The sequence below is a fragment of the Molothrus aeneus genome, unplaced genomic scaffold, assembly GCF_037042795.1.
Source record: "Molothrus aeneus isolate 106 unplaced genomic scaffold, BPBGC_Maene_1.0 scaffold_43, whole genome shotgun sequence".
Lineage (NCBI taxonomy): Eukaryota > Metazoa > Chordata > Aves > Passeriformes > Icteridae > Molothrus > Molothrus aeneus.
The window spans coordinates 546,247-608,361 of record NW_027099100.1 but is presented as its reverse complement, the minus strand read 5'-3'; the positions used below and the strand labels follow the sequence as shown (position 1 = coordinate 608,361).

Below are 62,115 nucleotides of genomic sequence, written 5' to 3'. Positions count from 1 at the left end.
GTGTCCCCAGTGTCCCCCAGTCCCTGATACCGAAATCGGCTGGAGTGAACTCCCTGATGGAACTGGAGGTAGCAGAAAGCCGGAATTCTTTATCAGCTCGGAATCACAGCAGATCTCTCCTGGTCCTGCATATCAGGGGGGATTTTGCCATGGGGTATTTATCCACCACAATTATAAATATTCATTAGAAGGGGCTTCTTAGCTAATGCAGATACATCAATTTCTCTGGAAATAATTTGCATGCTCCTGCCCATTTCTGGAAGTCCTTTTATGGTACCGGAGGGTCATCCAAAGGGGTTTCTGGGTGTGGTTTTCACTGATTGCCCCAATATGCCAGATGACCTTTCCTGCAACTTCTGCTTTTTCCAGTCACTGCTCCTTCTGTGGTCCAGCATTTGCAAAAGACCCTCATTGGAGTCCCCTTTGTCTGTATCTCCATGGATTCCATCCACGTTCATCCTGGTTACCCTTAATTCTACCTCCTTTTCATGCTTTTGCCCATTCATCTTTAACCTCCATCTAGAACTACTGAGGGATTTTGATTTTCATTCTCTCTCTTATTGCTCACAGCCCAGATCCCCAGTCCCACTCCCACAGTCCCATGCAAATGTAGGAACTCACTTGCCATCTGCTTTGAGCATTGCTCGTGCCCATGGAGCCATATGGAGAGATAGAAGTCAATTAACAGCACAGGGATCTCCAATTAAATATAAACAAGAATTATTGTCCCTCCTGGATTCCTCCCAGCTGCCCAAAGAAGTGGCCGTACCACAATCCAGGGCACACCAGCTTTGGGATTGACAAATCCCTGTGGGAAATACACTTGCAATAAAGCTGCATGAGAGGTTCCACAACAAAGCATCCTGGTGTTAATTCCTGAGAAAGGAATTTCACTGCCAGAGGTGAGGCCTGGATAGAGTTGGGCAGATTGAAAATTGGCTGCTTATGTAAAAGCCCACAATAAAGAGGGTGGCTGGGTAGGAGAGAGGTTACTGCCAATAACCAGGTCAGGCCCTCCCCAGCTGCTGCTGCAATTTGTAAAGGAGAAAAGCACCAGCAAAGCTCTGGGGAATCAATGAGATGGGGACTGGTCTGTGGCCTCAGATCCTCAGTGACCTATAGGACAAAATTGTCAGGTCTGTTACAGAGCAATGCCCGATGTATTTTTAGAAGAACCCTTTGAATTGAAAACCATCACCTCCAGGCATCCCTGGAAGTGGAACACTCCTGGGGATTACTGGCAAATGGATTTTCTGAGCTACCACTCCACCATGGGCTCAGGTATCTCCTGGTGTTGCTGGATCCCTTTTTTGGGAGTCTGGAACTTCTCCTGCCAAACCAGCAAGGCCAGGGAACTCACCCAGGCACTCCCCCAAGAGATCATCCGCAGGCTCAAGGTGCCTACAGGGATGTGATCTGATAGGGGACCTTATTTGGTATCTGAGGGGTGACAGCGACTCAGTGGGAAATGGTGAGGGGGACTGGGGGGGACTGGGGGAACATGGGACTGTGAGATTGGGGTTGTGGCGGGTGAGCAATAAGAGAGAGAATAGAAAGTTTCAGATCCCTTAATGGTGCTGGATTGAGCTTAATGATGAACGGGCAAAAGCAAGAAAAGGAGGTAGAATTAAGGGTAACCAGGATGAACGTGGATGGAATCCATGGAGATACAGATAAAGGGGACTCCAGTGAGGGTCTTTTGCAAATGCTGGACCACAGAAGGAGCAGCGCCTGCAAAAAGCAGAAGTTGCAGGAAAGGTCATCTGGCATATTGCGGCAATCAGCAAAAACCACACACAGAAACCCCTTTGGATGACCCTCTAGTACCATATAAGGACTTCCAGAAAGAGGCAGAACCATACAAATTATTTCCAGAGAAAGTGATGTATCTGCATTAGCTAAGAAGCCCTTTCTAATGAATATTTATAATTGTGGTGGATAAATACCCCATGGCAAAATCCCCCCTGATGTGCAGGACCAGGAGAGATCTGCTGTGATTCTGAGCTGAGAAAGAATTGCAGCTTTCTGATACCTGCAATTCCATCAGGGAGTTCACTCCGGCTGATTTCGGTATCAGGGACTGGGGGACACTGGGGTCGTATTGAGGGGGGGACACGGGACTGGGATTGCAGGGTGGGGCCATGGGGGCTTCAGGGGGATGTTATGGGGGCAGGGAGTGACCTCTGGATTTGGGTTAGGAGTCCTGGGGTACACCAACAGGATCAGGGGACTGGGAGTGGGACTGGGGTCTGGGAGAGGGCTGAGGAGGACAATGGGGGCTGAGGCAGTGGCTTTAGGGATTTAGTTGGGGTTTGTAACCAGCCCGGCGCTACAAGAGCGTTGCAGAGGATTGGGAGCAGGATTGAGGATGAGGGGAGCACTGGGGGGACAATGGAAGGGTAAACACAGGACTGGCATTGGGAGGGGGGCTGGTGGAGCACTGAGGGGACACGGGGGGGTCAGGGATTGTCCCCAGGGTTTGGGCTGGGGAACTGCAGAAGGGCTGGGGTGGGGTTGTGGGGCTTGTGGGCACAGGGACGACACTGGGGGCGACACAGCAGTGGGATCCAGGGGGGGCATTGTGGGAGTGGATTTTGGGCCATGGGGTGCAATGCTGAAGGGTCAGGGAGTGACCCCAGAATTTGAATCCTGGTCCTGGGGGGCTGGGAGGCCACTAAGGATTGAGGGTATGAGACCATGGGAGTGGGATTGTTGTCCAGGCGGTCTAAGGAACACTGGGGAGTCCTGGAATTACCCCAGGTTTTCCAATCAACATTCCAGGTCTTCTAACCAGAGCTTTCCCCCTCCACTCCCTCCCCAGCCCCTCACAGAGGGAGCTTTACTCTGTAGCCCTGTGTGCCCTAATTGTCCCCTCAGTGTGTCCCCTTTTGTCTCCCAGTGTCCCACACCAGTCCCTTGGCTTCTCCCAGAGGCTTCTCCCCATCATGGCCCTCCTGGCTCGCTCCCTGGCACTGCTGGCAATGACCTTGTCCGTCACGGCCATCAAGGTGGTGCCCCTGGACATGGCCAGGGACTCCTTCGATGACCGGTACCGGGGCTGCAGCCCTGCCATGACGGCGGTGTTGCCAGCCCTCCACAACTTTGAGTTCCAGGTGAATCCTCTCTTCAGCCAGACCTGGGTGAAGGCCGAGGCTGAGTGGCACAAGCGGGGCTCTCCTGTGTCCCCTCTGGCGTCCCCAGCCCAGGCCGTGGCTGTCATGGCCTACACAACAAAGGACATTTACAAGGACTTCAACGCAGCCGTGCGCACGGCCGGGCGCTCCCGCCAGGAATACCGGAACAACTTCCACTTCAAAACGCTGCATTTCCTGCTGACCCAGGCCCTGGTGACACTGAGACATGCTCAGAAAGCAAAGTGTCGCCACGTGTTCCGGGGTGTGCATGATGTCCGGTTCCAGGCACGGCGTGGCCAGAAGATCCGGTTTGGCCAATTCACATCAACGTCGCTGAGCAAAGAGGTCGCCCAGAAATACGGAACAGACACCATATTTGAGGTTCGCACATGCCACGGCGTGGACATCCAGGCTTTTTCCTTCTATCTGAGCAACCGAGAGGTGCTGATCCCACCATACGAAACCTTTGAGGTCACCAAAGTCACCCGGAATGGGAAGAGGGCATGGATCACTCTCCGCTCCACCGGGACCTACAGCAAACACAACTGCGCGTGGCTGTGAGGTGACGGCACAGGGGACAGCCTGGGGTGATGGGGACACGCAGTGTGGCCTTGGGGACAGCCATGATATGGCACGGGGGGAATGGGGACAGGGACAGGGTCAACCACTGTGTGTGGGCGGGACAAGGACACCCACAGCGAGGGACCAGGACAGAGACACCCAGTGCTGGGAACACCCAATATGGGGACAGGGGACACACATGATAGGACACAGGGGGTGAGGACACTCCCTGCCACCTGTGGGAACACTCGCTGAGAGTTTGGGGTCAGGGACATCCACTGCTGGGAGACCAGGTGTGGGGACAGCCATTGTGGGCATGAGGGCAAGAATGTCCATGACAGGGCTCAGGGAGGGGGAAGCCCCACATCTGGGAGGGGACAGGGACAGGAACACCCCTGCCAGGGGAGGACAGAGACTGGGCCCTGCCTGTCCTGACCCTGTCCCTCCCCATCAAATGCAGTGCTGTGGGGATGGGCCCTGTGTGCTGGACACGAGTGAGTCGGGACCCCCATGGCAATCCCTGAACCTCTGTCACCCCCATGGCTCCCCCTGACTACCCCTCAACCCTGTCACCCCTAAGCACACCCTGACCCCTTTGGTCTCCCTGATCCCTCCCATGTACCCCCCCGTGTCCCCATTGAAACCCTGTCACCTCATGGCCCCCATCTCTCCTGCCACCCCAAACCATCCATTATGGCTGTCCAAGACCCCCTCACTCCCCCCATGGTCCCCTGATGCCTCTCTTTGTCCCCCAGCTGGGACTGTCCCCAGGACTTCCTTCCAACTTGGAGGACTCCTCCTGGCCACCACAGCCCTGGTAGTGGCCACCAAAATTCTCAGCACCACCAAGGTCACTGAAGTCACTGTGGCAGCTGTGGCAGCTGTGGCCACCGTGATCATCAAGACTCCCTGAGCCACAAGGCTACCACAGAGGCTGTGACCACTGTGTCCACCAGAGCCATTGTGCAAAGAAATCCTATTAAAAACTCTATTGAAACAATTCCATTAAATAATTTGCTCAAAACAATTCCATTAAATAAATCTGTCACAGCCAGCCAAAAGTGACAATTTAAAGCAGGGCTTGATGACACTCACCACACCAACATTCACAGGAACATCTCTTTCCTTCTGCCTCAAGGAGGATCCTTGGGGAGCATCCCCTTCCCGAGGGAGGAAACTCACACACATTTCATTGCAAGCAGGAACAGGGGTGAGAAATCTCTGTCTCAGGGGGGACTGGATGTTCCCAGGGTCAATTGATGGATGGCCAGGCCCAGCTCTGGTGATCCACCCTCACTTGTCAATTCGGGATTGGGGATTTGGGCTGGTTTTAGCCCAATTCAGAATCCAAATTGGATCAAGACCCCTCTCAGTGCAGCCCCGATGGCCACAAATGGGGCATTGTCCCTTGGCCACATTCCAGGCAGAGCATCCTGACACATCCTGCACTTCAGGGGGACCTTAAAGGCTGGAAACTGGGAGGTTCAAGAGGGCAAGGGCAGGTTCTGCCCCTGGGGAGGGACAGTCCCCAGTGGCAATCCAGGCCTGGAGGGTACTGCTGGAGCAGCTCTGGGGAAGGACATGGGGGTGGTGGCGGGTGACCAATGGAGCTGGCCATGTGGCCTGGGGCCAGGAGGGATCCAGGGTATGTCCTGAGGAGCAGGCCCAGTAAGTCAGGCAGTGTTTGTACCCCTCTGCCCTTCCCACTGAGGCACATCAGGAGTGCTGTGACCAGATCTTCCCAGTGCTGTGTCCCTTTCTGCACTGCTCTGGACCCAATCCATTGCTCAGGGATGATTCTGCCTGAGCTGGGGGCTTGGGCCAGGTGCCCACTCTGGGTCCTTCCAGCCTGACCCATGCTGGGATTTGGGGACTCTGGCAGTTGAGGTTCAGGAATTGTCCACCGGAGGGCAGCAGCGAGCACAGGAAATCAGCGTCACTGCGCATGCGCCGCCCCCAGCTGCAGTTCCGGGTGCCAACAGCAGGCGGCAGCACGAGCTGCTGGCGCTGCCCAGCGCCCGCCCCGCCCCATCCCGGCCCCGGGGGCTCTGCAATGGTTTGGGAAGGAGCGACCTTAAAGCCCGTCCGGTGCCAGCCCTGCCATGGGCAGGAACATCGTCCCCTGGGCCAGGCTGCTCCAGGCACTGCCCAGACTGGCCTTGAGCCCTTCCAGGAGTGGGGCAGCCACAGCTTTTGTATAGATCGGTAGCATGATGATCTGCTCTCACAATTAAGTGAAGAATGTTGTTTGTACGTTCAGAGAAGTTCTGTTTTTTATGGCTACTTTATTGTGGTTTGTTCTTCGGAAAACCTCTTTTCTTCCCTGAGCCTCCTTTCCCCCCTCTATGTTGTTGCCACCAGATGGCCCTGGTTGTCAGGGCTGTCAGGAACATGTGGATGGAGGGCGTGTACCTGTGCCCCTTGCATCAGGCGGTTGGGGAAGGGCCAAGCCTGTTGCTGGGGAGGCATGGCATGCCTCACCTCACCTCCAATCAGACTGCAGGAAGGTCTCCACCAATGGACAGCAAGGAAGAGTCATCTGTCAGACTTTGAATGGGGCCAGGGATCTAGAAGGAAAATTTTTGAATATGTATGACTACTTATGGATATGTATTTGCTGATGCAACACCAGGGGTATAAAAGGCACTGTGTTCCCCCCAGTGTTGTCCCTGTACCCAACAGCCCCACCACCCCACTCCCAGTCCTTTCCCCCCCTAGTGCCCCCCAGCCCAAACCCTGGGAACAATTCCTGACCTCTCCAGTGTCCCCTCAGTGCTCCACCAGCCACCCTCTCCATCCCAGTCCTGTTTTTACCATTCCATTGTCCCCACCAGGCTCCCCATAAACTCAAGCCTGCTCCCAGTCCTCTGCAACCTTCTTGTAACCCCAGGTCTCTCTGGGATTCCACCCAAATGCCTGAAGCTGCTCCCTCACCATCCTCAGTGTCCCCCAGCTCCCACTCCCCGACCCAAGTCCCAAACCGAGTCCCATTTCCCATGTCATGTCACCCCTGGACCCCAACCCAAATCCAGAGGTCACCCCCTGCCCCTGCAATGTCCCCCTGGAGCCCCCATGGCCCCACTCTGCAACCCCAGTCCCATGTCCTCCCACAAGTGCCCCCAGTGTCCCCCAGCCCCTGGTCATGAAATTGGCCGGAGTGAACTCCCTGATGGAACTGGAGGTAGCAGAAAGCCGGAATTCTTTATCAGCTCGGACTCACAGCAGATCTCTCCTGGTCCTGCAGCTCAGGGGGGACTTTGCCATGGGGTATTTATCCACCACAATTATAAATATTCATTAGAAGGGGCTTCTTAGCTAATGCAGATTCATCAGTTTCTCTGGAAATAATTTGCATGGTTCTGCCTCTTTCTGGAAGTCCTTATATGGTACTGGAGGGGCATCCAAAGGGATTTGTGGGTGTGGTTTTCACTGATTGCCCCAATATGCCAGATGACCTTTCCTGCAACTTCTGCTTTTTCCAGTCACTGCTCCTTCTGTGCTCCAGAACTTGCAAAAGACCCTCACTGGAGTTTCTTTATCTGTTTCTTCATGGATTCCATCCATGTTCATCCTGACTATTCACACTTCTACCACCGTTCCTTGTTTTGGCCCATTCATCTATAAGCTCTGTCTAGCACTATTGAGGAATCTGAAATTTTCTTTCTCTGATTGCTCACAGCCCAGATCCCCAGTCCCACTCCCACAGGCCCATGCAAACGTAGGAACTCACTTGCCATCTGCTTTGAGCATTGCTCGTGCCCATGGAGCCATATGGAGAGATAGAAGTCAATTAACAGCACAGAGATCTCCAATAAAATATGAACAAGAATTAATGCCCCTCCTCGATACTACCCAGCTGCCCAGAGAAGTGGCTGTACTATAGTGCAGGGCACACCAGCTTGGGGATTGACAAATCCCTGTGCGTAAATAGACTTGTACTAAAGCTGCACGAGAGGTTGTGCAACAAAGCATGCTGGTGTTAATTCCTGAGAATGGAATTTCACCCCCAGGAGGCGAGGCCTGGATAGAGTTGGGCAGATTGAAAATTGGCTGCTTATCTAAAAGCCCACAATAAATGGGTGGCTGAGTGGGTGAGAGGAAACTCCCAAAAACCAGGTCAGGCCCTCCCCAGCGGATGCTGCAATTTGTAAAGGAGAAAAGCACCAGCAAAGCTCTGGGGAATTCATGAGATGGGGACTTCTCTGTGGCCTCAGATCCTCAGTGTCCTTAGGACAAAACTGTCAGGTCTGTTACGGAGAAATGCCGGATATGTTTTGAAAAGAACCCTTTGAATTCAAAACCATCACCTCCAGGTGTCACTGGAAGTGGAACACTCCTGGGGAGTACTGGCAAATGGCTTTTCTGAGCTACCACGCCAACATAGGCTCAGGTATCTCCTGGTGTTGGTGGATCCCTTCTTGGGGGTCCAGAACTTCTCCTGCCAAACCAGCAAGGCCAGGGAAATCATCCAGGCACTCCCCCAAGAGATCATCCCCAGGCTCAAGGTGCCTACAGGGATGTGATCTGATAGGGGACTCTATTTGGTATCTGAGGTGTGACAGCAACTCAGTGAGCTGTGATGAGGGGGACTGGGGGGGACTGGGGGACCATGGGACTGGGATTGAGGTCATTGTGGGTGTGCAATAAGAGAGAGAATAGAAAGTTTCAGATCCCATAAAGATGTAGGACTGAGCTTAAAATGAATGGGCAAAAGCAAGGAAAAGGGGTAGAAGTGTGGATATCAGGATGAACGTGGATAGAATCCATGAAGAAACAGATAAAGAAACTCCAGTGAGGGTCTTTTGCAAGTTCTGGAGCACAGAAGGAGCAGTGACTGGAAAAAGCAGAAGTTGCAGGAAAGGTCATCTGGCATATTGGGGCAATCAGTGAAAACCACACCCAGAAACCCCTTTGGATGACCCTCCAGTACCATAAAAGGACTTCCAGAAAGAGGCAGAACCATGCAAATTATTTCCAGAGAAATTGATGAATCTGCATTAGCTAAGAAGCCCCTTCTAATGAATATTTATGATTATGATGGATAAATACCCCATGGCAAAATCCCCCTGATGTGCAGGACCAGGAGAGATCTGCTGTGATTCCGAGCTGATAAAGAATTCCGGCTTTCTGCTACCTCCAGTTCCATCAGGGAGTTCACTCCAGGCAATTTCGGTATCAGGGACTGGGGGGACAATGGGGTCATTTTAGAGGGGGACACAGGACTGAGTGGTGGAGTGGGGCCATGGGGGGGTCCAGCAGGACACTGCAGGGGCAGGGGATGACCCCCAGATTTGGGTTGGAGATCTGGGGTGACTCTGAAAGGGTCATGGGACTGGGAGTAGAACTGGGGTTTGGGAGTGGGCCGAGGAGGACAGTGGGGGTCAGGGACTGGCTTTAGGGATTTATTTGAGGTTTGTAATCAGTCCAGAGTCACAAGAAGGTTGCAGAGGATTGTGAGCAGGCTTGAGTTTTTGGTGAGCACTGGGGGGACAATGGAAGGGAAACACTGGACTGGCATTGGGAGGGGGGCTGGTGGGGCACTGAGGGGACACTGGGGAGGTCAGGGATTGTCCCCAAGGTTTGGGCTGGGGAACTGCAGAGGGGCTGGGGTGACACTAGGGGGGAAGGGACACAGGGCTGGGAGCGGGGTTGTGGGGCTTGTGGGCACAGGAATGACACGGGAGGGGACACAGCAGTGGGATCCAGGGCGGGCATTGTGGGATTATGATCATGGAGAGCACAGCTGGGTGGAGAGGTAGTGACCCCAGAATTTGAATCATGGTCCTGGGGGACTGGGAGGCTGCTAATGGTTGATGATATGAGACCATGGGTGTGAGATTGTTGCTCTGAGGGTCTGAGGGACACTGGGGAGTCCTGGAATGACCCCAGGTTTTCAGATCAACATTCCAGGCTGTTTCCAAGGGTCTTCCAACCAGAGCTACTCCCCATCCCCTTGGCTGACACCCCCCCGCCCCACCTCAGCCCCTCACAGAGGGACCCTTCCTATGTACCCTTGTGTGCCCTCATTGTCCCCTCAGCGTGTCCCTCTTTGTCCCCCAGTGTCCCACACCGGTCCCGGTGACTTCTGCCTGCCATGGCCTTCCTGGCTCACACCCTGCCACTGCTGGCAATGACCATGGCAACTGCCATTGCCATCAAGGTGGTGCCCTTGGACATGGCCCGGGACTCCTTCGATGACCAGTACCGGGGCTGCGGCCCTGCCATGATCACGGCTCTGCCGTCCCTCTACGGCTTCGAGTACCAGAGGAATCCTCACTTTGCCAGGGGCTGGTATCATGCGGACGCTGAATGGCGCAAGCGGGGCTCTCCCGTGTCCCCTCTGGCGTCCCCAGGGCAGGCCGTGGCTGTCATGGCCTACACAATGAAGTACCTATACAAGGAGTTCAACATGGCCGTGCGCACAGCCGGGCAGTCCAGCCAGGAATACCGGAACAACTTCCACTTCAAAACGCTGCATTTCCTGCTGACCGATGCCCTGGGGACGCTGAGGCACGCTCAGAAGGGGAAGTGTCACCATGTGTACCGGGGCGTGCGGGGCGTTCATTTCAAGACACGGCATGGGCAGAGGGTCCGGTTTGGTCAATTCACATCGACGTCGCTGAGCAAAGAGGTCGCCCAGAAGTATGGAACAGACACCATATTTGAGGTTCACACATGCCATGGCGTGGACATCCAGGCTTTTTCCTACGATCCTGGCAACCGTGAGGTGCTGATCCCACCCTTTGAGACCTTTAAGATCACCAAAGTCACCCGGGATGGGCAGAAGACAAAGATCAGTCTCCGCTCCACTGGGACCTTCAGCAAACACAACTGCGCGTGGCTGTGAGGTGACAACAGAGAGGAATGCCTGGGGTGATGGGGACACCCACTGTGGACCTGGGGACACCAAAGATATGGCTCAGGGGGCAATGATACTCACTGGGCATGGGGGACAAGGACACCAATTGTGTGTGTGGGGAGAAGGACACCCAGTGCTGGTGATACCAAATTTGGGGGCACCCATTGTGGGCAAGAGGGAAAGAACATCCATGTCAGGGCACAGGATGGGGATTCCCACTTCTGGGAGGGGACAGGGACAGCAACACCCCTGCCAGGGGAGGGCAGAGACTGGGCCCTGCCTGTACTGACCCTGTCCCTCTCCGCTAAAGCAGTGCTGTTGGGATGGGCCCCATGTCCTGGACGTAGGTGGGCCACAACCCCCCATGGCACTCCCTGAAGCCCTGTCACCCCCTGTCACCCTCCATGGCACCCCCTGACTCCCTCTGACCCCTGTCATCCCTAAGCCCACCATGACCCCGCTGACCTACCTAGCCCCTCTACCCCCCATGCCGCCCCACCCACGACATCCTGTCACCTGGCACCTCATGGCCTCCATCTCTCCTGCCACCCCTAACCGTCCATTATGGTCATTCCCAACCCCCGCACTCCTACATGGCCTCTCATTATGCCCCTTTTTGTCCCCTAGGCAGGACAATCCCCAGGGCCCCTTTCCACCGCAGAGGACTCCTCTTGGGCACCACAGCCCTCGCAGTGGCCACCAGAATTCTCTGGACCGCAAGGTCACCAAGGACACCATGGTCATTGTGGTTGCTGTGGCATCCGTGGCCACCATGATCATCAAGACTCCCTGAGCCACAAGACTACCACAGCCACTGTGACCACTGTGCCCACCAAGGTCATTGAGAAAAGCATTCCTATTAAAAAATTCTATCAAAACAATTCCATGAAACAATTTGTTTAAAACAATTCCATTAAATAAATCTGACACAGCCAGCCAAAAGTGACAATTTCTTAAGCAGGGATCAATGTCACTCCCACGAACAACACCCCTGGGAACGTCTCTTTCTTGAGGAGGATCCTTGAGGAGCATCCCCTTCCCGAGGGAGGAACCTCACACACATTTCATTTTAGCTAGAATAGAGGAGAGGAATCTCTGTCTGAGAGGGGACTCGACGTTCCCAGGGTCAGCTGATGGATGGCCAGGCCCAGCTCTGGTGCTTCATTCTCAATTCTCCATTCGGGGTTGGTGATTTCAGCTGCTTTTAGCCCAATTCAGCACCAAAAGCAGCACCAGACCCCTCTCAATGCTGTCCCAATGGCCACAAATGGGCCATTGTCTCTTGGGCACCTTTCAGGCAGAGCATCCTGCCACATCCTGCACTTCAGGGGGACCTTAAAGGCTGGAACCTGGGAGGTTGAAGAGGGCAAGGGCAGGTCCTGTCCCTGGGGAGGAACAGTTCCCAGTGTCAGTCCCAGATGGGGGCAACCTGCTGGAGAAGTACTGGAGAAGGACGAGGGGGTGTTGGTGGGTGACCAGTGAAGCTGGCTTTGTGTCCTGGGGCCAGGAGGGATCTAGGGGGCATCAAGAGGTGCAGGACAAGGAGGTCAGGAAGTGATCATGCCCCTCTGCCCTGCCCAGGGAGGCACATCAGGACTGCTGGGTCCAGCTATGTCTAGTGCTATGTTCAGTTCTGCCCAGTGCCATATCCATTGATGGGCTGTTCTGGACCCAATCCTGTGCTCAGGGATGTCATTGCCTGAGCTGAGAGGTTGGGCCAGGTGCCCACTCTGGGTCCTTCCAGCCTGACCCATGCTGGGATTTGGGGATTCTGGCAGTTGCAGTTTGGGAATTGTCCACCGGAGGGCAGCAGTGAGTGCAAGAAATCAATGGCGCCGCCCCCAGCTGCAGTTCCGGGTGCCAACAGCAGGCGGCAGCACGAGCTGCTGGCGCTGCCAAACACCTGCCCCGCCCCATCCCGGCCCCGGGGGCTCTGCAATGGTTTGGGAAGGAGCGACCTTAAAGCCCGTCTGGTGCCAGCCCTGCCATGGGCAGGGACATCGTCCCCTGGGCCAGGCTGCTCCAGGCCTGGCCCAGTCTGGCTTTGAACCGTTCCAGGTGTGTGGCAGCCACAGCTTTGGTATAGATGGGTAACATTATGATTGGCTCTCACAAATCAGGGATGAATATTGGTTGCATGTAAAGAGAAGTTTTGTTGATGCATGATTATGTTTTTGTGGTTTGGTTTTTGGACACTCTCTGTTTTCCCATTGTCCTAGGGTGAGGTTATGATGCTTGTATCCCCAGTCGTGTGTTCTGTTTATGCTCGATATTATATTCTGTGCCCTCAAGACTGGCTTAGAGTGAAGGCGGGGAGAAGAAGAGGCACAGAGTTTTGTTATCAGGAACTGGACTCCTCCTCCACATTCTGCTGGCACACTGTTGATGTCTATGCATGGACGGGGCAGAATACCATGCTCCTTTTGCTTTTTTGGTTGGTTAGTCAGTTAGTTTAGCTAGCTGAGGCAGTCTGAGTTTTCCCTGGACTTTTTTTCTTTCCCTTTTCTTGGAACCATTCAAACCTGCTCCAGACTGAGACCCAGGGAAACACTGAGAGCTGGCACTTTGTAGCCTGACGGGGCCTATTCCGCAACTTTTCCCAGCACCGAAGGGACTGATAACAGAGTGACCACCCACTGAATTTGTCATCTCTTCAGAGCAGTGAATGAGTGTTGTCATCTGGTATTCTTCATTTTGTGCGCTGGGGAGTGCTTGGCCTGTTAAATAAACAGGTTCTTTCCACTTCTGTCCAAGGAAGTTCTTTCCTGAACCAGCTGGGGGGAGGAGTCATGTAGGTTTAATTTCTGGTGGGGCCCATTTTGGAGGTTTTCTCCCAAATTTGCCCTAAACCAGGACACTCATAGTCTCCTTTTCCCCCCTCTGTATTCTTGCCACCAGATGGCCCTGGTTGTCCGGGCCGTCAGGGACATGGGCTTGTATTTGTGCCCTTTGCATGGGGCAGCTGGGAATGGGAGAAACTGTGCAGGGGAGGCGTGGCATGACAATGCCTCACCCCCAGTCAGAGTGCAGGAAAGTCTCCACCAATGGACAGCAAGGAAGGGTCAGCTGAAAGACTTCGGGAGGGGCCAGGGATATAGAAGGAAAATTTTTGTATATGTATGACTGCTTATGGATATGTATTTGCTGATGCAACAGCAGGGGTATAAAAGGCAGAGCCGCCATTTTGTGGTTGAGACTCTGGCTGCAGCTAATCATACCGCTTAGGATTCATGTGGAACAACATTTTTTCTATCTACCTTTTGAGCAGAAAAATTCACCTTGCCAGAGGTTTACTTGCAGAAAGGAGACAGAAGAGTCCTGTAATTTTATACATCAACAAAGGAAGAGGCTGTGGGGAATTTCCTCATGGAGTGTCTCAAGTTGCTGGATGATGCAGCCTCCTTTTTACCCCAATTTCCCAGCCATATCTCCTACTCATTTCCCCACTGGCCGAGGTATTCGGAAGGTGCAGACTTCCCAATCCAGCCACTGCATATCCCCCTTGCTACACATCCCACCCTTCTGTAACTCAGACACATGACCATTAAAATGAGCATTAACTCCACCCTGTGTGGGGAAATTAAAATTCTTCAGCCTGCTAAGTCTTTCCTCGTCTTCTTCTTGAAGTTCAGGAATTTGGCAGGACCTTGTCTGAGCAGCAGTCCATGTCAGTGAGGAATATTTTCTGAAACTGATTGTTTTTCCAGTCACTTCCACATTTAAAAATCCCTGGCCCAATCTACCACAAGATCCACACAATCTCTTTGTGAAGAAACATTCCTCTTATTCCTTTCAGGGCTGAATAAATTGTGGAGCAGAAATAGAGTTTGGTTTGGTTAAATCCTGAATATGTGGGAAAGCTCAAAGTTTAGTCAAGAATGCAAATGAATGAATTTCTAAAGAAGTAAAGGCCAGTCATGGAGATGTTGGTGGAGAGAGGGGGTAGGGAAGATTATTGTTTTTCCTCTTCTCTTCCTCTACTCTTCTCCCTTTTTTCCCTTTTCCTCCAGGGAAAATGGCACTGGTGGCCTTGGTGACCACATTTTCTGGGAGTCATGGTGGTCATGGTGACCATGGTGCATGGTGACTGTGAGAAACGACCTCTCACTTTAAATTTTTAAAGGTTTATTAAACCCCAACAAACACAATAAAGGGACTGAATAAGGAAAATAGGCAGCACTAGGACCATGGCCGACTGCCAGTGGCTCATCCACAAAATGGCAGCTTCAGCTTTTATACCCCCAGTGTTGCATCAGCCAAACCTGGCTCTCTAAAAGCCTGTCAACCAACCATCCACTGGTGGAGACCTTCTTGTAACTTGACTGGAGGTGAGGTGAGGTGAGTTGAGGTGAGGTGAGGTGAGGTGAGGTGAGGTGAGGTGAGGTGAGGTGAAGCAAGGCATGCCACGCCTCCCCAGCAACAGGTTTTCCCCATTCCCAATTACCCAATGTCTGGCCTCCACATATCCCTGACAACCCTGACAACCTGGGCCGTCCGGTGGGAACAACATTGAGGGGGGGGAAAGGGGACAGTGGAGAGAACAAAGGGTGTCCAAAAATCAAACGATAATCACATTACTGTCAATCAACAAAACTTCTCTTATCATACACACAATACTCACTCTTTAATTGAGAGAGTCAATTATCATATTACTCATCTAGAACCAAGCTGTGGATACCCCACTCCTGGAAGGGTTCAAGGCCAAGCAGGGCAGGGCCTGGAGCAGCCTGGCCCAGGGGAAGCTTCCCTGCCCATGGCAGAGCTGGCACCGCACGGGCTTTAAGGTCGCTCCATCCCAAACCATTGCAGAGCCCCTGGGGCCGGGATGGGGCGGGGCGGGCGCTGGGCAGCGCCGGCAGCTCGTGCTGCCGCCTGCTGTTGGCACCCGGAACTGCACAGTGTGACTGATTTCCCACGCTCGCTGCTGCCCTCCTGTGGACAATTCCTGAACCACAACTGCCAGAATCCCCAAATCCCAGAACGGGTCAGGCTGGAAGGACCCAGAGTGGGCACCTGGCCCAACCTCCCAGCTCAGGCAGAATCATCCCAGAGCAGTGCAGAAAGGGACATGGCACTGGACAGAACTCAACACAGCACTGAACAGAGTTGTACATGGCACTACTGATGTTCCTCACCGGGAAGGGCAGAGGGTCTCAAATACTCCCTGACCTCCTGGCCCCACCCCTCCTGATGCCCCCTGGATCCCTCCTGGCCCCAGGCCATATGGCCAGTTCCACTGGTCACCTACAGGCACTCACCATGTCCTTCCCCAGATCTGCTCCAGCAGGACCCTCTGAGCCTGGACTACCACTGGGGACTGTCCCTCCCCAGGGGCAGGACCTGCCCTTGCCCTCTTCAACCTCCCAGTCTCCAGCCTTTAAGCTCCCCCTGAACTGCAGGATGTGGCAGGATGCTCTGCCTGAAATGTACCCGAGAGGCAGTGCCCCATTTGTGGCCATTGGGACAGCATTGAGAGGGGTCTGGTGCTGCTTTTGGTGCTGAATTGGGCTAAAAGCAGCTCAAATCACCAACCTGGAATTGACAACTGAGGGTAGACCACCAGAACTGGGCCTGGCCATCCATCAGCTGACTCTGGAAATGTCCAATCCCCTCTCAGACAGAGATTCCTCACCCATATTCTTGCTTGGAATGAAATGTGAGTGAGATTGCTCTCTCGGGAAGGGGATGCTCCCCAAGGATCCTCCTCAAAACTGAGAGAACGAGATGTGACCACCAATGTTGGATTGGGGAGCAACATGGAGCCCTGCTTAGGAATTGTCACTTTTTGTTGGCTTTGTCAGATTTATTTAATGGAATTGTTATGATTTAATTATTGATTGGAATTGCTTTGCTCAATGACCTTGGTGTGTACAGCAGTCGCAGAGGCTATGGCAGCCTTGTTACTGGGAGTCTTCATGAACGTGGTGGCCAGGGTCCCCACAGCAACCTCGGTGACCTCGGTGACCTTGGTGGCCTCATGGCTCAGAGGATCCCATTGGCCCATGCCAAGGCTGTGGTGGACAAGGGAGTCCTCTGGAAGGGGGCCCTGGGGATGCTCCCACCTGGGGGACAAAAAGGGGTACAATGGGAGGCCATGTGGGGAGTGAGGAGGTTTGGAACAGCCAAAATGGGGCATTAGGGGTGGCAGGAGAGATGGTGGCCATGAGGTGCCAGGTGACAGGACGTCGTAGGTGGGGGGATATGGGGGGTAGAGGGGCTAGGTAGGTCAGCGGGGTCATGGTGGGCTTAGGGATGACAGGGGTCAGAGGGAGTCAGGGGGTGCCATGGAGGGTGACAGGGGGTGACAGGGCTTCAGGGAGTGCCATGGGGGGTTGTGGCCCACCCACGTCCAGCACACGGGGCCCATCCCAACAGCACTGCTTTAGCGGAGAGGGACAGGGTCAGTACAGGCAGGGCCCAGTATCTGCCCTCCCCTGGCAGGGGTGTTCCTGTCCCTGTCCCCTCCCAGAAGTGGGAATCCCCATCCCTGCGCCCTGTCATAGATGTTCCTGTCCTCATGCCCACAATGGGTGCCCCCAAATTTGATGTCACCAGCACTGGGTGTCCTTCTCCCCCCACACACAGTGGGTGTGCCTGTCCCCCACTCCCAGTGAGTATCATTGTCCCCTGTGCCTTTTCATGGGTGACCCCAGGGCCACAGTGTATGTCCCCATCACCCCAGGCTGTCCCTGTGCTCTCACCTCAGTGCCACTCGCAGTTGTATTTGCTGTAAGTCCCAGTGGATCGGAGCCAGATCCATGTCCTCTTCCCATCCCGGGTGACTTTGGTGACCTCGAAGGTCTCGAAGGGCGGGATCAGCACCTCCTCCTTCCCTGGATACACGGAGAACTGACGGATGTCTGCGCCATGGCATGTGTGCACCTCGAAAATTGTGTCTGTCCCAAATCGCAGAGCAACCTCTTTACGCAGTGACGTCGATGTGAACTGACCAAACCGGACTCTCTGGCCACGCCGTGCCTGGAAACGAACGTCATGCACACCCCGGAACACGCGGTGACACTGCCCTTTCTGAGCCTGCCTCAGTGTCACCAGGGCCTGGGTCAGCAGGAAATGCAAAGTTTTGAAGTGGAAGTTGTTCCGGTATTCCTGGCGGGAGCGCCCGGCCGTGCGCACGGCTGCGTTGAAGTCCCTGTACACGTGCTGCGAGGTGTAGGCCATGAGAGCGAGGGCCTGCCACTCGGACGTCAGAGGGGACACGGGAGAGCCCCGCTTGCGCCACTCAGCATCTGCATGATACCAGCCCCAGGCAAAGCGAGGATTTTTCTGGTACTCGGAGTTGTAGAGGGAAGGCAACTTTGCATTCATGGCAGGGCCACAGCCCCGGTACTGGTCATCAAAGGAATTCAAGGCCATGTCCAGGGGCACCACCTTGATGGCCACGGTGGCCATGGTCAATGCCAGCAGTGCCAGGGTGTGAGCCAGGAGGGCCATGCTGGAGAGAGGCCACCACGAACAGTGTGGGACACTGGGGGACAAAGAGGGACACACTGAGGGGACAATTGGGGCACACGGGGGTACATGGGAAGGGTTCCTCTGTGAGGGGCTGAGGAGGGGAACTGAGGGCAGTCGTGGGGCAGGGGGGCAGTTTCAGCTTGAACATGCTGATTCCAAATCCTGGGGTCATTCCTGGACTCCCCTCAGACCCCCAGGACAACAATCCCACTCCCCTGGTCCCATGTCCTCCACCCTTAGTGTCCTCCTAGACCCGCAGGAAATTATATCAAATTCTGTGGTCGCTCTCTGTCCCTGCAGCAGTGACCCATGGACCCCAGTGCTGTGTGCCTTCCAGTGTTGTTCTGCGCCCACCAGCCCCACAACCCCTCTCCCAATCCTGCCTCAGTTCCCCCAGTAGTGTCACTCCTGCCCAAACCCTGGGAACAATCCCTTACCTCCCCAGTGTCCCCACGGTGCCCCACCAGCCCCTCATCCCAAACCTGGTCTTGTGTTTAACCTTCCATTGTTCCCCCCACGGCTCCCCAGGACCTGACTCCTGCTCCCACATCTCTTTAGACCACGTGTGGACCAGAGCCCTTCCAGGACTTCACCCAGACTCCAAGAGCCACGCCCTCACCCCCCCAGTGTACCCCAAATGCCTCTCCCAGACCCAAAACCTGCTCCCAGTCTCGATACCCATTTCATGCCAATCCACGACTCCAACCCAAGTCCAGGGTTCATCCCCTGCCCCGCAAAACATCCCCCTGGAGCCCCCATGGCCCCACCCTGCAATCCCAGTCCCGTGTCCCCCCCTCAATAAGACCCCAGTGTCCCCCCAATCCCTGATACCGAAATCGGCTGGAGTGAACTCCCTGATGGAACTGGAGGTAGCAGAAAGCCGGAATTCTTTATCAGCTCGGAATCACAGCAGATCTCTCCTGGTCCTGCAGCTCAGGGGGGACTTTGCCATGGGGTATTTATCCACCACAATTATAAATATTCATTAGAAGGGGCTTCTTAGCTAATGCAGATTCATCACTTTCTCTGGAAATAATTTGCATGGTTCTGCCTCTTTCTGGAAGTCCTTTTATGGTACTGGAGGGTCATCCAAAGGGGTTTCTGGGTGTGGTTTTCACTGATTGCCCCAATATGCCAGATGACCTTTCCTGCAACTTCTGCTTTTTCCAGTCACTGCTCCTTCTGTGCTCCAGAACTTGCAAAAGACCCTCACTGGAGTTTCTTTATCTGTTTCTTCATGGATTCCATCCATGTTCATCCTGACTATTCACACTTCTACCACCTTTCCTTGTTTTGGCCCATTCATCTATAAGCTCTGTCTAGCACTATTGAGGAATCTGAAATTTTCTTTCTCTCTCTGATTGCTCACAGCCCAGATCCCCAGTCCCACTCCCACAGGCCCATGCAAACGTAGGAACTCACTTGCCATCTGCTTTGAGCATTGCTCGTGCCCATGGAGCCATTTGGAGAGATAGAAGTCAATTAACAGCACAGAGATCTCCAATAAAATATGAACAAGAATTAATGCCCCTCCTCGATACTACCCAGCTGCCCAGAGAAGTGGCTGTACTATAGTGCAGGGCACACCAGCTTGGGGATTGACAAATCCCTGTGCGTAAATAGACTTGTACTAAAGCTGCACGAGAGGTTGTGCAACAAAGCATCCTGGTGTTAATTCCTGAGAATGGAATTTCACCCTCAGGAGGTGAGGCCTGGATAGAGTTGGGCAGATTGAAAATTGGCTGCTTATCTAAAAGCCGACAATAAAGAGGGTGGCTGAGTGGGTGAGAGGAAACTCCCAATAACCAGGTCAGGCCCTCCCCAGCTGATGCTGCAATTTGTAAAGGAGAAAAGCACCAGCAAAGCTCTGGGGAATTCATGAGATGGGGACCGGTCTGTGGCCTCAGATCCTCAGTGTCCTTAGGACAAAACTGTCAGGTCTGTTATGGAGAAATGCCGGATATGTTTTGAAAAGAACCCTTTGAATTCAAAACCATCACCTCCAGGCGTCACTGAAAGAGGAAACACTCCCAGAGATTACTGGCAAATGGCTTTTCTGAGCTACCACGCCAACATAGGCTCAGATATCTCCTGGTGTTGGTGGATCCCTTCTTGGGGGTCCAGAACTTCTCCTGCCAAACCAGCAAGGCCAGGGAAATCATCCAGGCACTCCCCCAAGAGGTCATCCCCAGGCTCAAGGTGCCTACAGGGATGGCATCTGATAGGGGACTCTATTTTGTATCTGAGGGGTGACAGCAACTCAGTGAGCTGTGATGAGGGGGACTGGGGGGGACTGGGGGACCATCGGACTGGGATTGAGGTCATTGTGGGTGTGCAATAAGAGAGAGAATAGAAAGTTTCAGATCCCATAAAGATGTAGGACTGAGCTTAAAATGAATGGGTAAAAGCAAGGAAAGGGGGTAGAAGTGTGGATATCAGGATGAACGTGGATAGAGTCCATGAAGAAACAGATAAAGAAACTCCAGTGAGGGTCTTTTGCAAGTTCTGGAGCACAGATGGAGCAGTGACTGGAAAAAGCAGAAGTTGCAGGAAAGGTCATCTGGCATATTGGGGCAATCAGTGAAAACCACACCCAGAAACCCCTTTGGATGACCCTCCAGTACCATAAAAGGACTTCCAGAAAGAGGCAGAACCATACAAATTATTTCCAGAGAAACTGATGAATCTGCATTAGCTAAGATGCCCCTTCTAATGAATATTTATGATTATGATGGATAAATACCCCATGGCAAAGTCCCCCTGATGTGCAGGACCAGGAGAGATCTGCTGTGAGTCCGAGCTGATAAAGAATTCCGGCTTTCTGCTACCTCCAGTTCCATCAGGGAGTTCACTCCAGGCAATTTCGGTATCAGGGACTGGGGGGACAATGGGGTCATTTTAGAGGGGGACACAGGACTGAGTGGTGGAGTGGGGCCATGGGGGGGTCCAGGAGGACACTGCAGGGGCAGGGGATGACCCCCAGATTTGGGTTGGAGATCTGGGGTGACTCTGAAAGGGTCATGGGACTGGGAGTAGAACTGGGGTTTGGGAGTGGGCCGAGGAGGACAGTGGGGGTCAGGGACTGGCTTTAGGGATTTATTTGAGGTTTGTAATCAGTCCAGAGTCACAAGAAGTTTGCAGAGGATTGTGAGCAGGCTTGAGTTTTTGGTGAGCACTGGGGGGACAATGGAAGGGAAACACTGGACTGGCATTGGGAGGGGGGCTGGTGGGGCACTGAGGGGACACTGGGGATGTCAGGGATTGTCCCCAAGGTTTGGGCTGGGGAACTGCAGAGGGGCTGGGGTGACACTAGGGGGGAAGGGACACAGGGCTGGGAGCGGGGTTGTGGGGCTTGTGGGCACAGGAATGACACGGGAGGGGACACAGCAGTGGGATCCAGGGCGGGCATTGTGGGATTATGATCATGGAGGGCACAGCTGGGTGGAGAGGTAGTGACCCCAGAATTTGAATCATGGTTCTGGGGGACTGGGAGGCTGCTAATGGTTGATGATATGAGACCATGGGTGTGAGATTGTTGCTCTGAGGGTCTGAGGGACACTGGGGTGTCCTGGAATGACCCCAGGTTTTCAGATCAACATTCCAGGCTGTTTCCAAGGGTCTTCCAACCAGAGCTACTCCCCATCCCCTTGGCTGACACCCCCCCGCCCCACCTCAGCCCCTCACAGAGGGACCCTTCCTATGTACCCTTGTGTGCCCTCATTGTCCCCTCAGCATGTCCCTCTTTGTCCCCCAGTGTCCCACACTGGTCCCGGTGACTTCTGCCTGCCATGGCCTTCCTGGCTCACACCCTGCCACTGCTGGCAATGACCATGGCAACTGCCATTGCCATCAAGGTGGTGCCCTTGGACATGGCCCGGGACTCCTTCGATGACCAGTACCGGGGCTGCGGCCCTGCCATGATCACGGCTCTGCCGTCCCTCTACGGCTTCGAGTACCAGAGGAATCCTCACTTTGCCAGGGGCTGGTATCATGCGGACGCTGAATGGCGCAAGCGGGGCTCCCCTGTGTCCCCTCTGGCGTCCCCAGGGCAGGCCGTGGCTGTCATGGCCTACACAATGAAGTACCTATACAAGGAGTTCAACACGGCCGTGCGCACAGCCGGGCAGTCCAGCCAGGAATACCGGAACAACTTCCACTTCAAAACGCTGCATTTCCTGCTGACCGATGCCCTGGGGACGCTGAGGCACGCTCAGAAGGGGAAGTGTCACCATGTGTACCGGGGCGTGCGGGGCGTTCATTTCAAGACACGGCATGGGCAGAGGGTCCGGTTTGGTCAATTCACATCGACGTCGCTGAGCAAAGAAGTCGCCCAGAAGTATGGAACAGACACCATATTTGAGGTTCACACATGCCACGGCGTGGACATCCAGGCTTTTTCCTACGATCCTGGCAACCGTGAGGTGCTGATCCCACCCTTTGAGACCTTTAAGGTCACCAAAGTCACCCGGGATGGGCAGAAGACAAAGATCAGTCTCCGCTCCACTGGGACATTCAGCAAACACAACTGCGCGTGGCTGTGAGGTGACAACAGAGAGGAATGCCTAGGGTGATGGGGACACCCACTGTGGACCTGGGGACACCAAAGATATGGCTCAGGGGGCAATGATACTCACTGGGCATGGGGGACAAGGACACCAATTGTGTGTGTGGGGAGAAGGACACCCAGTGCTGGTGATACCAAATTTGGGGGCACCCATTGTGGGCAAGAGGGAAAGAACATCCATGTCAGGGCACAGGATGGGGATTCCCACTTCTGGGAGTGGACAGGGACAGGAACACCCCTGCCAGGGGAGGGCAGAGACTGGGCCCTGCCTGTACTGACCCTGTCCCTCTCCGCTAAAGCAGTGCTGTTGGGATGGGCCCCGTGTGCTGGACGTAGGTGGGCCACAACCCTCCATGGCACTCCCTGAAGCCCTGTCACCCCCTGTCACCCTCCATGGCACCCCCTGACTCCCTCTGACCCCTGTCATCCCTAAGCCCACCATGACCCCGCTGACCTACCTAGCCCCTCTACCCCCCATGCCGCCCCACCCACGACATCCTGTCACCTGGCACCTCATGGCCTCCATCTCTCCTGCCACCCCTAACCGTCCATTATGGTCATTCCCAACCCCCGCACTCCTACATGGCCTCTCATTATGCCCCTTTTTGTCCCCTAGGCAGGACAATCCCCAGGGCCCCTTTCCACCGCAGAGGACTCCTCTTGGGCACCACAGCCCTCGCAGTGGCCACCAGAATTCTCTGGACCGCAAGGTCACCAAGGACACCATGGTCATTGTGGTTGCTGTGGCATCCGTGGCCACCATGATCATCAAGACTCCCTGAGCCACAAGACTACCACAGCCACTGTGACCACTGTGCCCACCAAGGTCATTGAGAAAAGCATTCCTATTAAAAAATTCTATCAAAACAATTCCATGAAACAATTTGTTTAAAACAATTCCATTAAATAAATCTGACACAGCCAGCCAAAAGTGACAATTTCTTAAGCAGGGATCAATGTCACTCCCACGAACAACACCCCTGGGAACGTCTCTTTCTTGAGGAGGATCCTTGAGGAGCATCCCCTTCCCGAGGGAGGAACCTCACACACATTTCATTTTAGCTAGAATAGAGGAGAGGAATCTCTGTCTGAGAGGGGACTCGACGTTCCCAGGGTCAGCTGATGGATGGCCAGGCCCAGCTCTGGTGCTTCATTCTCAATTCTCCATTCGGGGTTGGTGATTTCAGCTGCTTTTAGCCCAATTCAGCACCAAAAGCAGCACCAGACCCCTCTCAATGCTGTCTCAATGGCCACAAATGGGCCATTGTCTCTTGGGCACCTTTCAGGCAGAGCATCCTGCCACATCCTGCACTTCAGGGGGACCTTAAAGGCTGGAACCTGGGAGGTTGAAGAGGGCAAGGGCAGGTCCTGTCCCTGGGGAGGAACAGTTCCCAGTGTCAGTCCCAGATGGGGGCAACCTGCTGGAGAAGTACTGGAGAAGGACGAGGGGGTGTTGGTGGGTGACCAGTGAAGCTGGCTTTGTGTCCTGGGGCCAGGAGGGATCTAGGGGGCATCAAGAGGTGCAGGACAAGGAGGTCAGGAAGTGATCATGCCCCTCTGCCCTGCCCAGGGAGGCACATCAGGACTGCTGGGTCCAGCTATGTCTAGTGCTATGTTCAGTTCTGCCCAGTGCCATATCCATTGATGGGCTGTTCTGGACCCAATCCTGTGCTCAGGGATGTCATTGCCTGAGCTGAGAGGTTGGGCCAGGTGCCCACTCTGGGTCCTTCCAGCCTGACCCATGCTGGGATTTGGGGATTCTGGCAGTTGCAGTTTGGGAATTGTCCACCGGAGGGCAGCAGTGAGTGCAAGAAATCAATGGCGCCGCCCCCAGCTGCAGTTCCGGGTGCCAACAGCAGGCGGCAGCACGAGCTGCTGGCGCTGCCAAACACCTGCCCCGCCCCATCCCAGCCCCGGGGGCTCTGCAATGGTTTGGGAAGGAGCGACCTTAAAGCCCGTCCGGTGCCAGCCCTGCCATGGGCAGGGACATCGTCCCCTGGGCCAGGCTGCTCCAGGCCTGGCCCAGTCTGGCTTTGAACCGTTCCAGGTGTGTGGCAGCCACAGCTTTGGTATAGATGGGTAATATTATGATTGGCTCTCACAAATCAGGGATGAATATTGGTTGCATGTAAAGAGAAGTTTTGTTGATGCATGATTATGTTTTTGTGGTTTGGTTTTTGGACACTCTCTGTTTTCCCATTGTCCTAGGGTGAGGTTATGATGCTTGTATCCCCAGTCGTGTGTTCTGTTTATGCTCGATATTATATTCTGTGCCCTCAAGACTGGCTTAGAGTGAAGGCAGGGAGAAGAAGAGGCACAGAGTTTTGTTATCAGGAACTGGACTCCTCCTCCACATTCTGCTGGCACACTGTTGATGTCTATGCATGGACGGGGCAGAATACCATGCTCCTTTTGCTTTTTTGGTTGGTTAGTCAGTTAGTTTAGCTAGCTGAGGCAGTCTGAGTTTTCCCTGGACTTTTTTTCTTTCCCTTTTCTTGGAACCATTCAAACCTGCTCCAGACTGAGACCAGGGAAACACTGAGAGCTGGCACTTTGTAGCCTGACGGGGCCTATTCCGCAACTTTTCCCAGCACCGAAGGGACTTATAACAGAGTGACCACCCACTGAATTTGTCATCTCTTCAGAGCAGTGAATGAGTGTTGTCATCTGGTATTCTTCATTTTGTGCCCTGGGGAGTGCTTGGCCTGTTAAATAAACAGGTTCTTTCCACTTCTGTCCAAGGAAGTTCTTTCCTGAACCAGCTGGGGGGAGGAGTCATGTAGGTTTAATTTCTGGTGGGGCCCATTTTGGAGGTTTTCTCCCAAATTTGCCCTAAACCAGGACACTCATAGTCTCCTTTTCCCCCCTCTGTATTCTTGCCACCAGATGGCCCTGGTTGTCCGGGCTGTCAGGGACATGGGCTTGTATTTGTGCCCTTTGCATGGGGCAGCTGGGAATGGGAGAAACTGTGCAGGGGAGGTGTGGCATGACAATGCCTCACCCCCAATCAGAGTGCAGGAAAGTCTCCATCAATGGACAGCAAGGAAGGGTCAGCTGAAAGACCTTGGGAGGGGCCAGGGATATAGAAGGAAAATTTTTGTATATGTATGACTGCTTATGGATATGTATTTGCTGATGCAACAGCAGGGGTATAAAAGGCAGAGCCGCCATTTTGTGGATGAGACTGGCTGCAGCTAATCATACCGCTTAGGATTCATGTGGAACAACATTTTTTCTATCTACCTTTTGAGCAGAAAAATTCACCTTGCCAGAGGTTTACTTGCAGAAAGGAGACAGAAGAGTCCTGTAATTTTATACATCAACAAAGGAAGAGGCCTTGGAGAATTTCCCCATGGAGTGTCTCAAGTTGCTGGACAATGCAGCCTCCTTTTTACCCCAATTTCCCAGCCATATCTCCTACTCATTTCCCCACTGGCCGAGGTATTCGGAAGGTGCAGACTTCCCAATCCAGCCACTGCATATCCCCCTTGCTACACATCCCACCCTTCTGTAACTCAGACACATGACCATTAAAATGAGCATTAACTCCACCCTGTGTGGGGAAATTAAAATTCTTCAGCCTGCTAAGTCTTTCCTCGTCTTCTTCTTGAAGTTCAGGAATTTGGCAGGACCTTGTCTGAGCAGCAGTCCATGTCAGTGAGGAATATTTTCTGAAACTGATTGTTTTTCCAGTCACTTCCACATTTAAAAATCCCTGGCCCAATCTACCACAAGATCCACACAATCTCTTTGTGAAGAAACATTCCTCTTATTCCTTTCAGGGCTGAATAAATTGTGGAGCAGAAATAGAGTTTGGTTTGGTTAAATCCTGAATATGTGGGAAAGCTCAAAGTTTGGTCAAGAATGCAAATGAATGAATTTCTAAAGAAGTAAAGGCCAGTCATGGAGATGTTGGTGGAGAAAGGGGGTGGGGAAGATTATTGTTTTTCCTCTTCTCTTCCTCTACTCTTCTCCCTTTTTTCCCTTTTCCTCCAGGGAAAATGGCACTGGTGGCCTTGGTGACCACATTTTCTGGGAGTCATGGTGGTCATGGTGACCATGGTGACTGTGAGAAACGACCTCTCACTTTAAATTTTTAAAGGTTTATTAAACCCCAACAAACACAATAAAGGGACTGAATAAGGAAAATAGGCAGCACTAGGACCATGGCCGACTGCCAGTGGCTCATCCACAAAATGGCAGCTTCAGCTTTTATACCCCAGTGTTGCATCAGCCAAACCTGGCTCTCTAAAAGCCTGTCAACCAACCATCCACTGGTGGAGACCTTCTTGTAACTTGACTGGAGGTGAGGTGAGGTGAGGTGAGGTGAAGCAAGGCATGCCACGCCTCCCCAGCAACAGGTTTTCCCCATTCCCAATTACCCAATGTCTGGCCTCCACATATCCCTGACAACCCTGACAACCTGGGCCGTCCGGTGGGAACAACATTGAGGGGGGGGAAAGGGGACAGTGGAGAGAACAAAGGGTGTCCAAAAATCAAACGACAATCACATTACTGTCAATCAACAAAACTTCTCTTATCATACACACAATACTCACTCTTTAATTGAGAGAGTCAATTATCATGTTACTCATCTAGAACCAAGCTGTGGATACCCCACTCCTGGAAGGGTTCAAGGCCAAGCAGGGCAGGGCCTGGAGCAGCCTGGCCCAGGGGAAGCTTCCCTGCCCATGGCAGAGCTGGCACCGCCCGGGCTTTAAGGTCGCTCCATCCCAAACCATTGCAGAGCCCCCAGGGCCGGGATGGGGCGGGGCGGGCGCTGGGCAGCGCCGGCAGCTCGTGCTGCCGCCTGCTGTTGGCACCCGGAACTGCACAGTGCGACTGATTTCCCACGCTCGCTGCTGCCCTCCTGTGGACAATTCCTGAACCACAACTGCCAGAATCCCCAAATCCCAGAACGGGTCAGGCTGGAAGGACCCAGAGTGGGCACCTGGCCCAACCTCCCAGCTCAGGCAGAATCATCCCAGAGCAGTGCAGAAAGGGACATGGCACTGGACAGAACTCAACACAGCACTGAACAGAGTTGTACATGGCACTACTGATGTTCCTCACCGGGAAGGGCAGAGGGTCTCAAATACTTCCTGACCTCCTGGCCCCACCCCTCCTGATGCCCCCTGGATCCCTCCTGGCCCCAGGCCATATGGCCAGTTCCACTGGTCACCTACAGGCACCCACCATGTCCTTCCCCAGATCTGCTCCAGCAGGACCCTCTGAGCCTGGACTACCACTGGGGACTGTCCCTCCCCAGGGGCAGGACCTGCCCTTGCCCTCTTCAACCTCCCAGTCTCCAGCCTTTAAGCTCCCCCTGAACTGCAGGATGTGGCAGGATGCTCTGCCTGAAATGTACCCAAGAGCCAGTGCCCCATTTGTGGCCATTGGGACAGCATTGAGAGGGGTCTGGTGCTGCTTTTGGTGCTGAATTGGGCTAAAAGCAGCTCAAATCACCAACCTGGAATTGACAACTGAGGGTAGACCACCAGAACTGGGCCTGGCCATCCATCAGCTGACTCTGGAAATGTCCAATCCCCTCTCAGACAGAGATTCCTCACCCATATTCTTGCTTGGAATGAAATGTGAGTGAGATTGCTCTCTCGGGAAGGGGATGCTCCCCAAGGATCCTCCTCAAAACTGAGAGAACGAGATGTGACCACCAATGTTGGATTGGGGAGCAACATGGAGCCCTGCTTAGGAATTGTCACTTTTTGTTGGCTTTGTCAGATTTATTTAATGGAATTGTTATGATTTAATTATTGATTGGAATTGCTTTGCTCAATGACCTTGGTGTGTACAGCAGTCGCAGAGGCTATGGCAGCCTTGTTACTGGGAGTCTTCATGATCGTGGTGGCCAGGGTCCCCACAGCAACCTCGGTGACCTCGGTGACCTTGGTGGCCTCATGGCTCAGAGGATCCCATTGGCCCATGCCAAGGCTGTGGTGGACAAGGGAGTCCTCTGGAAGGGGGCCCTGGGGATGCTCCCACCTGGGGGACAAAAAGGGGTACAATGGGAGGCCATGTGGGGAGTGAGGAGGTTGGGAACAGCCAAAATGGGGCATTAGGGGTGGCAGGAGAGATGGTGGCCATGAGGTGCCAGGTGACAGGACGTCGTAGGTGGGGGGATATGGGGGGTAGAGGGGCTAGGTAGGTCAGCGGGGTCATGGTGGGCTTAGGGATGACAGGGGTCAGAGGGAGTCAGGGGGTGCCATGGAGGGTGACAGGGGGTGACAGGGCCTCAGGGAGTGCCATGGGGGGTTGTGGCCCACCCACGTCCAGCACACGGGGCCCATCCCAACAGCACTACTTTAGCGGAGAGGGACAGGGTCAGTACAGGCAGGGCCCAGTATCTGCCCTCCTTTGGCAGGGGTGTGGGAATCTCCATCCCTGCGCCCTGTCATAGATGTTCCTGTCCTCATGCCCACAATGGGTGCCCCCAAATTTGATGTCACCAGCACTGGGTGTCCTTCTCCCCCCACACACAGTGGGTGTGCCTGTCCCCCACTCCCAGTGAGTATCATTGTCCCCTGTGCCTTATCATGGGTGACCCCAGGGCCACAGTGTATGTCCCCATCACCCCAGGCTGTCCCTGTGCTCTCACCTCAGTGCCACTCGCAGTTGTATTTGCTGTAGGTCCCAGTGGATCGGAGCCAGATCCATGTCCTCTTCCCATCCCGGGTGACTTTGGTGACCTCGAAGGTCTCGAAGGGTGGGATCAGCACCTCCTCCTCCCCTGGATACACGGAGAACTGACGGATGTCCGCGCCATGGCATGTGTGCACCTCGAAAATTGTGTCTGTCCCAAATCGCAGAGCAACCTCTTTACGCAGCGACGTCGATGTGAACTGACCAAACCGGACTCTCCGTCCACGCCGTGCCAGGAAACGAACGTCATGCACACCCCGGAACACGCGGTGACACTGCCCTTTCTGAGCCTGCCTCAGTGTCACCAGGGCCTGGGTCAGCAGGAAATGCAAAGTTTTGAAGTGGAAGTTGTTCCGGTATTCCTGGCGGGAGCGCCCGGCCGTGCGCACGGCTGCGTTGAAGTCCCTGTACACGTGCTGCGAGGTGTAGGCCATGAGAGCGAGGGCCTGCCACTCGGACGTCAGAGGGGACACGGGAGAGCCCCGCTTGCTCCACTCAGCATCTGCATGATACCAGCCCCAGGCAAAGCGAGGATTTTTCTGGTACTCGGAGTTGTAGAGGGACGGCAACTTTGCATTCATGGCAGGGCCACAGCCCCGGTACTGGTCATCAAAGGAATTCAAGGCCATGTCCAGGGGCACCACCTTGATGGCCACAGTGGCCATGGTCAATGCCAGCAGTGCCAGGGTGTGAGCCAGGAGGGCCATGCTGGAGAGAGGCCACCACGAACAGTGTGGGACACTGGGGGACAAAGAGGGACACACTGAGGGGACAATTGGGGCACACGGGGGTACATGGGAAGGGTTCCTCTGTGAGGGGCTGAGGAGGGGAACTGAGGGCAGTCGTGGGGCAGGGGGGCAGTTTCAGCTTGAACATGCTGATTCCAAATCCTGGGGTCATTCCTGGACTCCCCTCAGACCCCCAGGACAACAATCCCACTCCCCTGGTCCCATGTCCTCCACCCTTAGTGTCCTCCTAGACCCGCAGGAAATTATATCAAATTCTGTGGTCGCTCTCTGTCCCTGCAGCAGTGACCCATGGACCCCAGTGCTGTGTGCCTTCCAGTGTTGTTCTGCGCCCACCAGCCCCACAACCCCTCTCCCAATCCTGCCTCAGTTCCCCCAGTAGTGTCGCTCCTGCCCAAACCCTGGGAACAATCCCTTACCTCCCCAGTGTCCCCACGGTGCCCCACCAGCCCCTCATCCCAAACCTGGTCTTGTGTTTAACCTTCCATTGTTCCCCCCACGGCTCCCCAGGACCTGACTCCTGCTCTCACATCTCTTTAGACCACGTATGGACCAGAGCCCTTCCAGGACTTCACCCAGACTCCAAGAGCCACGCCCTCACCCCCCCAGTGTACCCCAAATGCCTCTCCCAGACCCAAAACCTGCTCCCAGTCTCGATACCCATTTCATGCCAATCCACGACTCCAACCCAAGTCCAGGGTTCATCCCCTGCCCCGCAAAACATCCCCCTGGAGCCCCCATGGCCCCACCCTGCAATCCCAGTCCCGTGTCCCCCCCTCAATACGACCCCAGTGTCCCCCAGTCCCTGATACCGAAATCGGCTGGAGTGAACTCCCTGATGGAACTGGAGGTAGCAGAAAGCCGGAATTCTTTATCAGCTCGGACTCACAGCAGATCTCTCCTGGTCCTGCATATCAGGGGGGATTTTGCCATGGGGTATTTATCCACCACAATTATAAATATTCATTAGAAGGGGCTTCTTAGCTAATGCAGATACATCAATTTCTCTGGAAATAATTTGCATGCTCCTGCCCATTTCTGGAAGTCCTTTTATGGTACCGGAGGGTCATCCAAAGGGGTTTCTGGGTGTGGTTTTCACTGATTGCCCCAATATGCCAGATGACCTTTCCTGCAACTTCTGCTTTTTCCAGTCACTGCTCCTTCTGTGGTCCAGCATTTGCAAAAGACCCTCATTGGAGTCCCCTTTGTCTGTATCTCCATGGATTCCATCCACGTTCATCCTGGTTACCCTTAATTCTACCTCCTTTTCATGCTTTTGCCCATTCATCTTTAACCTCCATCTAGAACTACTGAGGGATTTTGATTTTCATTCTCTCTCTTATTGCTCACAGCCCAGATCCCCAGTCCCACTCCCACAGTCCCATGCAAACGTAGGAACTCACTTGCCATCTGCTTTGAGCATTGCTCGTGCCCATGGAGCCATAGGGGAAGAAAGAAGTCAATTAACAGCACAGAGATCTCCAATAAAATATAAACAAGAATTATTGTCCCTCCTGGATTCCTCCCAGCTGCCCAAAGAAGTGGCCGTACCACAATCCAGGGCACACCAGCTTGGGGATTGACAAATCCCTGTGGGAAATACACTTGCAATAATGCTGCACGAGAGGTTCCACAACAAAGCATCCTGGTGTTAATTCCTGAGAATGGAATTTCACTGCCAGAGGTGAGGCCTGGATAGAGTTGGGCAGATTGAAAATTGGCTGCTTATGTAAAAGCCCACAATAAAGAGGGTGGCTGGGTAGGAGAGAGGTTACTGCCAATAACCAGGTCAGGAATTCCCCAGCTGCTGCTGCAATTTGTAAAGGAGAAAAGCACCAGCAAAGCTCTGGGGAATCAATGAGATGGGGACTGGTCTGTGGCCTCAGATCCTCAGTGACCTATAGGACAAAATTGTCAGGTCTGTTACAGAGCAATGCCCGATGTATTTTTAGAAGAACCCTTTGAATTGAAAACCATCACCTCCAGGCATCCCTGGAAGTGAAACACTCCTGGGGATTACTGGCAAATGGCTTTTCTGAGCTACCACTCCACCATGGGCTCAGGTATCTCCTGGTGTTGCTGGATCCCTTTTTTGGGGTCCAGAACTTCTCCTGCCAAACCAGCAAGGCCAGGGAACTCACCCAGGCACTCCCCCAAGAGATCATCCCCAGGCTCAAGGTGCCTACAGCGATGGCATCTGATAGGGGACCTTATTTGGTATCTGAGGGGTGACAGCGACTCAGTGGGAAATGGTGAGGGGGACTGGGGGGGACTGGGGGAACATGGGACTGTGAGATTGGGGTTGTGGCGGGTGAGCAATAAGAGAGAGAATAGAAAGTTTCAGATCCCTTAATGGTGCTGGATTGAGCTTAATGATGAACGGGCAAAAGCAAGAAAAGGAGGTAGAATTAAGGGTAACCAGGATGAATGTGGATGGAATCCATGGAGATACAGATAAAGGGGACTCCAGTGAGGGTCTTTTGCAAATTCTGAACCACAGAAGGAGCAGCGCCTGCAAAAAGCAGAAGTTGCAGGAAAGGTCATCTGGCGTATTGCGGCAATCAGCAAAAACCACACACAGAAACCCCTTTGGGTGACCCTCCAGTACCATATAAGGACTTCCAGAAATGGGCAGAACCATACAAATTATTTCCAGAGAAAGTGATGTATCTGCATTAGCTAAGAAGCCCCTTCTAATGAATATTTATAATTGTGGTGGATAAATACCCCATGGCAAAGTCTCCCCTGAGCTGCAGGACCAGGAGAGATCTGCTGTGATTCCGAGCTGATAAAGAATTCCGGCTTTCTGCTACCTCCAGTTCCATCAGGGAGTTCACTCCAGCTGATTTCGGTATCAGGGACTGGGGGACACTGGGGTCTTATTGAGGGGGGGACACGGGACTGGGATTGCAGGGTGGGGCCATGGGGGCTTCAGGGGGATGTTATGGGGGCAGGGAGTGACCTCTGGATTTGGGTTAGGAGTCCTGGGGTACACCAACAGGATCAGGGGACTGGGAGTGGGACTGGGGTCTGGGAGAGGGCTGAGGAGGACAATGGGGGCTGAGGCAGTGGCTTTAGGGATTTAGTTGGGGTTTGTAACCAGCCCGGAGCTACAAGAGCGTTGCAGAGGATTGGGAGCAGGATTGAGGATGAGGGGAGCACTGGGGGGACAATGGAAGGGTAAACACAGGACTGGCATTGGGAGGGGGGCTGGTGGAGCACTGAGGGGACACGGGGGGGTCAGGGATTGTCCCCAGGGTTTGGGCTGGGGAACTGCAGAAGGGCTGGGGTGGGGTTGTGGGGCTTGTGGGCACAGGGACGACACTGGGGGCGACACAGCAGTGGGATCCAGGGGGGAGGCATTGTGGGAGTGGATTTTGGGTCATGGGGCGCAATGCTCAAGGGTCAGGGAGTGACCCCAGAATTTGAATCCTGGTCCTGGGGGGCTGGGAGGCCACTAATGATTGAGGGTATGAGACCATGGGAGTGGGATTGTTGTCCAGGCGGTCTAAGGAACACTGGGGAGTCCTGGAATTACCCCAGGTTTTCCAATCAGCATTCCAGGTCTTCTAACCAGAGCTTTCCCCCTCCACTCCCTCCCCAGCCCCTCACAGAGGGAGCTTTACTCTGTAGCCCTGTGTGCCCTAATTGTCCCCTCAGTGTGTCCCCTTTTGTCTCCCAGTGTCCCACACCAGTCACTTGGCTTCTCCCAGAGGCTTCTCCCCATCATGGCCCTCCTGGCTCACTCCCTGGCACTGCTGGCAATGACCTTGTCCGTCACGGCCATCAAGGTGGTGCCCCTGGACATGGCCAGGGACTCCTTCGATGACCGGTACCGGGGCTGCGGCCCTGCCATGACGGCGGTGTTGCCAGCCCTCCACAACTTTGAGTTCCAGGTGAATCCTCTCTTCAGCCAGACCTGGGTGAAGGCCGAGGCTGAGTGGCACAAGCGGGGCTCTCCTGTGTCCCCTCTGGCGTCCCCAGCCCAGGCCGTGGCTGTCATGGCCTACACAACAAAGGACATTTACAAGGACTTCAACGCAGCCGTGCGCACGGCCGGGCGCTCCCGCCAGGAATACCGGAACAACTTCCACTTCAAAACGCTGCATTTCCTGCTGACCCAGGCCCTGGTGACACTGAGGCATGCTCAGAAAGCAAAGTGTCACCACGTGTTCCGGGGCGTGCATGATGTCCGGTTCCAGGCACGGCGTGGCCAGAAGATCCGGTTTGGCCAATTCACATCGACGTCACTGAGCAAAGAGGTCGCCCAGAAATACGGAACAGACACCATATTTGAGGTTCGCACGTGCCACGGCGTGGACATCCAGGCTTTTTCCTTCTATCTGAGCAACCGAGAGGTGCTGATCCCACCATACGAAACCTTTGAGGTCACCAAAGTCACCCGGAATGGGAAGAGGGCATGGATCAGTCTCCGCTCCACCGGGACCTACAGCAAACACAACTGCGCGTGGCTGTGAGGTGACGGCACAGGGGACAGCCTGGGGTGATGGGGACACGCAGTGTGGCCTTGGGGACAGCCATGATATGGCACGGGGGGAATGGGGACAGGGACAGGGTCAACCACTGTGTGTGGGCGGGACAAGGACACCCACAGCGAGGGACCAGGACAGAGACACCCAGTGCTGGGAACACCCAATATGGGGACAGGGGACACACATGATAGGACACAGGGGGTGAGGACACTCCCTGCCACCTGTGGGAACACTCGCTGAGAGTTTGGGGTCAGGGACATCCACTGCTGGGAGACCAGGTGTGGGGACAGCCATTGTGGGCATGAGGGCAAGAATGTCCATGACAGGGCTCAGGGAGGGGGAAGCCCCACATCTGGGAGGGGACAGGGACAGGAACACCCCTGCCAGGGGAGGACAGAGACTGGGCCCTGCCTGTCCTGACCCTGTCCCTCCCCATCAAATGCAGTGCTGTTGGGATGGGCCCTGTGTGCTGGACACGAGTGAGTCGGGACCCCCATGGCAATCCCTGAACCTCTGTCACCCCCATGGCTCCCCCTGACTACCCCTCAACCCTGTCACCCCTAAGCACACCCTGACCCCTTTGGTCTCCCTGATCCCTCCCATGTACCCCCCCGTGTCCCCATTGAAACCCTGTCACCTCATGGCCCCCATCTCTCCTGCCACCCCAAACCATCCATTATGGCTGTCCAAGACCCCCTCACTCCCCTCATGGTCCCCTGATGCCTCTCTTTGTCCCCAGGTGGGGCTGTCCCCAGGACTTCCTTCCAACTTGGAGGACTCCTCCTGGCCACCACAGCCCTGGTAGTGGCCACCAAAATTCTCAGCACCACCAAGGTCACTGAAGTCACTGTGGCAGCTGTGGCAGCTGTGGCCACCGTGATCATCAAGACTCCCTGAGCCACAAGGCTACCACAGAGGCTGTGACCACTGTGTCCACCAAAGTCATTGTGCAAAGAAATCCTATTAAAAACTCTATTGAAACAATTCCATTAAATAATTTGATCAAAACAATTCCATTAAATAAATCTGTCACAGCCAGCCAAAAGTGACAATTTAAAGCAGGGCTTGATGACACTCACCACACCAACATTCACAGGAACATCTCTTTCCTTCTGCCCCAAGGAGGATCCTTGGGGAGCATCCCCTTCCCGAGGGAGGAAACTCACACACATTTCATTGCAAGCAGGAACAGGGGAGAGAAATCTCTGTCTCAGGGGGGACTGGATGTTCCCAGGGTCAATTGATGGATCGCCAGGCCCAGCTCTCGTGATCCACCCTCACTTGTCAATTTGGGATTGGGGATTTGGGCTGGTTTTAGTCCAACTCAGAACCCAAATCGGATCAAGACCCCACTCAATGCTGTCCCAATGGCCACAAATGGGGCATTATCCCTTGGGCACATTCCTGACACATCCTGCACTTCAGGAGGACCTTAAAGGCTGGAAACTGGGAGGTTCAAGAGGACAAGGGAAGGTTCTGCCCCTGGGGAGGGACAGTCCCCAGTGGCACTCCAGGCCTGGAGGGTCCTGCTGAAGCAGTTCTGGGGAGGGACCTGGGGGTGCTGATGGGTGACCAGTGAAGCTGGCCATGTGGCCTGGGGCCAGGAGGGATCCAGGGAATATCCTGAAGAGCAGGCCCAGTAAGTCAGGCAGTGTTTGTACCCCTCTGCCCTTCCCACTGGGGCACATCAGGAGTGCTGTGTCCTGATCTGGCAGTGCTCTATCCAGTTCTGCCCAGTGCTATGTCCCTTTCTGCCCTGCTCTGGACCCAGTCCTGGTCTCAGGGATGATTCTGCCTGAGCCGGGACGTTGGGCCAGGTGCCCACTCTGGATCCTTCCAGCCTGACCCATGCTGGGATTTGGGGATTCTGGCAGTTGTGGTTCAGGAATTGTCCACAGGAGGGCAGCAGCGAGCGTGGGAATTCAGTTGCACTGTGCAGTTCCGGGTGCCAACAGCAGGCGGCAGCACGAGCTGCTGGCGCTGCCCAGCACCCGCCCTGCCCCATCCTGGCCCTGGGGGCTCTGCAATGGTTTGGGATGGAGCGACCTTAAAGCCCGTCCGGTGCCAGCCCTGCCATGGGCAGGGACATCTTCCCCTGGGCCAGGCTGCTCCAGGCACTGCCCAGTCTGGGCTTGGACACAGCCAGGGGTGGGGCAGCCACAGCTTTGTTATAGATGGGTAACATGATGATTGGCTCTCACAATTAAGGGATGAATATGTTTGTATGTTCAGAGAAGTTCTGTTTTTTATGGTTACGTTATTGTGGTTTGTTTTTCGGACAACCTCTTTTCTTCCCTGAGCCTCCTTTCCTCCGTCTTTATTGTTGCCACCAGAAGGCCCAGGTTATCAGGGCTGTCAGGGACATGTGGCAGGAGGGCGTGTACCTGTGCCCCTTGTATCAGGCAGTTGGGTAAGGGCCAAGCCTGTTGCTGGGGAGGCGTGGCATGCCTCACCTCACCTCCAATCAGACTGCAGGAAGGTCTCCACCAATGGACAGCAAGGAAGAGTCATCTGGCAGACTTTGAATGGGGCCAGGGATATAGAAGGAAAATGTATGACTGCTTATGAATGTGTATTTGGCTGATGCTATACCCGGAGTATAAAAGGCAGAGCCGCCATTTTGTGGATGAGACTCTGGCTGCAGCTAAGCGCAGCGCTTAGGATTAAAGTGGAACAACATTTTTGCTATTGACCATTTGATCAGAAAAATTCACCTTGCCAGAGGTTTACTTGCAGAAAGGAGACAGAAGAGTCCTGTAATTTTATTCATGAATAAAGGAAGAGGCCATGGGGAATTTCACCATGGGTTGTCTCAAGTTGCTGGACGATGCAGCCTCCATTTTATCCCAATTTCCCACCCATATCTGCCACTCACCTTCCCTATTGCCTGAGTTATTCGGAAGGTGCAGACTTCCCAATCCACCTGCTGAATGTTCCCCTTGCTACGCACCCAGCCCTTCTGTAACACAGACACATGACCATTAAAATGAGTTTTAACTTCACCATCGGTGGGGGAATTATTATTCATAAGCCTGTTATTTCTTTGTTCTTCTTGAAATTCAGGAATTTGGCAGGACCTTGTCTGAGCAGCAGTCCATGTCAGTGAGGAACATTTTCTGAAACTGATGGTTTCTCTGGTCACTTCCTTCTCTACAAGTCCCAGGCCTTATCCACTACCAGATTCACACAATCTATTTGTAAAGAAACATATCTCTTATTCCTTTCTAGGTTAAATTAATTGGGATGCGGAAATAGAGTTTGGTTTGGTTTAAGTGCTGAATATGTGGGAATTCACAGGATTTGGGCAAGAATGCAAATCAATGAATCTCCTAAAAGGTAAAGGGCATTTAATGAAATATTGGGGCGTGGGGAGTAGGTAGAATTTTCTTTTTCTCTTCTCTTCCTCTTTTTTCCCTTTTTTCTGCCCAGGGAAAATGGCAGTGGTGGCCTTGGTAGCCTTGGTTTCCTCTTTTCTCTGGGGGTCATGGTGGCTTTGGTGATCGTGGAGACCACGGTGACCTTCATTGCCTTGTGGCTCAGACAATCCAGCCGGGGCTGTAGTGGCCAGGAGGAGCCCTCTGAGGTGGGAGGGGGCCCTGGGGATGCTCCCACCTGGGCGGAAAAAGGAGAATGAGTGGTCCATGGAGGTGAGGGGGTTGAGGCGGGTCAGAGAGGGGTCAGGGATTACAGGGGTACAGGAGGGGCCGGGAGGGGCCAGGAGGGGCCGTGATCTCTCCTGGTGATGCACAACAGAAGGGACTTTGCCACACAAAATCTATCAGTCCTAATTATACATATTCATTCAAATGAGTTTCTTAGCTAATCCAAAACCAGCACTGCTTCCTTAAATAATTGCCATGGCTCTGCCTCTTTTAGGAAATAATTTTTATTTTCCTGGAGGGTCATAAAAGTGGGGTTTCTGGGGGTCATTTGCACTGAGTGCTCCAATATCTCAGATGACCTTGCCTCCAACTTTTGCTTTGGGCAGGTGCAGCTCCTTCTGTGTTTCAGAATTTGTCAAAAACACCCCTGGAGTTCCCTTTATCTCTTTCTCCACTGCTTCCAGCCACTTTTATTGTCCTGTGTAAATACTTTTACATCCTTTTATCATTTTTGCCAGTCAGACTTTAAGCTCTACCCAGCACCTTCAGTATCTGGGGAAAAGCCACACTATGAAAAGACAAGTGTTCACAAAGTAGTCTTGAACCTTGATTGGAATAAAGGGACAGAGTTTCCACAGCCATATCCCTGCGGGGTTTCTCTCTTGAGGATTCGGAGAGCACAGCCTCCTTTTATCCCAAACTCAGGGCTGCAAGTTGCCCTCTCCCTTTCCCCATTGGCTGTGGTACCAGGAAGGGGCAGCTGTCCCAAAGCACCTACCCCACATCCCCCTTGAAGCTATAATATTCTCCATAAGTTCAGAAGTTCAGGCTGTCTGGTGAAAAATTGTGGGGAACAATTTCTCTTACTGGACGAATGTTCAGGACTTCAAACTTTCTGGTCAAGCCACCAGGGTTCTATGACAAACCACATGTGTTCTTGTGTAGACATATCAAGACCCATTTTGAAGACACTGACAACAATGTCTCCTAAAGGTCCTTGACCCTCCGAGTAGTTTTACAAAGACATCAGCACCTATCTTTCCTATAAAATCCTTCCCTGTGGCAGTGGTGATGCCCTGGCACAGGCTGCCCATAGAAGCTGTGGCTGCCCCACTCCTGGAATGGTCCAAGGCCAGGTTGGGCCAGACCTGGAGCAGCCCGGCCCAGGGGAAGATGTCCCTGCCCATGGCAGGGCTGGCACCGGACGGGCTTTAAGGTCGCTCCAGCTCAAACCATTGCAGAGCCCCAGGGGCCGGGATGGGCCGGGCGGGCGCTGGGCAGCGCCAGCAGCTCGTGCTGCCGCCTGCTGTTGGCACCCGGAACTGCAGCTGGGGGCGGCGCATGCGCAGTGACGCTGATTTCCCGTGCTCGCTGCTGCCCTCCAGTGGACAATTCCTGAACCACAACTGCCAGAATCCCCAAATCCCAGCATGGGTCAGGCTGGAAGGACCCAGAGTGGGCACCTGGCCCAACCTCCCAGCTCAGGCAGCGTCATCCCTGACACAAGGATTGGCTCCTGAGCAGCCCCTAACCGGACATGGCACTGGGCAGAACTGGACACTGCACTGCCAGAGCTGGACACAGCACTCTGGGTGTGCCTCCCTGGGAAGGACAGAGAGCCACGGTCACTCCCGGACTTCCTGGCCTCACCCCTCCTGATATCCCCTGGATCCCTCCAGGCCCCAGGCCACATGGCCAGCTTCACGGATCACCCACCAGCACCCCCAGGTTCTTCTCCAGAGCTGCTCCAGCAGGTCCCACCAGCCAGGAATGGCACTGGGGACTGTCCCTCCCCAGGGACAGGACCTGCCCTTGCCCTCTTGAACCTCCCAATTTCCAGCCTTTAAGATCACCCTGAAGTGCAGGATGTGGGAGGATGCTCAGCCTGGAATGCGCCGCAGGGATAATGCCCCAATTGTGGTCCTCAGGGCTGTTCTGAGAAGGGTCTGCTGCTGATTTTGTTGCTGAATTGGGCTAAAACCAGCCCAAATCATGAACCCCAAATTGACAGGTGAGGATGAGGTGCCAGAACTGGGCCAGGCCATCGAGCAACTGACCCTGGGAATGTCCAGTCCCCTCTTGGACTGAGATTCCTTTCCCCTGTTCCTGCTTGAAATGAAATGTGTGTGAGGTTCCTCCCTTGGGACGGAGTGCTCCCCAGGGATCCTCCTTGAGGCAGAGAGAAAGAGATGTTCCCAGGAGTGTTGGTGTGAGGACTGACATTGAGCCCTGCATAAGAATTGTCACTTTTTTCTGGCTTTGTCAGATTTATTTAATGGAATTGTTTTGATAGAATTATTTAATAGAATTTCTTTGCACAATGATACTGGTGGCCACAGTGGCTACAGTGGCTGTTGTAACTTTGTGGCTCCTGGTCTCTTGGTGATCATGGTGGCCACAGAAGCCTTGTTGATTTTTGTGACCATGAGGCCAGAGTGGCTGTGGTGGCCGCAGTGTCACAATGACAATGGTGGCCGCTGTGACCTCATGGTGGAAACAGCTGCCAAGGTGGCCAGAGTGGCTGTGGTGGCCTTGGTAGCCTTGGGGGCCTCGTTTCTCTAGATGTCATGGTGGTCTTGGTGATTGTGGTGGCCACGGCGATGACCTTGGTTGCCATGGTGGCCATGCTTGCCACAGTGACCACAGCGACCTTGGAGACCACACAGGCCTCGTGGCTCAGAGGATCCCAGTGGCCACAGCCAGGGCTGTAGTGGCCAGGAGGAGTCCTCTGACATGGAAGGGAGCCCTGGGGATGCTGCCACCTGGCAGACAAAGAGACGGACGTCAGGGGGATCATATGGGGAGTGAGGGGGTTGGGGGCGACCATAATGGGGGATTAGGGGTGACAGGAGAGATGGGGGCCATGAGGTGTCACCATGACAGGGTGTTGCAGGGGGGCACAGGGGGGCACGAGGCCCAGGGAGGGCAGGGGGGTCATGGTGGTCATAGGGGTGACAGGGATCAGGGGGAGTCAGGAGGTGCCATGGCCGGTGACAGCTGGGAACAGGGGTTCAGGAAGGGCCATGAGGGCTCCCAGCCCACCCACGTCCAGCACACAGGGCCCATCCCCACAGCACTGCCTTTGGTGGGGAGGGACAGGATCAGAATGGGGACATCCCTGTCCCTGTGGTCCCCTGGCTGGGCTGTCCCTGACCCTGTCTCCTCCCAGGTGTGGGGGTCCCCATCCCAGTGCCTGTCATGGGCATTCCTGTCCCCGTGCGCACAATGGGTGTCCCGAGATTGGCGTCCCCAGCATGGGCTGTCCCTGTCCCCAAACTCTCACTGAGTGTCCCCACCCTCTGTGCCCTGTCGTGGGTATTCCCTGTCCACAGTGGCCCTCCCCAGCACTGGGTGTCGCTGTCCCCCCATGCCCAGTGAGTGTCATTGTCCCCTGTGCCTTATCCTGGTGTCCCCATGGCCACAGTGGGTGCCCCCAGCACTTGGTTTCTCACCACATCCAGTGAGTGTCCCCAGCACTGGCTTTCCCTCTCCTTCTGCCCAGCATGGGCTGTCCCTGTCCCCGCAGCCACAGTGGGTGCCCATGTCCCTGCCTCATCCCCAGTGGGTGTCCCCATCGCCCCAGGCTCTCATCTGTGGCATCACCTTGCAGCCACTCGCACTTGTATTTGCTGAAGGTCCCATTGGAGCGGAGCTGAATGAATAGCCTTTGTCCTTTCTTTCTGATATCGACGACCTCAAAGGTCTCAAAGGGTGGGATCAGCACCTCCTTCTCGCCAGGATATTTGGAGAATTCGTGGATTTCTGCACCGTGGCACGTGTACACCTGGAACATCGTGTCTCTCCCGAATTGCTGGGAGGCTGTTTCATTCTGTGACGCCGACGTGAATCGACCGAACCGCATGACGTCACCGGACCCTGCCTTGAACCTGACCCCACACACCCCCCGGTACACGTTCTGACACTTTGGACCCCGAGTGACCCTCAGTGTCGCCAGGGCCTGGGTCAGCAGGAAATGCAGAGATTTGAAGTGAAAGTTGTCCCGGTATTCCTGCCTGGAGCGCCCGGCCGTGTGCACGGCTGGGTTGAACTCTCCATACAGGTCATTCATTGTGTAGGCCATGAGGGCAATGGCCTGGGCTGGGGATGACAGAGGGGACACAGGGGACCCCCGACTCTGCCACTCAGCTGTGGCCTTAGTCCAGGCCTGGGCAAAGAGACGGTTCTGCTCAAACTCGGAGCGGTTGAGGGCTGGCAACGCCTCAGTCATGGCAGGGCCACAGCCCTGGTACTGGTCATCGAAGGAGTCCTGGGCCATGTCCAGGGGCACCACCTCGATGCCCGTGGTGGCCACGGCCATTGCCAGCAGTGCCAGGGTCTGTGCCTGGACAGCCATGGAGGGGAGAGGCCACAGGGACCGGTGTGGACACTGGAGGACACAGAGGGGACACAGGGGAGACACGGGGAGGGTTCATCAGTGAGGGACTGGGCCGGGGAGTGGGGTCAGCCCAGGGGGAAGGGAGGCACTCCTGGCCAGCAGAGCCCTGGGCATGTCTGGGCTCCCTGATCCCGAATCCTGGGGTTACTTATCCCTCCCCAATGTCCCCCAGCCCCAGGAGCCCCAATCCCACAGTACCGTGTCCTCCTGGCCCCCCAGAAGCCCAATCCTACTCCCATGAATACAAGTCCCCTCAAATCCTGGGGTCACTCCCTGAGGCCCCCGGTGTCCCCCTCGGCTCATCCCCAGACCCCAATCCCACTCTCCTTCCCCAGTTCCATTGGTGTCACCCCAGAGCCTCAACCCAAATCCAGGCATCACCCTCTGCCCCCACTGTGTCTCCCAGCCCCCCCATCACCCCAATCCCACCCCACTCTCACCATCCCGTGTCCCCCCTCATTTTCCCCCAGAGCCCCCCATTACCCCAATCCCTGACCTGTGACTCCCCCAGTGTCCCCCCAGCACCCCAATCCCAATCCCTCAGTCCCGTGTCCCCCTGCAAGTGTCCCCCCAGAGTCCCCCCAGCCCCGATACCAAAATCAGCTGGAGTGAACTCCCTGATGGAACTGGAGGTAGCATAAAGACTGAATTCTTTATCAGCTCAGACTCACAGTGGATCTGTCCTGGTCCTGCAGGTCACAGGGGACTTTGCCACAGGGTCTTTATCCACCACAATTGCAAATATTCGTTATAATGTGTCCCTCACCTAGTAAAGAAACAGCACATTTCCTAGCAATAATTTGCATGGCTCCACCTCTTTCTTGAAATCCTTTTATGGTCCTGGAGAGTCCTAAAAATTACTTTTCTCAGTGTGGTTTTCACTGAGGGCCCCAGTGTGCCAGATAACCTCACCTTGAACTTTCACCTTTGGTAGACACTGCTCCTTCTGTGGTACAGAATTTGCCAAAACCCCTCACAGGAGTGCCCTTTCTCTCTTTCTCCATAGGTTCCACCCACCTTTGTTCTTCTCTGTACACACTTTTACATCCTTTTCTTGTTTTTTACTACTTCTTTTTAAACCCTATTAAGCACCTTTAAGGGATCTCAATTTCTATTCTCTCTCTTATTGTTCACCCTCCAGGACCCCAATCCCACAGTCCCACGTTGCCCCAGTTTCCCCCAGTCCCACTCCCCACTGCTCACTGAGTTGTTGCCACACCTCAGATACCACTTGGGGTCCCCTATCAGATGCCATCCCTGCAGGCACCTTGAGCCTGGGGATGATCTCTTGGGGGAGTACCTGGGTGACTTCCCTGCCCTTATTGGTGTGGCAGGAGAAGTTCTGGACCTCCAAGAGGGGATCCAGCAACACCAGGAGATACCTGAGCCCATGGTGGCGTGGTAGCTCAGAAAATCCATTTCCCGGTAATCCCCAGGAGTGTTTCCTCTTCCAGTGATGCCTGGAGGTGATGGGTTTGAATACAAAGGAACCTCTCGTGCCGCTTTATTGCAAGTCTGTTTCCCACAGGGATTTGTCAGCGCCCAGGCTGGTGTGCCCTGGGTTGTAGAACGGCCACGCCTTGGGGCAGCTCAGCTCAGCTCAGGCACCCAGGCACTCCCCCAAGAGATCATCCCCAGGCTCAAGGTGCCCACAGGGATGTCTGTTGAGGGAATTTTGCAGGAAAACAGACACAGTGCCCAAGCAGCCTGTAAAGGGACGGAGCAGAATTTCTCATTGTCCCCGATAGCTCAAAAACAGGAAGAGCCTACTCAGGAGAAAAACAAGTCCAGGATGTGGGGCGGGCTAAGAAGACGGAGCAAAAAACCACAGCAGAGTGCCTGAAGGGAAAACAATAAACCACAATGAGATGCATGAAGAAAGAAGACTGAACAATGAGCTGAAGGCTTGAGACGCGTGCACAGCCAGGCTAAACCAATCATGTATTAGCTTGAGGCGCATGAACAGTAGAACAAAGCATAAATACATTTTGTTCTTGCAATAAATTTGACTTCACTTGGTCATATTGATCGTGGCGTGATGTCCCATTGCTGATCCTCCACAGATGGCATCTGAGAGGGGACCCCAGTTGGTATCTGAGGCGTGACTGCAACTCAGTGAGCACTGGGGAGTGGGACTGGGGGCAACTGGGGGGACATGGGACGGTGGGAGTGGGGTCATGGGGGCTGAGCAATAAGAGAGAGAATAGAAAGTTTTACATCCCTTAATGGTGCTGGGTCCAGCTTAAAGATGAACAGGTAAAAACACAGCGGGGCAAAGGTGGCTGTAACCTGTGGAGAAAGACATAAAGGGAACTCCAATGAGGGGTTTTTGGCAAGTTCTGTACCACAGAAGGAGCAGCGACTGCTCAAAGCGAAAGTTTGAGGCAAGGTCATGTGGGATATTGGGGCACACAGTGAAAACCACAATGAGAAAACTCATTTTTATGACTCTCCAGCACAATAAAAAGCAGCAGAGCCATGCAGATTATTTATGGGAAAAGTGCTGGTTCCTGTATTAGATAAAGACACAATTTCATGAATATTTATAATTATGATGCATAAATACCCAATGGCAAGTCCCTCCTGAGCCGCAGGACCAGGAGAGATCTGCTGTGAGTCCGAGCTGATCAAGAATTCCGGCTTTCTGATACCTCCAGTTCCATCAGGGACTTTCACTCTGTCCGATTTCAGTATCAGGGGCTGGGGACCCTTGTGGGACAGTGGGATTGGGGTCTGGGGGGGCACTGGAGGTGTCACAGAACAGGGACTGGGGTGCTGGGGTGGTCTGGGGGCCAGCGATGGGAGACACAGGACCATGGGAGTGGCAGTGGGGTGATGGGGGACGCTTGGGGGGCCCATGGGACTGGATCGGGGTCCAGGGGTCACTGGGGAGGTCATGGGACTGAGAGTGGGATTGGGGTAAGGGGGGGAGGCCACAGGGACAGTGGGACCCATTGGGGACCCCAAACCTTGGGCCAGGGTCCTGGGGGACATGGGGCCACTGGGAGGGGTACAAGGGATTGGGAGAGGGATTGGGGTAATGGAAACACTGGGAAACACCAGGAGGGGGGACACAGATCTGTGGGAGTGGGATTGAGAGTCTGGGGGTCACACGGGTTACTGAGGAGGGGGGGGGTCAGGAAATGACCCCAGGATTTGAGTCAGGGTCCTGAGGGTGGCTGACAAGACACCTTGAGGGGGGATATAGGACTGTGGGACTGGGATTGGGAGTCGGGGGGTCTGGGGGACACTGGGCATCCAGGAGTGACCCCTGGATTTGGGATCAGATTCCAGGACATGTCCAGGGGTCATGTCCAGCTCCTTTAAGGCCTCTCCTGCAGAGCGCCTCATTTCCTAAAATAAAGCAGTTCCTGGAGTTTTTGTTAGAGGGAAATCAAAACTTTATTTTTAAAACCTCGATCTGCAAAAAGGTGCTGGAGAAATGTTCCTCCCTTTTTCCTCATTCACTGCAGACCCTGAGAAAGGACCTGGAGGGGCTGGAGCATGACCAGGGAAGGGATGGAGCTGGGGAAGGGTCTGGAGCAGCAGGAAGGGCAGAGGGAGCTGGCAGGGGCTGTTCAGTGCAATTTAAAAATGATGAATAATCAGTTTGGGGCCTGTTCCAAATTTCCTGATTTGAGGCAATGCAACAGAAGAAGCACTGGGAGGAAAGAAAGAAAAACAAACAGAATGAGAAAGGAAAAAAAATAAAATGGAGAAAGGGGGACAGAGGCTGCACCACCTATTTTTTGATGAAAAACCCTCATGTTTCACTCAGGAAACTCTTTATTCTTTCAAATCAGGGATTTTCCCTCTTTACCCACTCATCTCCATGGCAGTGCTGGGGGACACAGCAGGGGGCAGGGGGTGATCCCTGCATTTGGGTTGGGGTCCTGGGGTGTATCATTTGCAACAAGTCCAAAGGGGACACCAGACTGGGAGTGGGATTGGGGCAAGGAGGGGGGGCAAGAGCGACGCTGGGAAGGTCAGGGGGTGACCCCAGATTTGGGGTTGGGGTCCTGGAGGGTCTGAAGGGACACTGGGGATATTACAGCAAGAATGCGGGTGTGGGATTTGGGCCCCTGGGGAGACTGGAGGACACTGGGTCACCCAGGAGTGACCCCAGGATTTGAGATCAGGCTCCCAGGATGTGTACAGAGCTCTCTTGGCCAAGGCTGCCCTCCCTCTCCTGGGGCTGACACCACCCTCCTTCCCCAGCCCCTGATGGATGGATCTTCTCTGTGTCCCATTGTCCCCCCATGTCTCCTCTGCATCCTCTCAGTGTCACGTCAGTGTCCTGCCGTGTCCCTCAGTGTTCCCCATGTCCCACAGTGTCCCCTCAGTTTCCCAGTGTCCCCCGGTGTTTCACACTAGTCCTGGCGGCCACTCCCTTCTCTGGACTCCCTGGTTAGGACCCTGGCACTGCTGGCAATGACCGTGGCAAACACAGGCTTCACAGTTGTCCCCCTGGACGTGGCTTGGAACTCCTTTGATGACCAGCATCCAGGCTGCCGACACGCCATGACAGAGTTGTTACCAGCCCTCAACCACTTTGAATTCCAGCAGAATCCTCTGTTTGCCCAGACCTGGATGATGGCTGCGGCCGAGTGGTGGAGGCGGGTCCACCTGTGACTCCTCTGTCCCCAGCCCAGGCCATCGCCCTCATGACCTACACGATAAAGGACGTGCACAAGGAGTTCAATGCCACCGTGCATGTGGCCGGGCACTCCCACCAGCAATACCGGGACAACTTCTGTAGCATTGTGCGCTACAGAATGCTACCTACAGCCCCTGGAGCTCTCCTGTTTTTGTCATCAGGAAGCGTGGAGGTGACAGGGGGCGTCTTCTCCACGATCTGAGGAAAATCAAAAATGTCATTGGAGACATGGGTTGCATCCAGCCAGGGATGCCTTCCCCATCTGTGCTCCCACAAAATTGGAAATTGGCAGTTATTGACATCAAAGACTCTTTCTTTCACATTCCCCTTCACCCAGATGATGCACCACGGTTTGCTGTCTCTGTGCCCTCCATCAACAGAGGAGCTCCCATGAAGCGCTACCACTGGTGCGTTCTTCCTCAGGGAATGAAGAGCAGCCCCACTATCTGACAGTGGTGTGTTGCTAGGGTTCTGTCCCCTGTGCGCGCAAGGGAGAAAAAATGCGTAATATATCATTACATGGATGAGATCCTTATTTGTGCCCCTGACGATGACACGCTTGCACGCGCCTTAGAGGACACGATTACAGCCTTGTTGGTGGCAGGATTTGAGTTGCAAACAGAGAAAGTCCAACGCCTGCCGCCTTGGAAGTATCTGGGCCTTGAGACCATCCACCGTACCATTACACCCCAAAAAATCCTAATTCACACTGACCCTAAAACCCTAAGAGACCTGCACCAGCTCTGTGGATCCCTCAACTGGATCAGGCCCTGGTTAGGGCTCACCACAAGAGATTTATCCCCTCTATTCAACTTGTTAAAAGCGGGGGAGACCCTGGATTCCCCGAGGTCTCTGACTCTGGAGGCCAGGGCAGCACTCGAGAAGGTCCAATCCACCAAGTCGACACGCCCACCGGTGTTGTGAGGATCTGCCCTTCCGCTTCATAATCCTGGGTAGGCCACCGCATCTTTATGGGTTGATTTTTCAATGGGACACGGACCAAAAGGACCCCCTCTTAATCATAGAGTGGGTGTTCCTTGGTCACCAGCTGTCCAAGAGCATCACCAAGCCACAAGAGCTGATGGCCCAGCTGATCACGAGGGCTAGGGCTCGCCTGCGTGTGTTGGCAGGGTGCGATTTTGCCAGCATTCACCTCCCTATCCAAACATCCATGGGGACGATATCTCTGGACACTGTGGAAAATTTATACCGGCCTAATGAGAATTTGCAGTTCGCCCTAGACAGCTACACTGGCCAAATTTCAATCGACCATCCAGACCACAAATTGTTTAATGTTGAATTTAATTTAATTCCAAAAGAGGTTCAAAGTTGCCACCCACTCAAAGCCCTGACAGTTTTTACAGACGCATCTGGAGGATCCCACAAGTCAGTGCTTACTTGGAAGGACCCTCACACTCAGCAGTGGGAAGCCAATGTGCAGATTGTGGAGGGTTCTCCATGAGTTGCTGAGTTAGATGCAGTCATCGGGGCCTTTGAGAAGTTTCCACAGCCTTTTAATCTAGTAACCGATTCAGCCTATGTAGCAGGCGTAGTGTCCCGGGCAGAACCTGCAGTGCACAAAGAAGTTTCCAATCCTGCCATCTATCGCTTGCTCTCGCATTAAATACACCTGGTTTCCCACCGAGAGCAACCCTTCTTTGTAATGCATGTAAGATCACACACCGAGCTCCCTGGGTTTATTGCCGAAGGAAACCGCAGGGCAGACGCCCCAGCCGCACCCCTGCAGCTGGCTGGCCTGCCTAGCACTGACCAGCAGGCCAAATTAAGCCATCAGCAATTCCCCCAGAATGCCCCAGGGCTGCTCCGCCAATTTCACCTGCAGCAGGACCAGGCCAAATCGATTGTGGCCACCTGCCCAAATTGCCAGAAGATGGCTCTACCATCATTGGGTTCCGGGCTGAACCCTAGAGGACTCGGCAGCTGCGAGGTCTGGCAAACTGATGTCACCCACGTGTCCGAATTTGGGCGGCTCAAATATGTCCACGTATCTGTGGACACCTTCTCGGCGGCAGTCTTTGCCTCAGCCCACACTGGGGAAAAAGCGGCAGATGCACAAAAACATCTGATGCGTGCCTTTGCAGTTTTGGGAATCCCATCTACCATCAAAACAGAAAATGGCCCAGCTTGTACCTCCAAGGCGTTTGGTGAGTTTTTGCAGGAATGGGAGGTACAACATCGGGCGGGAATTCCACACTCCCCCACTGGTCAGGCTGTAATAGAAAGCACTCGCCAAACCTTAAAGCAAGTCCTCGCCCGCCAACGGGGAGATGTCCAAGCTCTGTCCCCACACCTCAGACTTTGTAAAGCGCTCTTTACTATCAGTTTTTTGAATTGCTCTTTCGACAGACCCAAGCCACCAGTCCTGAGACACTTCCATCTGCAACAACACTATGGGCTCAAAGAAAAGCCACCTGTCCTTATTAGGGACCCAGACTCTGCAGAAATCCAGGGTCCATTACAACTCATCACTTGGGGTCATGGATATGCCTGCGTGTCCACGCCCTCAGGTGTCAGATGGGTCCCTGAGAAACTAATCAAGCCCTATACACCAACGGAGTCTGTTAGCGCGCCTCAAGCTGTAACCCCCCACGGCCAGGAGGACCCCGATGACCGTACGTTTGCACAGAATAGAAAACCTTGCAGGAGGGGAAGAGAATCCTGATATTACCTCTTTTATTTACTTGCCTCTCCCTCAGAGAAATTCCGTTGTTATGTTTGTTTTAGTATTCATCATGTGCTCTGCTCTCATTTCATTTCAGGCGCCCACAATGCTCCTCGCAATTGTAGATGCTGTTCTTCATGAAGAGCAGAAGTTACTTTGCTGCCATTCGTCTCTTGCCGTCCTTGCGCTTCGGTGTCTTGAAGCAAGTCATCACTGCCTCCACCACAAAGCCTTCCTCAGCATGCAAGAGCGCCTTTGCTGCCGGTGTCACAAAGAATGATAGATAGTGGGAGAGCCAAAAGGCAGAGAGCACCGGAGTACAAAGGACTGGACTTTACACATTTTACAGCACCATCTCCATGAACTGGACTCTGTCCCTTTTTACAGTGCCCCCCTCTCCTTTTTAAAACAAAAAAGGGGGAGATGTAACATTGTGTGTCCTGTACAGGTTTTATTGTGAAGTTGGTTATTTCTTATAAGTTAAGATTTTGGTTTGACCCTCCGTTCCCCCCATGTTCTCCCTCATAATGGTTTGTTCCTCCCGCCAGTTACCTATCATTGTAAACAACCACCTTTTCATTTCGAGAAATTTCTATGTCAATCTTCCCTTACCTAACATATGATTTGTCCCCTGAGCCTTTTCCCTCCCCTAGGCCATTCCTATTGGTTCACTTGTGTCCCTCGCTCCTCCCCTGGGCTTCGTTCATTGGTCCCTCATGTCTCCTCGGGTCACGCCCTTCCCCTTTATAAGTGCCTCCCCAATGGTTTTTCCCTGATGGCGTTTTTGGCCTCGCCTGGGTCTAAAAAGCGCCTTGGCATCCACACGCGTGCCCACTCCTCCCTTCCCTTGCCTCAGTGCTTCACAGCCCTGCTCTTGCCTGCATCCCCACACCGCAGACGGAGCCACTGCTCAGGGTTCTGGCAGAGAACCTGGGAGATGTGGGATTCGTGCTCTCCAGCGGTCACTCCAGGAGCGGCTGGCCAGCACCCGTCAGCTCCAGTGCTCGCAGGATGAGACTGCAAACTTCCGCTTCAAAACACTGCATTTCCTGCTGACCCAGGCCCTGGTGACACTGAGGGACACTCGGGGACCACGGTGTCACCATGTGTTTCTGGGGGTGCCTGGTGTCCGGTTCGAGGCGCGGTGTGGTGACACCATCTGGTTTGGCCGATTCACATCGACATCACTGCATAAACAGATCGCTCAGCGATTTGGGACAGACACGATGTTCCAGGTGTAGACGTGTTACGGTGTGGATATCCAAGAATTTTCCTCCAGTCCTACTGAGGAGGAGGTGCTGATCCCACCCTTGGAGACCTTTGAGGTCACCAGTGTCACCCAGGAAGGAGAGAGGGCAGTGATCCAGCTCCACTCCAGTGGGACCTTCAGCAGATACAGCTGCGAGTGTCTGTGACGTGACATCATGGGGAAAACCTGGAGGACAGGGACACCCACTGCGGGGATGGGGACACCCATGCTAAGGCACAGGGCACAATGACACCCACGGGTGATGGGGGACAGGGACACCCATGACATGGCACAGGAATGGGGACCCCCACATCTGGGAGGGGACAGACACACCCCTGCGCAGAGGATGCCAGGGACAGGGACGCTGAAATGGACAGAGATAGGAACCCTCCTCTGCTGTCTCTGTCCCTCCCCTCTGCAGACCAGCTCCGTAGGGACCGGCCCTGTGAGCTGGTCATGAGTGGGCTGGGATCCTCCTGACCCCCCCTGAACCTCTCCCACCCCCTTGACACCCCTCATGGCTCCCCCTATCTCCTCCTGACACCTGTCAGCCCTAAAGCTCAATCTGAGCCTCCTGAAACCCCATATTGCTCCTTATATTACCCCACTGCCCCGCTGACACCCCATCATCCCTAAAGCCCCCACAGCCCCTTGACCATCAATCTCCCTCCTGCATACCAGCGACTGCTCACCCCCAATGCTCCCAATGCCCGTGGCCCCCAGCTTTACTCACCCCGTGTGATGGCCCCCTCTGAACCCCTGACAGCTCCCATGGCTTTCCTGAGCACCCTGATCCCCACCACCACGGTATTCCACCCCACCTGATCTCCCCTCACACCCCCCCTGTACCCCTGTAATCCCTGACCCCTCTCTGACCCGCCTCACCCTCTTCAACCCCATGGACCACTCATTCTCCTCTTTTTCCCTCCCAGGTGGGAGCATCCCCAGGGCCCCCTCCCACCTCAGAGGGCTCCTCCTGGCCACTACAGCCCCGGCTGGATTGTCTGAGCCACAAGGCAATGAAGGTCACCGTGGTCTCCACGATCACCAAAGCCACCGTGACCCCCAGAGAAAAGAGGCTACCAAGGCTACCAAGGCCACCACTGCCATTTTCCCTGGGCAGAAAAAAGGGAAAAAAGAGGAAGAGGAGAGAAAAAGAAAATTCTACCTACTCCCCACACCCCAATATTTCATTAACTGTCCTTTATTTCTTTGAAAATTCATTGATTTGCATTCTTGCCCAAATCCTGTGAATTCCCACATATTCAGCACTTAAACCAAACCAAACTCTATTTCCACATCCCAATTAATTTAACCTAGAAAGGAATAAGAGGAATGTTTCTTTACAAATAGATTGTGTGAATCTGGTGGTGGATAAGGCCTGGGACTTGTAGAGAAGGAAGTGACCAGAGAAACCATCAGTTACAGAAAATGTTCCTGATTGACATGGACTGCTGCTCAGACCAGGTCCTACCAAATTCCTGAATTTCAAGAAGAAGAACAAAGACTTAACAGGCTTATGAATATTAATTACCCTGCCCAGGGTAAAGTTAAAGCTCATTTTAATGGTCATGTGTATGTGTGGCAGAAGGGCGGGGTGTGTAGCAAGGGGGACGTGCAGTGGCTGGACTGGGAAGTCTGCACCTTCCAAATACCTCTGCCAATGGGGAAAGGGAGTGGGAGATATGGGTGGGAAATTGGGGTAAAAAGGAGGCTGCATTGTCCAGCAATTTGTGACACCCCGTGGGGAAATTCCCCACGGCCTCTTCCTTTGATCACGAATATATTTACAGGGCACTTCTGTCTCCATTCTGCAAGTAAACCTCTGGCAAGGTGAATTTTTCTGACCAAAAGGTAGATAGAGGAAATGTTCCATTGTATCCTGAGCTATATGCTCAGCTGCAGCCAGAGTCTCATCCATGGCGGCTCTGTCCTTTATCCCCCTGGTGTTGCATCAGCCAAATACATATTTATAAGGAGTCATACATATTCAAACATTTTCCTTCTAAATCCCTGGCCCCTCCCACAGTCTACCAGCTGACTCTTCCTTGCTGTCCATTGGTGGAGACCTTCCTGCAGTGTGGTTGGAGGTGAGATGTTGCCGTGCCACTCCTCCGCAGCAACAGGCATTCCCCATTCCCAACTGCCCCATGCAAGGGGCACGGGTACATGTCCCTGACAATCCTGACAACCACAGCTGTCCTGCAGCAACAATATGGGGGGAGGAGAGGGGGCGATGGGGAGAACACAGGGAGTCCAAACAACAAACTAAAATCACATAACCATACATCAACAAAACTTCTCTTAACATAACCACAATATTCATCCCTTAACATTGAGAGCCAATCATCATATTACCCATCACTACCAAAGCTGTGGCTGCCCCACTCCTGGAACAGTTCAAGGCCAGGATGGGCAGGGCCTGGAGCAGCCTGGCCCAGGGGAAGATGTCCCTGCCCATGGCAGGGCTGGCACCGGACGGGCTTTAAGGTCGCTCCATCCCAAACCATTGCAGAGCCCCTGGGGCCGGGATGGGGCGGGGCGGGCGCTGGGCAGCACCAGCAGCTCGTGCTGCCGCCTGCTGTTGGCACCCGGAACTGCAGCTGGGGGCGGCGCAGGCGCAGTGCTGCTGATTTCCCGCGCTCGCTGCTGCCCTCCTGTGGACAATTCCTGAACCACAACTGCCAGAATCCCCAAATCCCAGGATGGGTCAGGCTGGAAGGACCCAGAGTGGGCACCTGGCCCAACCTCCCAGCTCAGGCAGCGTCTCCCCTGAGCACAGGATTGAGTCCAGAGCAGCCCAGGACAGGACACGGCACTGGGCAGATCTGGTCACAGCACTGCCAGATCAGGACACAGCACTCCTGATGTGCCTCAATGGGAAGGACAGAGGGGTACAAACACTGCCCTACCTACTTGGAAAGAGGAGGAAATACTCTGGGTCCTGCTCTTCATGATACACCCTGGATCCCTCCAGGCCCCAGGCCACATGGCCAGCTTCACGGGTCACCCACCAGCAACCCCAGGTCCTTCCCCACAGCTGCTCCAGCAGGACCCTCTGGGCCTGGACTGCCACTGGGGACTGTCCCTCCCCAGGGACAGGACCTGCCCTTCCCTCTTGAACCCCCCAGATTCCAGCCTCTAAGGTTCTCCTGAACTGCAGGATGTGGCAGGATGCTCAGCCTGGAATGCGCCGCAGGGACAATGCCCCATTTGTGGTCATCAGGGCTGTGCTCAGAGGGGTCTGCTGCTGATTTTTTGGTGCTGAATTGGGCTAAAACCAGCCCAAATCATGAACTCCAAATTGACAAGTGAGGATGAAGTGCCAGAACTGGGCCTGGCCATCTATCAACTGACCCTGGGAATGTCCAGTCCCCTCTCGGACTGAGATTCCTTTCCCCTGTTCCTGCTTGAAATGAAATGTGTGTGAGGTTCCTCCCTTGGGAGGGGGTGCTCCCCAGGGATCTTCCTTGAGGCAGAGAGAAAGAGACGTTCCCAGGAGTGTTGGTGTGAGGACTGACATTGAGCCCTGCATAAGAATTGTCACTTTTTTCTGGCTTTGTCAGATTTATTTAATGGAATTGTTTTGATAGAATTATTTAATAGAATTTCTTTGCACAATGATACTGGTGGCCACAGTGGCTACAGTGGCTGTTGTAACTTTGTGGCTCCTGGTTTCTTGTTGATCATGGTGGCCACAGAAACCTCGTTGATTTTTGTGACCATGAGGCCAGAGTGGCTGTGGTGGCCACAGTGCCACAGTGGCAATGGTGGCCACAGTGACCTCAAGGTGGCAATAGCTGCCAAGGTGGCCAGAGTGGCTGTGGTGGCCTTGGTAGCCTTGGGGGCCTCGTTTCTCCAGAGGTCATGGTGGTCTTGGTGATTGTGGTGGCCACGGCGATGACCTTGGTTGCCATGGTGGCCATGCTTGCCACAGTGACCACAGCGACCTTGGAGACCACAGAGGCCTCGTGGCTCAGAGGATCCCAGTGGCCACTGCCAGGGCTGTAGTGGCCAGGAGGAGTCCTCCGACATGGAAGGGAGCCCTGGGGATGCTGCCACCTGGCAGATAAAGAGACGGACGTCAGAGGGATCATATGGGGAGTGAGGGGGTTGGGAGCGACCATAATGGGGGATTAGGGGTGACAGGAGAGATGGGGGCCATGAGGTGTCAGGTGACAGGGTGTTGCGGGGGCGCACAGGGGGGCACGAGGCCCAGGGAGGGCAGGGGGTCATAGGGGTGACAGGGATCAGGGGGAGTCAGGAGGTGCCATGGCCGGTGACAGCTGGGAACAGGGGTTCAGGAAGGGCCATGAGGGCTCCCAGCCCACCCACGTCCAGCACACAGGGCCCAGCCCCACAGCGCTGCCTTTGGTGGGGAGGGACAGGATCAGAATGGGGACATCCCTGTCCCTGTGGTCCCCAGGCTGGGCTGTCCCTGACCCTGTCTCCTCCCAGATGTGGGGGTCCCCATCCCGGTGCCCTGTCATGGACATTCCTGTCCCCGTGCCCACAATGGGTGTCCCGAGATTGGCGTCCCCAGCATGGGCTGTCCCTGTCCCCAAACTCTCAGTGAGTGTCCCCACCCTCTGTGCCCTGTCGTGGGTATTCCCTGTCCACAGTGGCTCTCCCCAGCACTGGGTGTCGCTGTCCCCCCATGCCCAGTGAGTGTCATTGTCCCCTGTGCCTTATCCTGGTGTCCCCATGGCCACAGTGGGTGCCCCCAGCACTTGGTTTCTCACCACATCCAGTGAGTGTCCCCAGCACTGGCTTTCCCTCTCCTTCTGCCCAGCATGGGGTGTCCTTGTCCCCACAGCCACAGTGGGTGCCCATGTCCCTGCCTCATCCCCAGTGGGTGTCCCCATTGCCCCAGGCTCTCATCTGTGGCGTCACCTTGCAGCCACTCGCACTTGTATTTGCTGAAGGTCCCGTTGGAGCGGAGCTGGATCCACGCGCTTTCTCCTTCCTGGCTGACTTCGACGACCTCAAAGGTCTCAAAGGGTGGGATCAGCACCTCCTTCTCGCCAGGATATTTGGAGAATTCCCGGATTTCTGCACCGTGGCACGTGTGCACCTGGAACATTGTGTCTATCCCAAATTGCTGGGAGACTGTTTCACTCTGTGACGCCGACGTGAATTGACCGAAACGGACGATGTCACCGTATCCTGCCTGGAACCTGACCCCACGCACCCCCCGGTACACGTTCTGACACTTTGGACCCCGAGTGACCCTCAATGTGGCCAGGGCCTGGGTCAGCAGGAAATGCAGCGTTTTGAAGTGGAAGTTGTCCTGGTATTCCTGCCCGGCCGTGCGCACGGCTGCGTTGAACACTCTGTACAGGTCATTCATTGTGTAGGCCATGAGGGCGATGGCCTGGGCTGGGGATGACAGAGGGGACACAGGGGACCCCCGACTCTGCCACTCAGCTGTGGCCTTAGTCCAGGCCTGGGCAAAGAGAGGGTTCTGCTCAAACTCGGAGCGGTTGAGGGCTGGCAATGCCTCAGTCATGGCAGGGCCGCAGCCCTGGTACTGGTCATCGAAGGAGTCCTGGGCCATGTCCAGGGGCACCACCTCGATGCCCGTGGTGGCCACGGCCATTGCCAGCAGTGCCAGGGTCTGTGCCTGGACGGCCATGGAGGGGAGAGGCCACAGGGACCGGTGTGGACACTGGAGGACACAGAGGGGACACGGGGGAGACACGGGGAGGGTTCATCAGTGAGGGACTGGGCCGGGGAGTGGGGTCAGCCCAGGGGGAAGGGAGGCACTCCTGGCCAGCAGAGCCCTGGGCATGTCTGGGCTCCCTCATCCCAAATCCTGGGGTTACTTATCCCTCCCCAATGTCCCCCAGCCCCAGGAGCCCCAATCCCACAGTACCGTGTCCTCCTGGCCCCCCAGAAGCCCAATCCTACTCCCATGAATACAAGTCCCCTCAAATCCTGGGGTCACTCCCTGAGGCCCCCGGTGTCCCCCTCGGCTCATCCCCAGACCCCAATCCCACTCTCCTTCCCCAGTTCCTTTGGTGTCACCCCAGAGCCTCAACCCAAATCCAGGCATCACCCTCTGCCCCCACTGTGTCTCCCAGCGCCCCCATGACCCCAATCCACTCTCACCATCCCGTGTCCCCCCTCATTTTCCCCCAGAGCCCCCCATTACCCCAATCCCAGACCTGTGACTCCCCCAGTGTCCACCCAGCACCCCAATCCCTCAGTCCCGTGTCCCCCTGCAAGTGTCCTCAGGTGTCCCCCCAGCCCCGATACCAAAATCAGCTGGAGTGAACTCCCTGATGGAACTGGAGGTAGCAGAAAGCTGGAATTCCTTATCAGCTCAGGCTCACAGCAGATCTGTCCTGGTCCTGCAGGTCAGGGGGGGCTTTGCCACAGGCTATTTATCCATCGTAATTATAAATATTCATGAAAATGTGTCTCTTACCAAGTACAGAAACTTCACTTTTCCTAGAAATAATTTGCATGGCTCCGCCTCTTTCTTGAAATCCTTTTATGGTGCTGGCGAGTTCTAAATATGAGGTTTCTCAGTGTAGTTTTCCATGAGTGCCCCAATACGCCAGATAACCTCGCCTCAAACTTTCATTTTGAGCAGTCGCTGCTCCTTCTGTGGTCCAGAACTTGCAAAAGACCCTCACTGGAGTTCCCTTTATCTGTTCCTCCACGGGTTCCAGCCATGTTTGCCCTGCTGTGTCCAGACTTTTATATCCTTCTGTGGATTTTTGCTAGTTCATCTTTAAGCCCTATCCAGCACCTTCAGGGGAACTGAAACTTTCTCTTCTCTCTCTCTCTCTCTCTTATTTCTCCCCCCCCCCGAACCCCAATGCCACGGTCCCAGGGTCCCACGTCCCCCCAATGCCCCCCAGTCCCACTCCCAGCTGCTCACTGAGCGTGACCATCACCCCCTGACAAAAAGGGGGCCAAGTTTTATCCTGTGGGTTCCGTTTCTCCCCTGTTCACCTTCAGAGCAGCACGGAACCCTCAGCCTGTCAGCCAGTGTTGGGAACTGCACGAGGACTGGTCCTGCATGACTGGGGGGCGTGTTTCATTGCTCGCAGACCAAACGGGTGCCACTGAAGGGCCAACGGAGCCTACGGGACTGCAGCTGGCTGTGACTCCCGAAATGTCACCTTTGCAGCAGACATTTAAAACTGAATTATTGGTTTTGGCAGTGGGCGGGGGTGTGTGGGAACCTTTAAAATCAGAGGGTTTTGTTAAAGCTGCAAAAGGCAGGCCTCAGAGGCAGCAGAACTGCGGTTAAGAGCCAAGTGGCAGCCATGAGATTTGTCAGCAGAAAAGTTATACGAGAAGTAGAAAGTAAGGACAAATAGAACAACGGTCTGTGTATTAACCCCTGGCTAGAATAACTCCCTAAGCTACTCTTTTGGTTTGGGAAGACAGGTGTCTGCCAAGGAAGGCAGGAGCCTCTCTCCAAATGGAAAAATTAAATCTCCCCCTCCCTCCTCTGACTGGCTACAAATTCTAAATTAAGGGGCTCTCGGGCAAAAAATATGGGAGCGGGATGTAACAGTTCTTTACGAGGGAAGAAAATTTAAAAAAATAAAATAAGCAATGCAGTGAAATACAACAACACTGGAACAGAGTCAGAACACAGCCTGACAGCCTGTGGGTCAGGGTGCTGGCAGCAGAACCATTGGAATTGTGGCTCAGCACTCCTGCAGCGTCAGGGGTGGTTCTGCTGGAGCAGGGATCCTGGAGAAGGGTGTGGTTTATTTCTGAATATCCAGAGGAAGAAGGAGCTGCTGTTCTTCTGGGGAATCCAGTGGAGGAGCCGTGCTGGTGTTCCAGAATCTCCAGATTCTATCCAGGTAGGAATGCTTGGCTCCTCCCTCTGGGCGGAGCATCTCCCCATGGGATGTTATAGTTCTTATCAGCCATGCAGGGACATTCAACAGCCTGTTATCAGCAGGTGTCTCCGCAGTTGTGCAAGAGATAAGGAAAACTGCCCACGGAACAGAAGACAGCTGCCATGCAGATGGCAAATGGAACACAATTTCCTTGGCAATCTAGGACATTATCCACCCCTTATTCTATTTCCCAATCTGCATCTCAATGAAACCTTACACACAGCTCTCACTCAAGACTGGGTTGCCCTGTGGTGCACAACGGCTTTCTCCATCTTTCTGCATTTCCCACCAAGTGTAACCAGGCCCTTGAGCAAAAACAATGCCACAGATGGGTTTCTCTTTGCCTGAGGTGGGAGTAACCCAAACAGTCTTTCCAAAAATACCATTCATGTGTACAACAGGGACTTTTTTTCCATCCACGGTGTGCAGGGGTTCAGACCTTTCCAAAAATACCATTCATGTGTACAACAGGAACTTTTTTTCCATCCACGGTGTGCAGGGGTTCAGACCTTTCCAAAAATACCATTCATGTGTACAACAGGAACTTTTTTTCCATCCACGGCGTGCAGGGGTTCAGACCTTTCCAAAAATACCTTTCATGTGTACAACAGGGACTTTATCTCCATCCACTGTGTGCAGGGGTTCAGACCTTTCCAAAAATACCTTTCATGTGTACAACAGGGACTTCATCTCCATCCACGGTGTGCAGGGGTTCAGTCTGGGCAGGACCAGCTCGACTGATGGACCCTCTGGTGTTGACCATCCAGGTGGTTTTTGCTAAGTTCACTTCCCAATTTCTAAAAGTCCCCTCCCCAGGTGCCTTCAGGGTAGTTTTAAGCAGTCCATTGCACTGTTCAACTTTCCCGGCAGCTGGTGCATGGTAGGGGATGCGATAGATCCATTCAATGCCATGTTCCCTGGCCCACGTGTTGATAAGACCATTCTTAAAATGGCTCCCATTCTCTGACTCAGTTCTCTCAGGGGTGCCATGTCTCCACAGGATTTGCTTTTCCAGGCCCAGGATGGTGTTCTGGGCAGTGGTGTGAGACACAGGGTAGGTTTCCAACCATCCCGTGGTGGCTTCCACCATGGTCAGCACGTGGCGCTTGCCCTGGCGTGTCTGGGGCAGTGTGATGGAGTCAATCTGTCAGGCCTCCCCATACTTGTACTTGGACCACTGCCCACCATACCACAGGGGCTTCACTTGCTTGGCCTGCTTGATGGCAGCACACGTCTCACAGTCATGGATAACCTGTGAAATACTGTCCATGGTTAGATCCACCCATGGAAATACTGTCCATGGTTAGATCCACCCATGGAAATACTGTCCATGGTTAAATTCACCCCTGGAAATACTGTCCATGGTTAGATCCACCCCTCGGTCTCGTGCCCACTTGTAGGTGGCATCCCTGCCCTGATGGCCTGAGGCACCACGGGCCCATCGAGCTAGGCCCATCACCACGGCGACGTGATGAAGGAAAGGAAGTTAAAAGTTATGGACTTCATCTGGCTCACAGAATGACGCGGCTCCTTGTTCAACTGCTGAGAACTTTGCTTCTTTCTTATGACCAACGGGCAGTGAACGTGTCTGTTAAGTAAATGTATATATCTTGAAAAACTATAAAAGCAACATGTTTTTATAATAAATTTCTCCTATGCACCCTTCTGATGGAGCCCTGGTGGTTTGCACCATGTCGCCTGTGCAGCAACGTCTGGTGGCCCCGCCATGATGGGAACTGGGCTGTAAAAAAGGAAAGAGAAAAAAAGAGAAAAAAAAAAAGCTGAAGGGTACCCTAAAAAATTAGTGAGGGCAGCAAGGATGCTGCGGAGGTCTGGACCTAATCCAGACGTCTGATTCAAGGTGAGCGATTGGGAAAAATGAGGAGAAATAATTTATCAAATGAGGAAAAGACTGTTTTGTCCACGTGGAAAACTGAGAAATAATTTTTCAGATGAGGAAAAGACTGTTTTATCCACATGGAAAACTTTATTGAAAAGAAAAAAATGTTCAAGCTTCTGATTATGCTCTTGGTAGTTTACTGATATGGTGCAAATCACAGGACTTCGAAGCTGATGCCGCCACTGCCTTCAGTGTCCGGGCATGGAAAAAGTTGGGAAAGGACTATGGGAAGTGATATCCAAGGGGGGATAGGACAGTTGTTGATTTGGCTGCTACCTGGAGACTTTTGTATGAGGTGTTGAGGGAATGGCAAGCAGAACAAGATAGAGGGGAGGAATTGGAGGAGCAGGAATTAGAGCTGGAAACTGGAGTAGAGGAACAGGAGGAAGATGAGGCTGAGCCTGTCAATGAATCAATCTCCCCCTGAGGAGGCTGCTGCTGCTGCTGCTGTGGAGCTTCCCCCAGGGTTTGCTATCGTGAGAATCAAACAGGCTAAGACTGCTCCTCGGAGATTATCTCCAAAAGACCGTGTTAAACCTGTGTATAACTCACCTGCTCAGGGGTTAGCTGAACCGAGTGCTAAACCGAAGGCGTATCTTACGCCTGCACAGCAATTAGCCAAAATGAAGTTACAGAAGAAGCGAAGTGAAAACCAGGCTGGATCGTCCGCCCTTCTGTCTCTCCCTGGTTCGGTTGTTCCCCCTTCATCCTCCCCTGTTCCCCCCCTTTCCCTTGAGCCGTCCGCCCCTCCTCTGCCCTCCTTGGAGCCGCCTGCCTCCACTCCGCCCCCAGTTTATCCCTCTGCCCCTCGCCTCCCTCCTGAACTGGTTGAACAAATGCAACCTTAAACATTGCGTCCTTCCTTGTCTAGTGATAGTTCTGACGATGAACAGCCGGTTATAAGGACACCTAAAAAGACGCAGGAATCTGTTTCTGTTAAACCTCACAGCAGATCCAGGCCTGCTGTTTCTTGGACTCTGCCTCCCTGCCAGGTGGCTGTGACTCCTCGACGCCCTTTGCAATTCTGGGAGCATGTGAGAATGAAAGGAGCTGAAGTGGGAGATTGGAATTTGTCAGAGAAAATAGGTCCACCTAAAAGGATGGGGATGGCTTCTGCTGCTTCTGGTGGGCTGTGGCTTTTCCTGTTTTCAAAGCTGCTCCTAATTCGGGACAACAAGACAGCCACCAGGTTTTTGCATGGAAGGTTGTACAGGACCTTCAGTCAAAAGTAGATCAGTGTGGTGTTAACTCTTCGCAGGTGATGCAAGTG

The 62,115-nt window shown here is 54.1% G+C and overlaps 8 protein-coding genes across 9 annotated transcripts; 4 read left to right on the top strand and 4 right to left on the bottom strand.

The window, feature by feature from the left end:
• Nucleotides 1-2,945: 2,945 nt before the first annotated feature.
• LOC136570925 (NAD(P)(+)--arginine ADP-ribosyltransferase 2-like) lies at nt 2,946-3,695 on the top strand. Its single transcript, XM_066571340.1, has one exon. It carries the CDS (start codon nt 2,946-2,948, stop codon nt 3,693-3,695), a length of 750 nt encoding a protein of 249 aa, XP_066427437.1.
• A 5,092-nt stretch (nt 3,696-8,787) lies between these two features.
• LOC136570921 (NAD(P)(+)--arginine ADP-ribosyltransferase 2-like) lies at nt 8,788-35,312 on the top strand. 2 transcript variants are annotated; one of them, XM_066571334.1, is made up of 3 exons: nt 8,788-8,867; nt 9,756-10,543; nt 35,227-35,312. In XM_066571334.1, the coding sequence occupies exon 2, from the start codon at nt 9,790-9,792 to the stop codon at nt 10,540-10,542; it is 753 nt and encodes a 250-aa protein (XP_066427431.1). In that variant the 5' UTR covers nt 8,788-8,867; nt 9,756-9,789; the 3' UTR covers nt 10,543; nt 35,227-35,312. The 2 variants fall into 2 exon arrangements, with proteins under 2 accessions (XP_066427431.1, XP_066427433.1); XM_066571336.1 differs by lacking the exon at nt 35,227-35,312 and adding an exon at nt 11,182-11,280.
• LOC136570891 (NAD(P)(+)--arginine ADP-ribosyltransferase 2-like) lies at nt 17,257-18,006 on the bottom strand. Its single transcript, XM_066571297.1, has one exon. It carries the CDS (start codon nt 18,004-18,006, stop codon nt 17,257-17,259), a length of 750 nt encoding a protein of 249 aa, XP_066427394.1.
• Nucleotides 21,816-23,500, top strand: LOC136570922 (NAD(P)(+)--arginine ADP-ribosyltransferase 2-like). Its single transcript, XM_066571337.1, has 2 exons — nt 21,816-22,569; nt 23,208-23,500. Exon 1 carries the CDS (start codon nt 21,816-21,818, stop codon nt 22,566-22,568), a length of 753 nt encoding a protein of 250 aa, XP_066427434.1. The 3' UTR covers nt 22,569; nt 23,208-23,500.
• On the bottom strand, nt 28,378-29,955 carry LOC136570924 (NAD(P)(+)--arginine ADP-ribosyltransferase 2-like). Its single transcript, XM_066571339.1, has 2 exons — nt 29,205-29,955; nt 28,378-28,591 (listed from the first exon to the last, which is right to left on the bottom strand). Exon 1 carries the CDS (start codon nt 29,953-29,955, stop codon nt 29,206-29,208), a length of 750 nt encoding a protein of 249 aa, XP_066427436.1. The 3' UTR covers nt 28,378-28,591; nt 29,205.
• LOC136570926 (NAD(P)(+)--arginine ADP-ribosyltransferase 2-like) lies at nt 33,723-34,472 on the top strand. The gene has a single exon (XM_066571341.1). It carries the CDS (start codon nt 33,723-33,725, stop codon nt 34,470-34,472), a length of 750 nt encoding a protein of 249 aa, XP_066427438.1.
• A 5,453-nt stretch (nt 35,313-40,765) lies between the features above and the next one.
• Nucleotides 40,766-42,443, bottom strand: LOC136570915 (erythroblast NAD(P)(+)--arginine ADP-ribosyltransferase-like). The gene is made up of 2 exons (XM_066571329.1): nt 41,693-42,443; nt 40,766-40,851 (listed from the first exon to the last, which is right to left on the bottom strand). The coding sequence occupies exons 1-2, from the start codon at nt 42,441-42,443 to the stop codon at nt 40,766-40,768; spliced, it is 837 nt and encodes a 278-aa protein (XP_066427426.1).
• A 12,478-nt stretch (nt 42,444-54,921) lies between these two features.
• LOC136570917 (erythroblast NAD(P)(+)--arginine ADP-ribosyltransferase-like) lies at nt 54,922-56,709 on the bottom strand. Its single transcript, XM_066571331.1, has 2 exons — nt 55,968-56,709; nt 54,922-55,136 (listed from the first exon to the last, which is right to left on the bottom strand). Exons 1-2 carry the CDS (start codon nt 56,707-56,709, stop codon nt 55,051-55,053), a joined length of 828 nt encoding a protein of 275 aa, XP_066427428.1. The 3' UTR covers nt 54,922-55,050.
• Between the last annotated feature and the right edge of the window lie 5,406 nt (nt 56,710-62,115).

What these genes read in the sequence shown, in the direction of transcription:
- LOC136570922 (XM_066571337.1), top strand. Translation starts at nt 21,816, where the DNA reads ATGGCCTTCCTGGCTCACACCCTGCCACTGCTGGCAATGACCATGGCA.
- LOC136570925 (XM_066571340.1), top strand. Translation starts at nt 2,946, where the DNA reads ATGGCCCTCCTGGCTCGCTCCCTGGCACTGCTGGCAATGACCTTGTCC.
- LOC136570921 (XM_066571334.1), top strand. Translation starts at nt 9,790, where the DNA reads ATGGCCTTCCTGGCTCACACCCTGCCACTGCTGGCAATGACCATGGCA.
- LOC136570924 (XM_066571339.1), bottom strand. Translation starts at nt 29,955, where the DNA reads ATGGCCCTCCTGGCTCACACCCTGGCACTGCTGGCATTGACCATGGCC.
- LOC136570915 (XM_066571329.1), bottom strand. Translation starts at nt 42,443, where the DNA reads ATGGCTGTCCAGGCACAGACCCTGGCACTGCTGGCAATGGCCGTGGCC. An exon ending in CAAGTGCGAGTGGCTGCAAG is followed by an intron (nt 40,852 to 41,692) that starts GTGATGCCACAG and finishes TTTGTCTGCCAG; the next exon opens with GTGGCAGCATCCCCAGGGCT.
- LOC136570926 (XM_066571341.1), top strand. Translation starts at nt 33,723, where the DNA reads ATGGCCCTCCTGGCTCACTCCCTGGCACTGCTGGCAATGACCTTGTCC.
- LOC136570891 (XM_066571297.1), bottom strand. Translation starts at nt 18,006, where the DNA reads ATGGCCCTCCTGGCTCACACCCTGGCACTGCTGGCATTGACCATGGCC.
- LOC136570917 (XM_066571331.1), bottom strand. Translation starts at nt 56,709, where the DNA reads ATGGCCGTCCAGGCACAGACCCTGGCACTGCTGGCAATGGCCGTGGCC. An exon ending in CAAGTGCGAGTGGCTGCAAG is followed by an intron (nt 55,137 to 55,967) that starts GTGACGCCACAG and finishes TTTATCTGCCAG; the next exon opens with GTGGCAGCATCCCCAGGGCT.